Source organism: Anolis carolinensis, chromosome 1, assembly GCF_035594765.1.
Source record: "Anolis carolinensis isolate JA03-04 chromosome 1, rAnoCar3.1.pri, whole genome shotgun sequence".
In the NCBI taxonomy this organism is placed as follows: Eukaryota; Metazoa; Chordata; class Lepidosauria; order Squamata; family Dactyloidae; genus Anolis; species Anolis carolinensis.
The window spans coordinates 115,282,823-115,354,911 of NC_085841.1; the positions used below are offsets into that span (position 1 = coordinate 115,282,823).

At 39.4% G+C, this 72,089-nt stretch overlaps 1 protein-coding gene across 1 annotated transcript; it reads right to left on the reverse strand.

Moving 5' to 3' along the window:
• Positions 1–26,051: 26,051 nt before the first annotated feature.
• spaca1 (sperm acrosome associated 1) lies at positions 26,052–56,454 on the reverse strand. Its single transcript, XM_008119689.3, has 7 exons — positions 56,215–56,454; positions 51,026–51,082; positions 40,188–40,289; positions 39,550–39,656; positions 37,713–37,848; positions 29,987–30,107; positions 26,052–28,362 (listed from the first exon to the last, which is right to left on the reverse strand). The coding sequence occupies exons 1-7, from the start codon at positions 56,420–56,422 to the stop codon at positions 28,113–28,115; spliced, it is 981 nt and encodes a 326-aa protein (XP_008117896.1). The 5' UTR covers positions 56,423–56,454; the 3' UTR covers positions 26,052–28,112.
• Positions 56,455–72,089: the final 15,635 nt, after the last annotated feature.

The window sequence follows — 72,089 nt, forward strand, 5'->3', positions numbered from 1 at the left end:
CTCCATCCCGCTCCATTCAGTTTAATTCAGTGGTTCTCAACCTGTGGGTCCCCAGGTGTTTTGGCCTACAACTCCCAGAAATCCCAGCCAGTTGTTAGGATTTCTGGGAGTTGAAGGCCAAAACATCTGGGGACCCACAGGTTAAGAACCATTGGTTTAATTGATCTTGTGCTTACATATCCTTATAGACAATTTGTCCTGTGTGTGGCTTCATTTTTACCTTAATCCAAGCTTGAGAATAAGAGCTTAAAATAATCAGAGGAGAATTGGTTCAAAAGTACAGCCAGGAGCCATTCAAAATTTTGAAACACAATCCTTAAATTTATGCCCTTCAATTATTTGCCATTGAGTAGATTGGTATTCTGAATTCCCACAGAAACTTGGATGATGAGACCATAATTTAGACTGAAGCATTTCAAAAAGAACTGAATATATGTTTGGCAACTCTGTGATTGCAGTGATAAAACTGCATTAGTAATTAATAATCCCACAGAAATAGAGAGCCATCACCGGCTGCCGTGAGTCTATTACCAAATATATCTAAAATGAAGTAGATCCCCAGCGGGACCTCTTGATGGATACATTTAATAGTAATGGAAGATATATGATAATTGTAAGAGACTGTAAGGGAGGAAAGGATGAAAAACTTTAAAAAGGAGAAATGAGTGACATGCCAAATGATTTGAATGCAGGTAAGTGAAGACTGTGTTGTAGTAGAGCCTGTGAGTAATGTTACACCAGTAGTATGAGTGCCAGAAGGGGAAAAAAGGTTACTCGGGAGCAGGAATCTGATGAAGAGCAGCAGAGAAAGAGAATTTGGGACATACTTACAGCACCTACAGATGAAGAATCGTTTGAGGGATTCTCTGGGGATGATAGGTCAATGAGTGAAGGAGAAGAAGGAGACACCATGGATAGGACTAAGATAAGAGAAGTGCAAGCTATTTGTGAGGCACCAACAACTAGTGATACCTTTTATGGGGTTCTCTGGGAGTGAAGACTGGCAATCAGGGGATCCAACTGATTCTTGGGGAGATCTAAGTCTTGACAGGAGGTGGAGGAATTGGAGGGAGAGTCGAAGGAATGCTGGTGAAGAGCTGGGAACAGCTGTGGGAGATGGTGATGGGGCGGTGGTCAGTTCATCCTCTGATGATGGTTTGTAGATAAAAGTGGGTTCAGGGGTGAGGGGTCTTTGCAGAAGGCAAGGTGTTGATGTGCGTTCGTGTGCTGGGTATTGAGAAAGTTTCTTCTAGTCTTGCTGCTGCCTGTTTCATGTTCGGATTTGCAGTTTGGACCTGAACCGGTTTGGCTGGAGACGCTGCTTCTGCAGACATTAGAGCAACGCTGTTTTGGATTCCTCGTGCTTCGACCTTGGACTTCGGCTGACAATGCTTCTCTTCATCATCTCCCTCTGTTAACCATTTATGTACTGTGCCTTTTGTTTTGCCTTAGAGCACTTTGTTTGACTTGTTGCTTTTTGCATCCAGTTGATCTGGATTATTTTCTGTTTACCCTTTTGAACCAGGTCTGGTTCGGGTTTTTGAGTTTTTGACCAGTGGAACTGCATTTAAGTATCCCTGCATCCTTTTGCTTTTGTTCCAATAAACTCTGTTTTGAAGACATTTTAAGTCTGGCCCTTTAAGGCATCTGTGATTCCAACACTTTGTGTCTTTTGCAGTAAGACATGAAGCTGTATTCACACATTGGCATATATGCAATTGTTGAACATAGCAATCTCCCAAGCCTCTCACTATTTATTTGTTAATGTATATATTTGCTAATCTGTATTCTGTGTGTATTTTGATTTGCCAGTTTTTACCTCTTTGGTGTGGGAGGGGTTATAGACATCTGATTGTACTGAGTATGTTCAAACTCAGGACTCCATTTTGTATTCAGTCTTGCATCAGACCTCAGTGGAGGTGGATGCATGTATGTGTTTGGTCTTCAATGAAAGCAGGTTGCTGTTTGGACTTTAATGAATACAGTATGAATTATGGACTTTAGTGAGTACAACTATATCTTAAAGACTATGGACTATTGATAAAGAATGATACCTTGTGTCAACACAGAGAAGCTACATCCTATCTGTAACTGTACTTTAATAAGAAATATGTCTGTATGTTGAAAGAATACAAGATGTTTGTGAGTAAACAAGATATGTTATTTTTCAAAGAAGACTTAGTTTTTTTTATCTCTGGGTGCATATTTTAAACTAAGAGATTTCAAGGGAGTGTATATCTTTTGGACAATTACAACTGCAAAGAAACAACCATCTTCTGCTAACCAAATATGTTTTTATAGTGGCATGTCTTTATCCTTGGCAGTTTAAAGACATGGTTCTTCAGTTTAACAGCCAAGTTACCTGTGTGCCATTGCACTAATGCTTGTGAATATCACTTGTTCAAAGGATTGGCTTCTAACAAGGTAATGCTTTTCTTGACTAGTGGTTTTCAAAAGGTGGTCCCCACATATTCATGGAGATTCACATTTGCCAAAGGGATATGTGCCCAGAGATTGGGTGCTGTTATTTTCCAATAGGTTATGCAATAGATTATGGAATTTGCAATAGCAATTGCCCCTGTATTGTCTACCCCCATCCTCAGATTACTTTCAATGATTCCCTTCTCTCTTTCTATTACCTTCAGTTACATTTACGTCTTACGGCCACACACTTCCTTTCTCTTACACACAGAACCCTGTTGCCTTAAGAGACTCATGCTACACAACAAAATGTTGATGGTTGTTATGTTTATTTATACCTCACTTTTTCTCTCCATAAGGGGAGATTTAAAATTTTTATATATTGTATTTTACTATGTTATTTAATTATTTTAACTGTTTTATTCTTATTTTATTGTATTATGATGTACTGGTAGTGATCCTACCAGTTGTGTAAGCCGCCCTGAGTCCCCTCGGGGAGAAGGGCGGGGTAGAAATATTGGAAATAAATAAATAAATAAATAAAAATAAGATTCTGCCTATCTATTGTGTAGGTCTGTGTTAGACTTTAAATGGCACTATTTTCCTTTTGTAGCTTTAACATACATTTAGTTTTAAAGCTCACTGCAAGCTCAGAAGTAACTATTACTGCCTTCCTGCCACACCTGATTTTGGCCACGCTTCTTTGGGCAACAGGAAAGATCTCTGCACTCATTTGACCTGTCTAATGCTTGACCTGTCTTACTATAGGATTGGCAGCAATTCTTATTACTGGTGACAAAAGGTGCTCTGCTAGTAGTTGGCACTGCACCTCAGATAAGCCACCGACTAGCAGAAATTCAGGAGTAGACAATATGTGGACCATGGGCCAAATCAAGCCCCAAACAGTGTGTATGTGTGCGCGTGCATGCGCGTGTGAGCGAGCGAGAGGGGGGGGAGAGAGGGAGGGACTTATGTATATGAATGTGTGATATACAGGAAGAACTTGGAAATGTTACTTTTTGCACTACAAGTCCTAGAATCCCCCAACGTGTCATGATAGCTAAAACATTCTGGACATTGTAGCCTGAACAATGTGGTTTTCTAAGCTCTGGTGACATGTAATCTAAGGCAAAGGGTCTAATTCCATCCACTAATCACTGTGGCTCTACTCAGAAAGCAATTTCTGTTAGGCAATGCACCCAGCAGCTCTTTTTAAAATGTTGTCCATCCCTGCAGCATGCCATCTTCCTGAGTCATGGTTTCCGGTATCACCCATAAGCAGGGTCAGAAAATCTCTTAGTACTCGTGGTCTTCCTTACAAAATTACAGTTTTATAGTTGACCATCTGCTAAAGCCTCTTGGAGCACTGAACAGTGGTTTCTGCATAAGGTTGGCCAGCTGTATTCACAGATTCTGCTTCCATAAATCTAATCATCAATGATTTTAATTTTTTTTTCAAAAATCCAAAAGTAGATTGTAATTTTGCCATTTTATATAAGGGGCAGCACATTGTTACATCATTGTATATAATGGAACGGGAGCATTTGTGGATGTCAACAGGGGTCCTGGGACCAAATCTCTAGCAAATACCAAAGGTCTACCATAATATTTTCAAAGGGGTTATAGACCTGGTGGATATGCCTGTACTTGCAGCTGCTTTCTTTCTTTGTCTGATTTAATAACCACTTTAATGATCATTCTTGAACCCTTGGGAGCATGCTTCATTTCTCAGTATTTTTCTTGGCTTCTCTACTGTTTCAGGCAAGATGAAACCCAACCCAGAATGTGTCTTCCAACTATACTGCTGCCTCCTTTCAAAAGGGGGGGGGGCACACTCATACCAAGTCTTCCCTATACACTTGTCAAAATAGTTGAAGTACATATATTTTTTCAATTGTTAAAAAATTGATAACTGCCAGTAGTAAAGCCCTTTGATCCCACCCTTTGACTGCTGCCTGCTAATGTTGACACACAGGACCACCGTCACGTTTAATTGCGATCTACCACTGCAGCCAGCTCAGAATTTGACAGAGCGATGTGTGCTATGGTAGAAATACGAGTAAACAAAAACTGTCTGAATTCATTCATAAATACAAAAAGTTACCAGAGGACTATTTCTAAAATGATGGAGACATGCTTGTCATCAAATGCACATGGGCCATAATGATGAGATGAAAACATTTCTGTGCACTGATCAAAAGATTCAGTCATGTTATCCACTCTCATTTATTAATTTGGTTGTCCTGCGTGCTTTCTTTGCACTTCCCAATCTCATCTAAATAACATTAATTAAAGGTTTTAGTAAATTGCTTGTTTGACTTATAGCCGCTGATTCATATTTTGAAATAAATAGTATGTTGCTTTAATATTGTGGTTATTTACTGAAAATTATCATTTATCCTAATTAAATGATACAGATATTTACTGAAGGTAAAATCAGCTTCAACTTGTAAGCAGTGATTTGAAGATCCTTAAAGTGGTGAGCTCATTTAAAGGCATACAAAATTCTTTTTTCTATGTTTAAATGCCTACTCTGCTAAAATGAATGAGGACATTCACACAGTCACAAGGCTATATATATCCTATGTCTATGTCTATATCTCAGGGCTTGGATAAATTACTGTTTTGGCCTACACCCCAAAAAGCAGTTTATCCAAGCTCTGTATAAACAAAGTTATAATCCGCAGAAATAGTTTTTTTCGATGTACATATCTGATTCAGGAAATGTCTCCATTAGGCTATCTCAAAGTCTTGAGAGGTCCCAGTTCTTTTTGTGTGATTGTATCTGTTATGCAGTCCTCTCTCTTGAAATATTTGTGCTTTCTTTCCTCTTGCCTCCTTCCTTCTTCCACAGTCCATGTGTCATATCCAGCCTTATGCAACTGGATTGATTTTCAGTCATATCCACTGAGTGTATGTGTGTGTGTGTGTATGTACACACACACACACATATTATGCATATATTGTGCATGTTCTATAGTCCAAATACTAATTAAGCATTAGGATCATTTTTTTAGTGCTAATATTCCTCTTTCCCTCATTTGATATCTATTGAACTCCATGTTCACATGGCCTTCTCTACTGGGTTCAAGAAAGAGCAGCAATTGCTAGGGTTTGATAGGCAAACATTTTAACTTAGGATGCTCCCATACACAAGAAAGGGAGGCATAATCACACACACACACACACACATACAAAAACACATTCAATATCTGATGTCTATGAACTATCTAAATGCAAATAACTGGTTATTGTTTTTCTTCCTGGTTAGAAATGTAACATCTTCACTTGGGGCAAATCTACACAGATAAGAAAAAGTGGCCTCACCTTTAATCCAATGCTTACTGTCCCCAAAATATACACCAACTTCCAGTGGGTATTGCAGGCTTTCTTGATTTAAACTGCCTTTGCCCCACTTTAGGAAGAATGTTTGTTGTGAACTCCAGGGTATCTTGGCATATCCTGGGGCTTTCTGCGAGTCTGGAGAATTGGATTGTGTCTGATTCATCCCAGTCTCCTGTCCAGACGGGCTCATGACATTAGCCTAACCAGTGCCAGGAAAGGAGATGGCTCATGCCACCATCACCATCACTCCCCATGAGTCATGGATGGCCAGGAACAACACAGAGGGCAAGGTGATGGTCCAACTCTTTCATTTAATGAAAAAAAATGTTGCAGCAACCAGACATCAGCTTAAAATCTAAAGGAATTATAACTAAAAGAGATGTTAGAGAAGAAATGCGTCCTAAACAAATAACTCCCATTATGTGAAGCAGTACATAAATAAATTAATGTAATCCTATAACAGGGAAAGGAATCAAGCAACTTTCCATATTTTTTAACATTGGTGCTCACCAATGGTTCCACTTCATCCTGGAAAGAAGTGACTAGTGGAATGCCGCAAGGTTTGGCCCTGGGCCCAGAACTGTTCAATATCTTTATTAATGACTTGGATGAAGGTTTAGAGGGCATGCTTATCAAATTTGCAGATGAAACTAAATTAGGAGGGATAGCTAATACTCCAGAGGACAGGATCAGAATTTAAAATGACCTTAACAGATTAGAGAACTGAGAAATACAAAGATACAGAATGGGTGCTGCCTGGCTTGACAACAGTCCATGTGAAAAAGATCCTAGAGTCTTCATTGACAACAAGTTGAGCATGAACCAAAAGTGTGATGCAGCAGCTTAAAAAGCCAATGGGATTTTGGGCTGCATCAAAAGGAGTATTATATCTAGAGATTGAGGGAACTCGTGGTGCCTCTCTATTCTGCCTTGGTTAGACCTCATCTGGAATACTGTGTCCAGTTCTGGGTACCACAATTTAAGAGATATTGACAAGCTCTAATGGCACTCCATGCAGTCATGCCAGCCACATGACTTTGGAGGTGTCTCTGGACAGCACTGGCTCTTCGGCTTGGAAATAGAGATGAGCACCAACCCTCAGAGTCGAACATGACTAGACTTAATGTCAGGGGGAAAACTTTACCTTACCAGCTCGAAGGTGTCCAGAGGAGGGCAACTAAAATGATCAAAGGCCATGCCTTTTGGGAAGAACTCGGTCTGTTTAGCCTGCAGAAAAGAGTGTTGAGAGGAGACATGATAGCCATGTATAAATATGTGAAAGGATCACATAAGGAAATGGGAGCAGGCTTGTTTTTTGCTGCCCTGTAAATTAGGACTTGGAACAATGGGTTCAAATTACAGGAAAGGAGATGCTACCTGAACATTAGAATCATAGAATCATAGAGTTGGAAGAGACCACATGGGCCATCTAGTCCAGGAAAAGCACAAACTATCCCTTACAGATAGCCATCTAGCCTCTGTTTAAAAGTTTCCAAGGAAGGAGTTTCCACTACACTCCAAGGCAGAGAGTTCCACTGCTGAAAAACTCATATAGTCAGAAAGTTCTTTCTAATGTTCAGGTGGAATCTCCTTTCCTGTAATTTGAGTCCATTGCTCTGGATCCTGGTTTTCAGGGTAGCAGAAAACAAAGTTAGGAAGAACTTCCTGACTGTAAGAGCTGTTCAGCAGTGGCCATCTGTCAGGTTGTGCTTTTCCTGCATGGCAGGGGGTTGGACTAGATGGCCCATGTGGTCTCTTCCAACTCTATGATTTTATGATTAACTCCCCACAGCCATAGCCAGCACAGTCAATAATAAGGAATGTTGGGAAATAAAGTCCACCAGCAGCTGGTGAGCAGCACATAGCGTGTCTAAAAAATCCTCAAACTTTACCTTTTAGAATTTTAGAAATGTATAATTCTTCTTTGAATCTTCCATTTTCTTGAAAGCTTCAGACTCTATTTACCAACCTTTCAAAATCACGCCCCCCCCCCCCCCACACACACACACATACATACACACACACGACCTGGGCTTCAGAATTGTGAGACTACACAAATGAAAGAGAACATGGGAAAAGTGATTTGTTGCACTTAGAACATCACAAAAACATCATGAGACCGGAGACCAGATGTCCTGCCCCCCCCCCCCAAAAAAAGGTATAGCATGTGCTTGTATGGCAGCTATAGCCATACCATTTGGTGTCCTTTCTTTGATACATTTGACAATGATCTTTGTTAAATTTAGTTTTATACACTCTTATGCATTAGTCCTATATATCAGGGATGTCCAAAGGCGACAGCCAGTGTCAGCCGGGTGAGGACACATGTACATGCATGCCTATGCAGACAGAAGCACACGTAGCAGCATGGAAGCAGAGGCTTCAGTGGAGGAGGAGTATTTGGTGCTGGCAGCTGGCAGCTGTGTTGTTTTGAAATAAATTCCTTAACATTGTGCGTCTCTGTCTTCTATCTGTTGATTGGTGGGTAATTATGCCTCTCCTCTCAAAAAAATTAATTGGTACAGTTATTCCATGAGTGCGTGGTTTTGAATATACAGAGCAATATACCCAATGAGGTGTATGATATTTGGAAGAGGGTTCCATGCACAAGATGTTGTCCTAATGTGGAATTTGGCAGAGTCACAATTATGGGTGGCAGCTGTTGCTAAGCCCTCAGCAGGAAAATATGTCAGCTTGATGCTCATTTTCATGTGTTTTGCTTAGGGCTGATTCAAAGCATTTCAAATGTAGGCAGGCTAATTTTTAAAGCTATTGATATGGAGTGTAAAGATTTATACTGTAGCTGAGGATGGAGAGTAATTCCCCATGTTACTCTTTTCTGTAGTGTTCACCACTAACCGTTCTCAAAACACTAGCTTGGCAAAAATTAGCTTTTTCAGACTACAATTTTCAGAATGCCCCATCATCAGGAACTCCTGAGAGCTGGTGTTCAAAATGGTAACTTGTCCAAGCTTTCTCCAGGATTGATATGCCAAAGGAGGTCTTGAACCTAGGCTCTTACCACTGACTTCACAAGAAGATTAGCAACCCAACAACAGAAGCTGGCACCATCAATCATCTCATGAGGCTTACAACCTGGTGGGAGATCCACGACCTACTGGAGCTCTTAAAACTGCTCTTGGTCAGTGGTAGTAGTGATTCCTCCACATCCTTGTCATCTCTGCTTCCTCTCCTTTTCTTCTCAGTTCTCTTCTTAGATCTACCTGGCAATATGAAGAAGATAGAGAAGCTGTGCACTGATTTCCTTGGCTCTCAGTGGGATTCAGGTAGCAGCTGAAGTAGTGACTTCCTCTATTTAACTAGCATCCCATTTTATCTGGAGAAAGAAAGAAAGCCAGCCAGTGGTTCTTCTCATTTTGTGGGTCTGTAGAGGACATGAAGGGAGAGGGTGGAAGAGGAAAAAAAGTGCAATGGCCAACAAGAGCAGTTTCCTCTGACAACATAGGGAAAGGGGCATACCCCTGTTGCATAGGTGGGTATGAATGCATAGGAGCTTGGATCCAAGCAGGGGAATGAGAAATAAAAAACCTGGAGTTGGCCCTGATGTTGCTCAAAATCTTGAGAGTGAAGACAGTTGGGATCAAACCCAGCTTGGGAATCTGAAGGACCTATCCCTCCCACAGGTGACCGGCTATTCATGTAGCAGCTGAACACCAACATGGATTTTAGGCCTGTCATTTCTTGATACCCCTTGGCAAAAATTGTGTTATGGCAATACAGGCTCCTAATTTGTTTTTTAATTTCATGCAAGAAGGCATTTGCACCAGTGGGGTTATGCCAGTGCCTGTTTCCTCATTGTTGCTGCTGCCAGGCACCCAGAGTCCACACAGAATTACTTCTGCTTTCTTCTCACTGTATCCTTCAGGCAGGTCAGGCCATATTTGCTCCTCTTTTTAGTTTTGGGAATGTTGATGAAGTAGCTGTGTATCAAGAGAAAGTGGAAGCATGGATAGGAGGAGGAAGAGTGGTTTCATCAGTAGTCCGAATGTATCTCCTCCTATGAGCCAGGAAGAGCCCTAAGGTCATCTGGCGAGGCCCTGCTCTCGGTCCCGCCTGCCTCTCAAGCGCAGCTGGTGGGAATGAGGGACAGGGCCTTCTCGGTCGTGGCTCCTCGGCTGTGGAACACCCTCCCCAGAGATATAAGACAAGCCCCAATCCTTTTGAGTTTTTGAAAAGCCTTAAAAACATGGTTATGTGCCCAGGCTTTCGATGAATAATTGATAAAGACGACCTGGACTGATTTATGGCTAAAGCACGAAGATATTGAATGAATGGATTTTAACTGTATGTTTTTATATTTTATATTGTATTGTATATTTTATATTTTTATATTGTATTAATTGTTTGCAATGGATTTTATTTACTGTTATGTTTATTTATGTGTTGGCATCAAATTGTTGCCAGTTGTGTACACCGCCCTGAATCCCTTCAGGTGAGAAGGGCGGGATATAAATGTTGTAAATAAATAAATAAATAAATAAATAGTTAGCAACCATATAATTGTGAATGAGCAGAAGAAGGAGAGCCATTGCTGCAAATACCTTCACAGTTCTTGTGGCTGCTCACCTTTCAGGATCCAGCATTCACATGGATGGCCATTCAGTCTTGGTTTGGAAACATCCAAAGAAGGAGTCTCCAAGGTAGCATATTCCACTGCCAAACAACTCTTACTGTCAAGAAGGTCTTCCTAAGTGGAATTCTCTTTTCTTGTCATTTGAATCCATAGCTTTGAGTCCTAGTCTCTGGGCAACAGAAAATAAACTGGCTCCATCTTCAATACAACATCTTTTCAAATATTTAAAGAGGTTATCATGGCAGCCTTCTCTTCTACAGGCTAAACCTACCCAGCTTCCTAAGCCACTTCTAACAGGGCTTGCTTCCAGATGTTTGATCATTTTGTTATGTGATTTCAGCTCTGCTAAATTTGCCGGTTCGGGGCCTGGAGTGCAAAGCTACCAAGGGACCAGATAAGACACAGATGGGAATAAATCAGAGGCTTTATTCTCAATGGCCAGAGAGGATATCAGCAGAAACAGCACTCCAAAGAACTGGCATACTGCAATTGTGATCATACATTCTATTTATAGCATTTTAACAGCTATTCAAGACTGCCACACTGACTCCTGATTGGTTCAGAAAGTGTCCCGCTAGGATCCACTCCCTGATTAGTCCAAGGCTTCTTTGGACATCATCGCTGGTTGGTCCCCGTCATAGCAGGAAACTTTAACCAGCTGTCATTGGATTATTTGGAAGATTGTGTCCATTTTATTGATCCACCCATGAAAGGGTGAGATAGGAAAGGAATGTGGTGGGGTAAGCTATAATGGGATGAAATGGGTTTTTGATATCTCAGTTCCGGCTAATACAATGGGTTGTCTATAACAACAAAACTATGCTTAGGAGGTGGTCATTTCAATGAGAGACCCAGGGAAGGGTCTGGTTTGGTGACATGGATGAGGAAGTGTTCCCAAGAATAACCCATATCAAATGAGGACCAGACAGGAAACTCCCAGAGATTCATACACCAACCTGGTGTGTGCCTCCTGAGTCTTCCTGGTGCTTTGTGAGGGAATTATGATAATTATGAGATTGCATATTGAAGTCTGAGGTGCGGCGGAGCAACATTTGAGGAAATTTCATGAAAAGGTTACTACAGGGCAAATGGAAAAGGCAATGCAGACTCATTGTATGTCCCAATGGAGCCACATATCATAATTCATAATTTTGAGGTCTAATTTTCAATAACAATTTTGGTTGCTCTTCTATGGACATATTTCAGCTTGTCATTATCCTTCTTGAACTGTGTTGCCTAGAAATGGACACAATATTCCAGATGAAGTTGAAAGCAATTCTTCTAAATCAAAATGTGTCCTAATAACATAGCTCATTAAAGTTCACAAATGATAGGTTGGTTCACAAATGTATATTATTTATCACATTGCGATGGCTCTGTCAAGAGATGAATTACATGAATGGGAGAAAAACTCCACCATAGATCTTCTGTATTACTTCACAGTACATAAAACCCAAATGGCCTGAATCCTCTTACTATTTCCAGCTAGACTAGACTCATTGCATCAGTGGTATTGACCTATGTGATGACTCACCATTCAGCAGTTGATTTAACAGGTCTACTCTCTAGTAAACAATAGGATTCAAACCAATTTTATTCCAATAGAAGCAGTTCACACTTTTAAGGTGGAGGACAATAAGAAAGAATTGCCTGAACATACATATGCCTTCATACATATCACCCATCAGCCATATTATTTTGATGAAACAGCCAGAGAAATTTTGGAGCACTTGGAAAGAAGTCCACGTCTATATTAGGAAAGTATGTCATGCTAAAAAGCCAATAAGCTGATAAAAAGTGGGGGCCTGGGGTCAAGGTTAAAAACAAAGAGCAGGAATGAAAAACTGCTTCTGCAATAATGTAGATTTAAGTGACAAATGTCTCTGAAGCCTGGGGAAGATACTATCAACTCAGCACTTCTGGAAGTCACTGAGCTCATTTAGGTGTGTGTAACTCAGCATTTAGGATCCTAATTTTAGGTATCTGACTCCTGCAATCTAGGCCTGTTGTGTCAGTGACTTATCGCAAGGGAATTCTGCTCTGTCCAATTTTAAACCTGTTTTGTAACAGTCCTGCAGATGCTGCATTCATACAGAAGTCAGGAACTGTGTGACATTGCTGTCTCCTTATTAAAGCATGGGGTCCTACATAATATTGCTAGAGCAAAGGGCTTATTTACAGTTTTACCAAGATACAACATATTGCGGGTTTCCATAAAAATCTTCAATAGAAACTGAAACATCTATTCTATGGGGATTATATTTGTTTGACATGAACTGGGGATATTTTTTCTGGTGTTTCCTTCCTCGCCATAAATATGGGAGGAGTATAACTCAGGGAAATACAGAACTGAAGTATTCCATTTGGGACTATAATATACTAAGGGCCCTTCAACACAGCCATATAATCCAGAATATCAAGGTAGATAATCCACAATATTTGCTTTGAAATGGGTTATCTGAGTCCACACTGACAGATTATCTGGGATAAACAAACAAAAAAAAACCTGGGATTAGATCCTGGGATATAGGGCCTGGCTGGAAGGGCCCTAAGTCATTCCAGTGGTCTGTACCCCACAACTGCTCAGATTTGACCAGGACAGTCCTGATCAATCTTCTGTCATTCCACATTTTCCAGCTGCTTTCAAAATGTCCCATTTTGTCTCTATCTCCCACTTTTGCCCTTTGTCCTCAGCTCACTAAAGTTATTGCAAACTGTAATAATCACACAGTCCTAATCGCCTGGGAAGTGTTCGACTTGTGATTTTGTGATACAAAATCCAACATATATATCTCGTTTGCTGTGTCATACTAAGTCTTTGTGTCAATAATAATAATAATAATAATAATAATAATAATAATAATAATAATAATAATAATAATAATAGTGTTACCATCTTGACCACACTTTGAAGTTGCTTGGACACAGGTTTCCCAGTTTTCCTCTGTGAAACGCAGATTATTTTAATGGTGTGAAGAGTAGCTAGCTATATTCTGACAGAACTAAAGGGGTTCCCATTGTGCCACTCTTCTTGCTGACTAGCAGTTCCTCCTGGCAGTGCAGATTGGGAGAATGTTTAGCTTGTGTGCCTAATCCTTCTAACAGAAAGGTTGGGATTTGTAATTTGGTGAGGCACTAGCACTCTTTATCAGAGAAGGTTAAAAAACTTGTACAGATACAACTCTCATAATTCCATTTAGTCATAGCAGCTAAAGTGGTGTCAAACTGGATTCATTCTGCAGACATTAGGAGTACAAGTATCCATACACTTCTCTGTTGTAGTTCAGGGAAATGCACAAGAGCTTTGAGGCAATGAATTCTAAATACCTCACCAAACTACAAGTCTCAGGATGCAGCCATGACAATTAAAACCATGCTATAAGTGTGCAGTAAAAATACACTCCAATTTTATAGGCCATTCCATGGGGGAAAGGACACTTTATGGAGATAGCGACAACAAAAAATTTACAGGTCAGCCATCACCAGATTATTAACCTCATTTCTTTCTGAATGTCCAGATGGTATATGTTGATATTATCTGTTGTCTTTTAAAAAATATGTCTGCTGTCTTTTTAAACAAAAATCTTTGGAAACAAAAACTGATTCTTTTTTGTTTGCTAAAAGTAACCAATCTTGCATTCAACTCCATTTTCAAAGGAGCATTTTTATTCCACAGGAAGAATTCATTAGAATTTTAATTGCCCTCTTGAATTACATGCACAGAAATAATAAAAGGAATAAACTGCTTCATTGTTAAAAAGTCATTTTTATTCTGTCCCTGCCTTCTTCTTCGTTCAGGTTCATGTAACAAGTGTGATTTCCTATATTTAGGAATCACTCAATTTCCCAGTAGCCAAAGTCAATATAAAATTCAATTTATTGTAAGAAACTCTTCAAATAATTTGAGAATTACTACTATGGCTACTGCTACTGCTCAGTGTTTATTTAGCACTAACTATATACGTCAAATTGTACAGGGCATTGAATTAACCCATGGCTCATCCAGTCACTGCATAGAAGGATGGCGGATTTAGTGTTTGCATGGAAATGGAGGTTCAGGAACATAAAATGATGTTTCTTAAGTCCTTTTTATAATATATATTCTGTAGCGAGAAATATAGATGTTAAAGCCATTCGGTGGAAACATAGTAGGACCAACCCTGCCATTATGTAGTGTGAGGCAGCTGCTTCATTAGTGAATGGAATAATAGCGAGATATTGGAAGACCAAGTGAATTGCATTGCTATGGCTGATCTGATAAAGAGCAGCTTCAGTCATCATGGACATGGCCAAGCTTGTTTAGCATAATAAAGACAAGTGTGATTATTTTAGCCATCGATCATAATGTTTATCACACGAGGCACAAAAATCACAATTACAGCAGGACAACAGGGTCTTTCTCTTGGGCTTTCACATTATGCCCTTCCTTTCCCTCATTTTCCAAAAGGGAAACCATTGGAAGACATTTCTTTTAATAATGCATTAATGAGCTTCTTTTGTTTAAAAAATGCCTTTAAATGGCTTCCCACCCAGACAGCAATGGCAAAAGAGCAACATCATGTGATAAATCCATGCCTGCCTTGTGTAATAAACCTCATAGAGAACAATTTCATCTCAGATAATAGGCACACAATTTAAATCGGTTAGGAATGGTTTCTGTCTCATTTGTTTTAAAAACAAGACATAAGTGCAATCTAATAAGATAAGCAGTTCAATGATGAAAGGAAAGGTCCAAGAGGATGTGGAGAAGGGATAGGTTTGGACCCAGATTGTGAAACTCTATTGTTTGCACAAGAAGTTTGATTTCACCCAGTCTTAGCTTCCAGTGAGCAGCTAAAACAGTGCTATTTCTCATTGCATTTAACAGAATCATAGAGTTGGAAGAGTCCTCACGGGCCATCCAATCTAACCTCCTGTCAAAAAGCAGGAAAATCACATTTAAAGCATTCTCAACAGATGGCCATTTAATATCTGTAGCAACTCTGTTTTAATTGTTTCAATTGTATTTTTGAAATATAACTATTTGGCCTTTTAAAAGAAGTCTTTAAAAACTTTTTAATTTACCTTACTTTGACTTTTTAAAATCTAGGTATTGTTTCAATAGCTTTAATTTGTTCATCATGTCAGTAGCTCTTGTGGGTTGGGAGGTGATAGGGAAACCTATCATGGGATTTCTTAGCATGATTTCCTCCAAAGACGTTGTGTTCCTCTGAGGCTCAGATAGTGTGACTTAACATCACACTCAACTCCTTTTTTTGATGTTTTTTATTTTCAATATTATTGTGTATAATGTTACACAGAATTATAAAAGCATTCAAAACATTTTCCATTGGTAACACATGTTTACATCATTTCCCCTCTTTCTCCCTCCCTCCCCTCTCTGGGAAGAGTTTACTAATTCAGCTGGTACTTATTACGATTGTTCGATCATGAGGATAATCTTGTTTAACTCCTTATATTTATCTTTCCCTTTTATTCTATAAATTAAACCTTTCTATTTTGTCTCCCATGACCTTTCGTATAGTAACGCTTCCTTTTGCTAATATAGTCTTGGAGGAGGTATTCCACTAAATATTTATACCATGTTTTTGTGTCCCATTTCTTTTGGTCCTTCCAGCCTAAGGTGACTGAAATTTTAATTGCATCTGACATGTAATTTATTATTCCCTCCCATTCTTTAGATCCCCCTTCACCCTCAATTTTCTGGAGGAAAAAATGTGTCTTGTTCCAATCTATTTTTATCCCTAATAGTTCCTCCATTTCCTTCTTAATTATTTTATGGAACTTTTGTATTTTTTCACAATCCCACCACATGTGGGTGTATGTTCCGGTTTTCACTCAACTCCATAGGTTCGAAGAGGAAATACTGGTCTCTGGAGTCATAGTGCAATGTGAGATCTGAATTTGGAAATGTTACCTTTTGGATTACAAATCTCCAAACTCCCTAGAGCAGGGGTGTCAAACACATTTTCATGTAGGGTCAACCTTCATATCAACCTTATGGTTGCCCCCAAAGGGTTGTTGATTCCATGGATGGAGAATCTGTGAAGACAGAGGGCGAACTATAATGTTTTTTACATAGTGGCCAGTGCTCTTTTGATTTTATCTAGTTTGGGTCCCCAGATGTTATGGCTAACAATTTCCATCACTTTTGATTATCTGCCATGTGGACTGGGGATAATGGGAATTGCAACCCTGTAGCACTTGTGATTCTGAGGTTGGGGAAAGGTTAAATGACATTTTAATGTCAAATATCCTCATCACAAGCCTTGCATTTAAATTCAAATGCCATTGTTATGACTAAACAGAACAAACTGCAGTCTTCCAGATGTTACTGTATCACAACTCCTGTACGTTCTAATCATGATGTCTAATGATGAGGAATACAGTAGTTATAGTCCAGCATCTGGAGGGTCACATAAAATGACATGAGGGGCTGGATTTGGCCCGTGGGTCTTGCGTTTGACATGTACCCTGAAGGATTCTCGGGATTCTAGGAGCTATATTCAAAAAAGTAACATTTCCCAGCTCTCCTCTGAAAAGTAGAATGCTATTGGCAGATACAGCTATACGTTTAGACATGCCAATGGTTCATTGACACAAAACAGTCCTTTGTCATCTGTGACAGTTTTCCAAGCATTGTAATTTCTTGTTCAGTTTACTTCAATATAATAATTCTAAAAGGCTAAAACTAGCCTTTTAGTATATGCATCATGGAGCTTTTACTGCTGCTTTCATTCATGTGCTACTTTCAATATAAATGCACCACAAGAATACACCATTAAAACCGACATGCTAGTGCCACTCAATTTCCAAATAATGTAATCAGCTAAACAATTTATTTCAGTGATGCCAGCATAATAACATTTGGAATTCATTACAAGGTAGCCATTTATCAGCATGGAACACCACACAATAGCAGAAATCCTGTTGGGGCAGTACGCGAATGCAAAAACATTTGTGCAAGCAGTTGTGTTTTCTCAGAAGTTGTGTCAATGTAGTCTCTACTGCAGAAAATCATTCCATAAAAACACATAGTTCTTTCTCTCACTTTTGGCTTTCTGAGTGCATGCCTCCAACTTTTTGCAGGGGAAAACTAGGACCTATATGCCCCAGTAACCTCAGAGTGTGGCCAAGGGGACAAAAGTTATTAATGGGGAAGAAAATACAAGACTGAAGAGGCTTCAGCTAATTGTGTCTCCCCCCCCCCCCCAAATCTATTGGGAAAGGCAAGATTCTACTTCAGCGTTTCTCAACCTGGGGGTCGGGACCCCTGGGGGGGGTCACGAGGGAAGTATCAGAGGGATCGCTGAAGAACATCAGAAAACACATGATGGTCTTAGGGACCTCTTTGGCAGAGAAGGCTGAAGATCTCTCTGCCTGTCCTTCTCTTCCTTTTTGGAAACAGACAACAAATCCTCTGAGGTCAGTCTCCTCAAAACCCCACCAGTATTCAAAATTTGGCATGTTGGGTTTGTGTGGCAAGTTTACTAGTTCCATCACCAGTTTGGTACAGAGTGTTTTCTGAGTGTTGGTGAACTACAATTCCCAGAATTCAAAAACAGCCCCTCCAACCCCACGAATATTCAATGTTGGCCATGTAGTTAGTATGCCAAGTTTGGTGCAGATCCATTGTGGGATGGATTCAGAGTGCTCTTTTATTGTAGATGAACTATAAATCGCCGTAACTACAACTCCTAAATGACAAAATCGATCCCCTCCCAACCCCACCAATTTTCGAATGTGGGCATATCGGGTATGTGTGCCAAATTTGGTCCAGTGACTGAAAATACATCCTGCATATCAGATATTTATATTATGATTCATAACAATAGTCAAACTACGTTTATGAAGTAGGAACAAAAATAATTTTATGGTTGGGGGTCACCACAACATGAGGAATTGTATTAAGGGGTCGCGGCATTCGAAAGGATGAGAACTACTATTCTATTCCCTTTTCTCCTTTTCTCCCTCCTGAGTTAAATGAGTGCAAAATACGTTTGCATTTTTGTTTAGTTTGCAGGAATTGATGTAAGCTGGGGACAAAGAAAGAAAATGGGAGGATAGAGAAACTGGGTCATTTTGAAATCAGCTGAAAACAGTGGGATGGCAAAGGATCAGTTGTGACTCTCCCTGCTAAATTGGAAAAATCAGTTTTTCTTCATTAAAAACTTTACCATCTTGGCCACTTTCTGATGTTCCTTTGCCATGTGTCCTGATTTTCTACTATGAAACATTGGAAAGCAATGCCTGCCTATTCTGCTCTGGCTGCCATTCCCTTCTCGCCAGGATGGAGTCACCAGCCCATACTGGGATGGACAAAGTGGGCAATGGGACTTTCCCAGTTGCTGAACTTCAGGAATTCTTTCCTCATGGAGGTTCACCAAGTATCATCTTTGCTCTCAGTTTGGTGCTGAGTAAAAAAAGATCTGCTCTCTTTATCTACAGGTCTTGAAGAGGAAGAAGAATGAGGATGTTTTTAAATGTTGAGGTTGTCTACAGTGTTTTTCTAACTCCTTTGTTCCTTCTGTTCTTCTTGTTGAAAGACTGCAGATGGTCTTATGATACTTGAGGTGTTTGTGGCAGAAATAACATTTGAACTGAATCTTTCCTAGCACACTTCTTTCAGTCCTTCAGCACTACTAGCTCTCAAAAGAAGAGCAGCAACTTCAAGGCAAGACATCAAATGCTACAAAGGAGAAAACACCGATGGGATGATTTGAGGGGCAAGAGACATCAAGATTAGAACAGGATATAGGAAGAGAGTGAAAATCTTTTGAACTCTTTCTGCTATAGCTTTCCAAGGTCTCGTAAAAACAACAGCAAATTGATAGCATCAGTGGGAATTGAGGGTTCTCAAAGTGAGGGAAAATTGGTTTCTGAAAAGAATACATTCAAAGAGAGGCAGACGCTGAGATTTCTACATGGGTATCTGAAAGCAGGAAACAATGAAAACCTGGAAATAAGAAAAAGGAAATGAAAATGTGGAAGTATTAAACAATGCTTTTGTGGCACAAAGGAGAGGGAAGAGATTGTCAAAATGAGCATTCTTCTCATTTCCTGTTTGAAGATTGATGGCAGGAAAGGCTTGAAAAATGAAAACTGGCTATTTCATGCTTTCTGATATATCACTATGGCATTGGCCATTCCTACACCTGTCTTTGTGGATTGAGATTAAAATATCTGTTTCTTTACTCAAGGTTTTAGAGGTGAAAATCTTTTGATTTACATCACATTGTGTAGTCACCTGAATCTAGAGGTTCAGAATTTCACTTGATGTGGTTCTTATCCTATCTGATACAATTTTGTGTTGATACAGTAGATGACCACTCCCCATGCCAGAAACAAAATACATGTCAAAATACTTACTTTTCTTCCAAGATATTAATTTTCTGCAAATTGCATAAAGTTGCTCTCTTGATAACCTTATAAAGTGGTCAATACTTACTCTAAATAAAAAGGGGGGTTTTTGCCACATACATGCAGCTTTGCACGTACACTGAAAATACTAGAAGTGGCCACATGTCCTGAACACGTCCAGATTCCACCTGAATATTAAGAAGAGTTTCCTAACTGTTCAGCAGTGGGACTTGTTGGACGAGAGGGCTTACAAACAAAAGACCTGTCCCATAAAGAAATTGTAATACAGCTTAACAGCAGCAATGTAACTCAGCAGCGGATAGCAAATGACCAAAAGAACAAAAACACACAGACCAGGTTAATTTGTCTTTCACTTCCTCTGGAGGCTTTTCTTGTTACAAAAATAACATTCTTGAAGTACAGTAGAGTCTCACTTATCCAAGCTAAACGGGCCGGCAGAATGTTGGATAAGCGAATATCTTGGATAATAAGGAGGGGTTAAGGAAAAGCCTATTAAACATCAAATTAGGTTATGATTTTACAAATTAAGCACCAAAACATCATGTTATACAACAAATTTGACAGAAAAAGTAGTTCAATACGCAGTAATGCTATGTAGTAATTACTGTATTTACGAATTTAGCACCAAAATATCACGATATATTGAAAACATTGACTACAAAAATGGCTTGGATAATCCAGAACCTTGGATAAGCGAGCCTTGGATAAGTGAGACTCTACTGTATTTACAAAATATGGTTTCTTCTAACATAAATAAAGTTTATTACATAGGCATAAATCCAATGCCTTATCTTCTCTTACACAATCCAAGGCTTTATCTTCTTTCTTCTACCTTCTTTCTTCTTATTGTGGACAACTCAAACTCTAAACACAGCAACTCACTCGTTCATTCTTTCTCCGTTTCCACCAGCTCCTCCTCAGCTCCTCTACTCCTCCACGCAACTTTACAGGCACACCTGCTTATAACCACCTGCTGGTATAGCTGAGTCACTGCACTGTTTTAACCCTTGCAGTGCCTTATCCAACTTTTGTAATCAAAAATACATTGTTAACTTTCAATATTTCTGACAGGACTCTCTGCCTTGGAGTGTGGTGGAGGCTCTTTCTTTGGAGGCTTTTAAACAGAGGGTGGATGGCCATCTGTCGGGGTGATTTGAATGTGATTTTCCTGCTTTTTGGAAGGGGGTTGGACTGGATGGCCCATGAAGTCTCTTCCAACAACTCTATGATCCTGTGATTATATGATCCTGCTTTAAGGTAGACATCTTTCTGTTTGAAGGACAGACAAGGAGGATGAGGAGGAGAAGAGCAAGGCAGACATGGGTAAACTTTGGCCCTCCAGGAGTTTTGGATTTCCACAATTCCTAACAGCCGGTAAGATGGCTGGGATTTCTGGGAGTTGAAGTCCGAAACACCTGGAGGGTTAAAGTTTGCCCTTGCCTGGAAAGGCTCGGGGAAGGGGCCTGCACTGGAAATAGAAGGAAAAAATTAGAAGAGACCCTCTGATGGCATCCAATCCAATCCCCTTCATCCAAGCAGGAAGACACAGTCAGAACCCTCCCAACAAACAGCCATCTAGTCTGAGTTCAAAAACCTCCCAAGAAAGAGACTCTACTGAAATATGCCCAAAAGGGCATCTAGCCCAACCCCCTTCAGCCAGGCAGGAAGACACAATCAAAGCACCTCCGGATGGCTATCCAGCCTCCATTTTGAAACCTCCAGAGAGGTTTAATCACTACAGAAATGAAATGCTGGTACTGTTCAAGTGTAGGTACTGCTATATTTTTTATAATTTGCACAATTTATTCATTGGGTTGCAATAATTACCACTAGAATGGATAAGTTTCTAAGCAAGGAAAGAAAACCTGTTGACACTTGACAATGATGTTTCTGATGAACCACACTGAATGGCTATAGAGGAAAGTACACAGTAATCCATTGTAGGACATAAGAAGCGTAAAGGGAAAAATCCAAACCTCATTTGCACACACACACACACACACACACATATATATTTGTGTGTATATGTGTGTGTAGGCAGTCCCTGAGTTACAAACATCTGATTCATAGTTTTATTTATTTCGTGTCAAAAGCATTGCATAATAAATAAGTTTAAAAGTGATAAAATAAAGGAATCACAAAGAGCTAAATAGTTTTGGACCAAAAGCGGGCAACAGCAATCGCATATTTAAGAAAGGAGTTGAGACAACAAGGAGAGAAATCTGCCACTCGGAAAGGAAATTCCCCTCTTGGAAAAGTTATCTGGTCATACTTTAAAAATGTCCATTCCTACTTACAAATTCAACTTAAGAACAAACCTACAGAACTTATCTTGTTAGTAACTTGGGGACTGCATGTAGTATAATATAATATAATATAATATAATATAATATAATATAATATAATATAATATAATATGCAACTCTTATAAAGGGTTGTTAACCTCTGATTTGCTAGTAAAATTGATTTACTGTGTTGTGAAAGGATGCAAAAAGCACATTAAAAAAAAAGCACATGAAAAGTTTGGAAACCTCTGCTCTAGCCCCTCAGCAATTATTCCATGGTCAACTTCTGTGGGAATAAAATTGAGCACGGTGCTGGGGGTGTTGTGGGTTGAATGGTGAGCTAGATGTTTAGTTTATAATACAATTTTATTGTATTTTAACTATATTTTAATTTTGTAGTCATGACACACATATTTATGTTTCATTTTAATAATAATAATAATAATAATAATAATAATAATAATAATAATAATAACAACAACAACAACAACAAAAATAATAATCCAGCATATCTATCTTGTTTGCTGTGTCATACAATGTTGTTGTGTCAATAATAATTATAATTATAATTTATTTATTTGTTAGCCCACCCTATCTCCCTGAGGAGACTCAGGGTGGTGGTTACCATCGAAAGTGGCAAACTTTCAATGCTATAATAAAACAGACAAACAACAAATTTAAATCGCCACAATAAATAAAACATCATCAATATATAACTAACCATAATAACCAAAATGTAAGAACTAAAATAAGCATAAGATATCACATTATACTTTGACTTGTTTTAAAATTTTAATGGTTTGTGTCATGTACTGCTAGTTGCCTTGAATCCCTTTTTTTTTTTTTGGGGGGGGGGGGAGGCGGGATAGAAATTATGATGGTGATGATGATATCCAAAAAGTGGAGAACTGACTGTACATTGATTTATGCCAAATCTTTATCTATAGTAAAGGTGGAAAGAAAATATGTTTTTCTTTGTTTCCTAGAAGAGTAATAGGTTTTCCAACATTCAGGTAATCCCTTTGAAAAAAAATATGGAGAAGGACAGTTGACTTTATTTGCACTGTAAAAAGTCTTCCGGGGCAATTAGATTATTTAGGAACACATGGGTTTTGCCTTAACCCCTTTGTAGGCAGGAAAGCGTGTTTTGGGGGGGGGGGGGTGGACATCATTTTCTGTACATGTTTTCAGTCCCAAATACTCTGAATACATTTTATCACAAAATAACGTCCAGAAAGGCTTTGCAAAATGCAAATAGCTCTCAAGACCTGTGCAGAAATTTCTGTTTTCTTCAGATGAAGGAAGAAAAGAATGGAAAGTATTCATCACTGCTTGAATTGTAAACAAAGTGAAGAAACTATTTCTACTGATTATAACAAAACTAATTGTGTTTTCAGTGATCATTTTTATTCATTTTAATAAGCACATCATTTTTAAAATGGCACTTTTTTACAATTGTAAGAAATCAATGACACAATCCACCACAGGGCAGTGTGGTGTGTGGAAAGGAATTCCTACTTACTCCTTGATATTTTGTTAGATGTGGATGACTAAATGAAGTAATAAAATATAATGAAAATCTTTAGGATTCATCATGAAGTTTTCAATTTGAGCTACAAAATGCATAAAACTGTCAAAGGAAAAAATATTTCTATCACTTACATAGTCAGATCACACATTAAGCGAAACTGGGTCATATATTATGATCTTTAATGTATTTTAATATGCCCTCAGTTTTCTGAGAAAGAAAGCAGATTATATACACATGAGTTATGAATTGCGGAAAGATAATCCGAAACAGAGAAAGAGAGATTATCCACTCTAAATTGCAGAAACCCTGTTTAGGGCCTCAGCCCATGATTAGAATAATGATGACACTAGAATCTCATAATAGTGGCCCATAGTCTTATGAGACATAACTGGAGTTAGCTAAGGAGTGGTTCAGTGCAGGTTTGAGAGTGGAAACAATGAACCTTAAAGTTAGAAGAGACCCTAAGGACCATCCAGTCCAACTCCATTCTGTCATGCAGGAACATATAATCAAAGCACTCCTGACAGATCACCATCCATCCCAGTGGTTCTCAACCTGGGGCCCCCAGATGTTTTTGGTCTTCAAGAAATCCTAACAGCTGGTAAGCTGGCTGGGATTTCTAGCAGTTGTAGGCCAAAAACATCTGAAGACCCCAGGCTGAGAACCGCTGAGTCAGCCTCTATTTGGAAACTTCTGAAGATGAAGACCCCACCATACTTGCTTGCATGCCATTAGGGAATTCTTACTAATATTCAAGTGGAATCTCTTTTCTGCTGTTTAAATCCATTGCTCCATAACTTTGTCTCTAGAGCAGGAGAAAACCCTGCTTCATCTTCAATATGTCTTTTTTAAAAAATAAAATTTTATTGAAAACTTTTTGTTTTCTTGGTTCGTTGTTGTTGTTGCTGCAGGTGTAGATTTCAGGGCCCTTCCTATTGTTACCGGTTTTTTGGTTTTTTTTTTTTTTGTTTTAAGTTTGATGTACGCTTCCCCCTCTCCTATATTTAATGTTTGTGCCTGGGTCAATGGTCACCTTTACCTTACCCTTCTTTTTCTCCTCACTATGAGTAAATGTTGTGTTTCACATTCTGTGATAAAAGTTTTCATTAAAAATATGACGCCTTTTAAAATATTTAAACATGGCTATCATGTCTCCTCTTAGCTTTCTCTTCTCCAAACTATAATAATTTTTTTATTTGATCAGTCATATGACCATTTCAAAATACAACACAAATAAACACGAGGCAAAAAGGAGGAGAGGGCAGCAGCTGACCTTCTGTTTACAGCCAGAGTCCTATTTTCCTGATTCTTCTTTCAGGAAATGTGCTCTTTTCTTGATAGCTTTCAGAACAAAGAGGCTTACCCTGATTATGGTGGATCTTTCTTGTCCTTGCAAGAGGAATTCTCCAAACTAAACATACCCAGCTCCCTAAGATGATTTTCATAGTTTGGCTTCCAGATGTTTGGTCATCTTAGTCACTCTCCTCTGGAATGTAGTAGTCCCTCTCCAAGTGAAACACATAGCCATGCACAATGGCACTGCATGTGGAATGGCACTACTGCAACCTCCAATGCAGCTTTCCACATCACATAATATGTCCAACTGCTTCCATAATTGAACTACAGAAGATATCAACAGAATTACAGCCTATCTAACAGCACTCCATGCAGTCATGGAGGTGTCTAGGGACAACATCGGCTCTTCAGCTTAGAATTGGAGATGAACACCAACCCCCAGAGTTGGACACGACTAGACTTAAAGTCAGGGGGAAACTTTTACCTAAACCTTGCTTATCTTTTTTGCCTTACCTAAACATCCATCAGTTTTTGGTAGTGGTTTTCTCCCGTTGAGGTGGTGAGACTAAAAAAATAATCTCATATGTGAACATGTTCCTTTCCATTCTTGGAGAAGTGTGAAATATGAGAATCACTCAGACAGAAGTAGCACATGGGGTTTTGCATCCATGAGTAGAATCCTCACTCCAAGAATGGATTGTTGCCCAGAATAGATCCAAGCTTATTTGTACATTTCAAAACGTAACATTGTGTAAAAAGAGAGAATTCATAGACTGATGAATAAAACAGTAAAAATATTTGAAAAATAGGAACTATCAGCTAGGTGATGCTGTAACTAAATTTGGTTCTATTCATTTGAGCATGAATACAGACAACAGTTTCTTCAACAACTAGTTTCCCCCAGGTGTAGTTGGATTTCAGGACAGCATATTACAAGTCTCTTGCTCAAAGCCCAAACCAAGATGGTGGCACATTTACTTATGTGTGATAACAATTATTGTGATTTTGAAGAATCCCCATTGAGTCAAAGGAATCATTAGCCAGACAAAGCTGGACAAGTAAGGCAAATTAAGTCTGGAGTGCTGCTTTCTTAAATGTGAACAAGTCATCACTGATCAGGCTCACTCTTCTAAAAACACAAAAAACCAAGATGTTTTCCCATTCCAAAACCAAACACACTTAAAGGTGCCATGTAACAAATTTAATTTAAAAGCTTCATTAAAAAATAATAGGTAAGCAATGAACTCTCTAGCTATAACTTTAATGCTAGAAGCATGTTTTGAATGGAATTATGAGAATAAAGTGCAAAAAAGAGGCCCTGAACTTTATTATAATTCATATCACACTCTGTTTCCTCCAGCAAGAGAGGTCATTCTTTTATTGTGAAATATATATATTTCACAATAAAATATTGATAAAAGAATGATCTACATACACAAGCAAATAGACAGTATATGCATCTTCTATGTGTTTTTTTTTAATCAGGTAGTTTATAATTTGCCAGGAAGAACCTGAAGGGTATCACATGCTTCTGAACCGCTTGCAGTTCTTTAACATGACCCCAAAAACAGTTACGTTCTTCCAATGCTATTTTTTTGAGAGAGAGATTAACATACATAGTATTAGTTACTAGAAATATCAGCATCTGGTTTTCAATTTTTAAAATGTGTTATTGTAGCTTGTTGGGGCTTTGGCAGTCTTTGTAAATATAAAGGAAGCAGTCCAGTTAATATCTGGAAAACAGTACAAAATGGACTCACAATCTGTATATTTGTCACTTTAATTTTAAAGGAACATACTGTCCTTCAGCCTTACTTTGTTCAAATAATAACTGGCATTTAATAAATATCAAGTGAAATAGGAGTCATTGGCCTGGATTAGGGCAAAATGTTTGTAACCCAATTTAACAGATGGGCAGATAAGGTAGTTCCATACCATAATTTTCTCTGTTCTTCTCCTACCCATATTTCCCAGTTTACCAGCTGTTAGGATTTCTGGGAATTGAAGACCAAAACATCTGGGGACTCACAGGTTGAGGACCACTGATCTAAAACAAATTTGTATAAGCTTGGGTCGATGGGGTTTAATGAGTCAAAGCATAATCTCATGCACATCTGCATCTAAGTACAATCATCCCTCCACATTAAGGGCAGAGGAACCCTGTAAAAGTGAATAGCTGGAAATAAAGAAATTGCTAATTTGTAACTCCAAAAGGCACCTCTCCAGGAATTTCTAGGCCTTTCAGAATGACTCTATGGCCAGTTTCTACTGGAAGCTGGCTATAGAATTTGCATTGGAGGACCTAGGGATTCCTGGAGAGCTGTTCTCTCTAGAAATCTCTGGGTTTTCCAGCATGTCAGGAGGTTGTTGATCATTAAAAAATCACACTACAGGGCCTAAAAATAGAGAGAACATTTAAAATCAAATCCTTGAATACTCAAATCTACAAAAGTCAAAACCTCAAATGCAGAGGTACAATTGTAAATCTTTCTGAACTCATTGGGATTTGCTTCCAAGTAAGTGAGAACAGGACTGTGGTTTTCAACAGGCGAAGACCTGTTCTGGCTTGTGGATTGTTTAACACACTAGCATGCCTATGGTTATAGAATATCATGTCTAAGTGTCTCTACAATCAAAACTCACACAAGGGAAATACATCACCATTGTAAATGTTTATAATGTGCCAATACATTTCTTGTATGCGTCTGGCAATACTTTATTTGAACATCTTACTTCTGGTTTTGAGAAACACCAAGAGGCAGAAACTCCTGGCAAATCACATTCATCTTCATAGGAGGTATCAGTCTTGAAAATCTGGCTGATGCCATTTCGGCTCACGGTTTCACCGTTTGCAAAAGAAAACCGTGTTTCAAACCGTGTTTTTTCAAGTAGTCAGCAACGGGGTTTCGCTTCAAATTTTCTGCTATTGTGGGCCCGGGCTGTGGCACAGGCGGGAGAGCAAGCCAGCTGCAATTAACTGCAATGAATCACTCTGACCAGGAGGTCATGAGTTTGAGGCCGCTCGGAGCCTATGTTTGTTTGTCTTTGTTCTATGTTAAAAGGCATTGAATGTTTGCCTATATGTGTAATGTGATCCGCCCTGAGTCCCCTTTCGGGGTGAGAAGGGCGGAATATAAATGCTGTAAATAAATAAATAAATAAAAGCAAAAATCACTTTTTAGCACTAGTACTTAATAGTATGATCATACTTTAATATATGCAATCTCCCTCCTTCTCTCTAAAAATAGCCTCTCTTCCCCTAATAAATCCCCTTATCTCCTTCTCCTCCCCCTCCCCCTCCGCCCCCTCCCATTCCTCCTTCTCCTTCTCCTCCTGGTGGTACATTCCACTCCGGGTAAGAGGCCAGTTCTTGTGGTTGGTTTTCTGCTTGTGACATCTGAGATGGCTGTGCGGTAGGAAGCTGCACTGAGGAGGTAATCATTGAACCTGAGCTTGGCTCATCGCTGCCTTTCCTTATTTTTGTTTTCCAAAATTGTTTGATAGCATGTCTGTAAAAAAACATGAAAATGAATCATGAAGCAAATTTAATCAGATTTAGGACATACAGGGCTAACAACAGAAAACACTTTTTAAAAAATCAGACACAAAATTTCATTAAACTCCCACACACATTTTACGTCTGTTCCACTGTTGTTTCTTGTGAGTGTTTAGAAAAGTTACTTCTTGAATATGTTTCTGCTCAAAACAAATTTGGACAAACCCAATGGCTAGTTCCCATTAGTGTATTCCCATCAAATCACTGGGATTTACATAAGGGTAGACTTGCCATTCATCAAATGATTTAAAGAGTCTGATCTAGTTGGAATGGCCATTGGATTTATTTTGGTTTATCTTCAAAGCCGAAGTCAAATTTGGGACAATGTTTGGCAGGAATCCCAAACTCAAGCAATGTTTATGCAATATGAAGGAACATTTTAATGTATCAGATCATGTTTGAAGCAGACAGTGGCTCCACTGCTCTAGGCCACTTAGTGCAATGTTGGGGTCCTGAAAAATTAGGCAGCACTAAAAGTTTTCTGAATGTTGAAAGACGATGGCTGTTTTAAATATTTAAATGAATCTGGTGTACTATGCAGAAGATGTACTTCATAAAAAGGCATCACAAATGCTGGTTCATTTATCAGTAAATGTTTGATTCTTATTCCTATTTTATATAAGTATACACACAGGGTCACAAACATTTATTAGGCCAAAAGGAGTCCTGAGTGGGAAAGTTCAAAAAGCTCCACTCTAAGCACTGGTTTTACAGGACCAAGCCATGGTGTTTAATCTAGAGGGTTCAGTACCATGGATAGCTCCCAGAAAATTCAGTGTGAATTCACCATCTCAGAGTCATCACTTGTGTCTGCTAGTATCTAGCTCAGCATGGTCCATATTGACTACCAGCATTGGATGTGTAGGGGTGCAAGAGAAATGTCTGTCTAGAACTAGATGAAGATGTCGGGCATTTGGATCAGGAGTTTATGGAGGCAGAGCAAGTGAGATATGCATTTGCTCCATTTAGTCTCTATTTCTCTCTAGTCAGCAGCCCAAGAATAGTAAACCCCTTTCAACATGAAGTTATTGAGGGTGGCATTCAGATAGTGGATAGGAATCAAAGAAAAAAGGGTGGACCCAAAAATATCAGTAAATTCACCTCTTGCTGCTGGTAACTAAGTTGTAGGGGAGGCTTCAATTATTTTAAATGGGAGAAAGGCCATACAAAAACTGGGAAATTCTCAAGCATCAGAGGGTAAGAAGAATGATCTTCTGAAGAACATAAGTTGGGATCTCAGTGGGCTGGATTCAGTTTTCCCACTGTCGCATAGATTATTCTGCTTCTACCATCTAATGAAAACACACCTATATAACTATAAAAATAACTAAGTGTAAGTCACACTGGAAAAGAGGTGAAGCTATTTCTCTGTATTACCATAGAAATGTGTTGTGGTTATACCTTAGTAAATGCCAAAAAGAACTAATTTCAAGCAACAAGTTATTGCAACTGGTCACTTCAACGCTCTGGTGTACCTAAGCATTTATGATCACTTTTGTACCTGAACATGTGAACATGTGATCTCTGTTCTGTTCAGCAACTGCAAAACCTAATAACCTTTTGGTACTGCAACATACCTGTTAACAAATAAGAGGACTGCTGTTAAGATTACCCCAACACAAATAAAAAGGCCACTGATGAGGAAAAATGCTGTTACTGTATCTGCGCCCCCATTTTTGGATCGTCTTGTCTCCAGTTCTACAGAGAAGAAAAACTGCTGTTATTTTTTGTTATAAATTTTTTTAATTAAACATTTATCTATCAGGAAGGCTGAGAAAGTTGACACTTTTCTTTTTCCATTGCCTTTAGGAGACAGATACAGGTTTTCTTACCTGTGAAAAACACAAAAATCATTGCATGTGCTGCATATTTTCTGACTAAAGGTTTGAAATGTCACAAGAGAAGGCAATTTGTTAAAGTTGTTTATGTTTCTATACAACTTAACAAAGCTATTCTGAGCTCTATAAAGGGAGTGTCTAGGCAGAGCAGCTACAGGACCAGTTAGTCACGGTAACCTTAAGTAAAACTGTTCTGAGGACACAATGTACAGTTCTGTATGTACAATTGAAAAAAGACTGCAATACACCAGGAAGGATTAAGGGTACGCAGCAGAAAAACCTGACATATGGAGAAGCTAAACAAGTAAACAGTCACAATCACTTACAGCAGTACTTCTGTCAAAAATTGACTTAGTAAACTGCAATAACCCTTTAAAATGTTATATAAAATCATTTTAATGAGTGTAAGGTTAAGGGAGGTTATGTAAACACAATGTTGAACATCATGAGGATTGTTTGGAATACTACACAGAGCTTGAATAGGAGTAGTATTCAAAAGTATTTTAGATAAGCCAAGGAAGTATTGTGGTAAGAGTGAAAATGAAGAAAAATGATCCCTGGAAAGTGCTGTGTCCACATGTCAATGACATGGTACACAAAGTACATAAATCAATGAAGGAAGCATTCAGACTTCACACCTACCCATGATTAGGCACCTTTTGTGATAATGGGTATCTCTCATTTATTTAAGGCAGTGTTAAAGATGTTATTTTAGGCTGATGATACTATAACATGATGGCAGGTTATCAACTAAATTACTAGATGGCTTCCCAAAATACTTTGAGGGTGACCTCACGCCAAAACATGTTTCACAAATTACAATGGTTCTTTTCTAACAATTTAATCATAACTAATGATGCTGGAAATATTGAAAAAGAGTTTTAAAAAATAACACCATTGGGTAGACATAAATGTTGCTGTTAAAATTCTCAGTATCGAAAGAAGCATTAAAGTTATATGTGGCCAGAAAGGTCATGTGGTATAGTCTTCCTGGGACTTCACCACTTCAGGTTGCAGGTGTAGAATTGCAAGGTTAATGCAATTCTCGTGCAAGGTTTCTCGTGCAACAATGCTTGGATACATGGAAAGATAGCATGTCAGACAGGAAGCTTTTCTGCTCCCTCCCCTTTTCTTGTATAACTCACCTGCTAATAACTGGGTAACAAAATTCTCGTGTTACCACAGGTTGGTAAAAAAGAAAGACAAAAGCTAGTAATTTGTATGGATTAATTTACAGGCTATTGTAATTTTTTAAAGAATAAAATTTGGATATTGTATGTTTCGATGTGCCTCCATGTACAAAAACATACAAAACAAAGTAACTCATATATGGAAAACTAATGTCAGAAGAAGGCGGGGACACAATTCTTCTTTCCTTCTACCACATACTTTGTATATGTGTGCGTACTTACAAGCTGTTGTCAACTTATGGTGATGCTATTAATTTCATAGCATTTTCATGGACAGAGGTGGTTTTGCCAATTATTTTCTCAGAGATCTAGCCTACAGTACCTGGTATTTGCTAGGGCTCTCTCATCCAAGTACTAGCCAAGGTGACCCTGCTTATCTCCTAAGATTTGCTTGTATCTGGGGCCTTTAGAGTATATAGGCCTTTCTACCACATGGTTTGGTGGATCTGGTACAGTTTCACAATGGCATCCATATGAAGAGACATCACATCTATCATAGCCAGCACAGACACCAAGCTGATACAACAGAGTCAAAAGGGATCACTGCTCACTGCCACAGCCAGCATGGAAGTAAAATAAACCAAGTAGGGAAGAGCAGAGTGACCCATCCCAAAGGCTCTTTCTGTGCTCATTATAAAGGGAGAATTCTTTTTTGTGGCCACCATGTCAATACTATCAGGATTTGGAAATTACCTGAAATTTTCTAAGTGATAGCAGAGTTAATACCTTTGGCCTAACCACCTGTAAAAGAGTTAAGCCACTGTAATTAGGGTGTAGTGGTTAATGCAATGAGAGTAGTATATAGGCTGTAGTTATACTGAGTTAGTTCAAGAAGGATGGATGGTGGTTATTGGAGGGAGAGTGAACTGTAATGTTTACATATCTTGTATATATTGCTGCAACTAAAGAAGGAAAATACTTCCTTCTTATTTGGGAAATTAATAGCATTGCCATAAGTTTATGCTTATTTTGGAAAGAACAAAAGTTTCTGTGTGTTTTGTTGTCTGAGCAGAAAACCACTACAATTGTGTTTTTGGACACCTGGTTCCTTAACTGGAACTAATGGAGTCACTTACACTAAAACAGGAGTTTGATGACTGCACAGAACCCCTGACAAATACAACAGGTTGTCAAGGAAAGGTACACACATCTCTTTCATCCCATAAGGTTCTGAGCATGACAAAAATGTGAGTAGGAAAGAGGTGGAATTTTTACATTGCTTCTTAGCAACATTCTCAAAATGATTTACAATTTAAACTTTCTTAAAAACAAAGTGAATATACAAATAACATTTATTTAGAAGAAAACTGTACTTAGATCTGATAAGAGGTTGGCTAGCATCCTGTTAGTGATATATATGTGTGTAAACACAGAAGTCCCATTGTGGATGGGGCACAGAAGTCTATTCATGTGTCCTTATAGTCCACCCAAAACCTTCCCAGTGCCTGACAGCTGTCAAGCAACAAGAAGGGCCCCTGCTGCTGTTGTATATGATTGAGGAGGGGGTGGGAAGGCAATTCAGACCCTAAATACCCAGCTGCTCTGAGCTCTCAGGGGAAGGAAAAGGCATCTCCCCCCTCCTCCCCAACTGAGCTACGACCAGCTGCTTCGCTAGAATTACCTCACTCTCTCCTTTTCTCATAGCTGAGGAACAGAAGTAGGGACCCTTTCTGGTGCTTAGCAGCTTCTAGGTACTTGGAAGACATAGAACAATATGCACAGAATTACATGCCTATGCAAGATCTTGGACATTTCCTGCAAGCACAATATGCAATCATATGTGTGACTTCAAGTTCCCTGTCAACTTACAGAAATCCCATACACTCCATAGAGTTTTCTGAGACAAGGAATATTCACAGCTGCTTTTACAAAATCCTTGCTCTGAAATACAGCTTACAATACTTGGTATTAACTGCCTGTCTCTAATCCAGGCACTAACCAAGGCTCATCCTGCTTGGCTTGCAAAATCAGACAGGAGCTGGTGATTTTAGGGTATTCATGTAGTAGTAGTAGTAGTAGTAGTAGTAGTAGTAGTAGTAGCAGCAGCAGCAGCAGCAGCAGCAGCAGCAGCAGCAGCAGTATCAGTAGTTGTAGAACACAATTTTCCACAGTACAATGGGTTCTTGGTGGGCTGGAGTTTGGTTCCAACTCCCCCCCCCCCAAGATATCAAAATCCATAGATGCCTAAGTGCTGTTATATACAATGGCTTAGTAAAGTGTGGTCCTTTATATAAAATGACCAAATTAAAATTTGCTTTTTGGATTTAAGCAAAATATTTTCAAGCTGTGTATGCAGAATCCATGGATGTAGGTGGCCAATTGTATTCCTTTCTTCCATTCTCTAAATAGCTGAGTTGGGTCAATGACTAGCTTTTGCAAAGAAGGTCTAGAACCAGCTGGGTTCCCTATTTTTCTCTCTGGAAGAGCATTTCTTCTTGTAGGAAAAATCCATTTTTGCACAGCAAAGATTTCTCTGTTCAAGCACGAGGACAAAGCAGGGGAATTGAACACCCTCTGCTCACCCTCTGCAGAAAAGAAGATCTTTAGATATCTGTTCAGGACTACTTTAATTTTCCAGAAAGTCTCTTTTTCCTGCAGTAGGTGGGCATACAGTCCTGCAGCCTGATGAACAAGCTCTATGCCTTGTTTTGGTTCGGGGAAAATGTCCTGAAACTGTTGCCCACCAGGACAAGGATTTAATTCCATGGCAAACGCAGGGGCAGCAGCACTGCTGAATATTCTGTATTCTGCAAGACCATTGGCTCTCTGTTTACTGTTTTCAGGCAATGACAAATGTGGCTGACGTGTCACACACAGTTTGCCGGGCAGTGTGTTGCAATGCAACAGCCTCTGCCTGCATAGGAAATGAGCTGAATTAATGAAAACTACGCACCAAAATTGCCTCCGCACAGCCAACTGTATCATGTTCATGTGGGTGCTGCTACCATTTTTGAAAATTGGCCAAGTGCTGCCTCCACCTCCTCTTCCCTGTGGTTGCCAACACACTTGCTCACACGGGAGACAGAACAAGGAGCACGCTCTCGATCTTGTCTGGCTCTCTCAGCACACGGCAAGAGAAGAAGCCTCCCCTTCACTTACGACACTACCCTCCCATGCAGAGGTATCAGAAAACATGAATAAACTGCCTTATGCCACTTGCTTTATCAGAAGTCAGGTCAGAACTAAAACAGGCTGAAGTCTGAAGTAGTCTAATAGTGTGGAAGAAAAAACATGTTGAATTTAGTTATTAAGAAAAACCTCATTCTCTAAGTTATTCTTTACAGGGACTATAATACATTGAAAAGATCTAAAGAGAGAAGGCTTGATTTATATCAAGTAGAAGGAATTACTAATTAGAAAAACATCAAGCAGCAGGTAGTTTGATATCTATTTGTGGATCACCGCCTGATTTCCAGCCAATCAGCAAGGATTTTTGACTTCTAACCAATAGCAATAGCAACAACAAAATGACTTTCCCCTCCCCTAGATTACAGAGAAATGAAAAGAACGAGGATGGCATGTGTAATCAGAAAAGGGGAGGGTTACTCTGTTGTTGTTGTTTTGGGGTGTGGGGGAGTGTATGTGGAAAGATTTTGTTATCTGTATGATTCCAGGACTCAAAACAGATTCTTCACTCAGAGTGCTTTAATTCAAATTATTATCATTTGCACAAGGCTTCAGTTTTTGGCTCTTCAGGATTCAAATAAGAAGCAAATTTGGTCCCAGAAGCCTCAAATCAGCTTGCCTCCAACACACCCTCTAGTCTAGAATTGCAATGAAAATCAAAAAGGAAAACAACACTAGTGATTAAATATAAGAGTTCAAAAAAGATACATTAGTGAGAAAATTTCAGCAAAACAAACAAAGAGCTTTGTGTCACCTTTTTTTTTTTTTTTTTTTGCTGCCACAGAATAACATGGTTTATCCCTTTGGAAAATAGGCAATATGTTCCATACTGTTAACTTTCGGTAGATACCAGTTTCATTCACCGGGGAAATGCGGGAAATTGCTTGTGCAAATTGTTCCCTGCCTTTGATATTGTGACTACTCATCCCACCGTTGCCTCAAATTGATAACAAAAATAGCTATGCTGCCATTTCAAAGAAAAAACTGTTATATATTATTTATATAGGGAAGGTCCCAAGTCTTATCAAAATCACTACCTGAGAATGGAGTGAGTCCATTCCTCTTACAATTCATTTTTTAAAACTGTATAGTTTTAAAATGTATAGTTTTAACTGTACTGCAGGCTGATCATCTCTTGAATGATTGCTGCTTTCATTCTATCAAGAGGAGAATCTACTTACAGACTACATGAGTAAACTAATGGTAAATAAATGTTTAATGGCAAAATAGATCCTAAGGAATAGGCCACTTTGACCATTAAGCCACCACTGAGAAAAGGCATATCAGCTAAAAATAGACCACAGCTACCAGTTTTTAACTACCTAGCCTTAATGCTTGCTGCTTTGGCAGGTAACCAAGTTTGTAGGAGGAAAGTATGCCAACTGAAATACTACTGCAGTGCCATAAAAAGGTCACACAATGGTTGCAATGATGCAGCTTCCCCAGGAGATACATTAGCAGAAATGCAGAGAGTTTGGAAGTGCAAGGAAAAGTGTGCAAAGGAGCCAGTTGACACTTCCTATGGACTGGTGATTGATTTTTGATCCATAAAGAGATAACAAAGAAATTAAATGCACTTTGAAGCTCTTTCCTGTGATTCATGATTCACTCAGAAAAAAGGACATAAGCATACTCAGACTCCTAGTACAAGGCCCATGAAATCCATTGCTTCTCACCCCTAATTTCCATCAACACGAACCTGGCAACTTATTCAGTGAACAACTACTGATCTTCCATGCCTAATGCTTTCTCAGCAGGGCACAAGTGAACCTTGTATTTGTGTCCAGTACTTAGAAAACAAGAGTCACATCAATCTTCATTTAAATTAATTGGCATTGTAGAAAATATCTATTAATATCTGCTGGCTCAGGAAGGAAAAATATATGTAAGAAGAAATATTTACCAATCGCCTCCAATTCTGGTAATTTTCCAACTGTGTCTACTCATTCAGTAGTTGTTACTGTGACATAGAGGAAACATTACAGGAAAAAATATCCTGCAAATTGTTTTCCTCCTTTCGAAACCAGGGACAGGGTGTTCAGAGTCATCACTATCAGCCAGTCATGCTGTGCAAAGACTTTGAACCTGCAGTAAAACCTTTCTAAATATGAATGAAGCAGCATATTTACAAAACCCTGATGGAGGCATCCACAGACAGCAGTCTTGTTCACTTCTCTTAAGGTTGTTTTACAGTTTATACATTTCAGATTCGGGCTAGGTGACCAGAAATAAAATAAGTTGTGCTCCGTAAATGTTTTGTAGTTTCATGGCAAATGGATTAAAAGAAGGAAAATGCAAAAATGTCCTCTTCTAGATATTTATTCAAAGTGATAGATACCATGCCTTCTTTCCTATCCTGCTTATGAATAAGTTCTCAAGCATTACTCTAGTCTGCATATTCAGGTCTTTCCTGTAGTCAGACATACACCCCATGCTAGACCAATTTAAATTCCAAGAGAAGTCTTCCACAGCTGCCAATACATAACTCAAAACTTGGCTAAGTTTTAACTGCAATAAAATAGGGAAGGGCATTGTCACAAGAGAAAAGATGTTTTCTCTTCATGTTGATTTCAGGCTTCCTTTGAAGCCCTACAATTGATATTGGCTTTGAGTGGCAAAACTCAAGATGACAGCTGCAAGTAGTACATCAGCAAAATTCTTCATCTGAAGCACTGCAAGATCATTACAAAGAGCCTGGGGAGAATTGAACAAGGTGTCACCAGCTGCTTCTGTTAAACTGCCTGATCTTCCTATCTTCTGAAATTAGTAAGGAGAGAAATATAGTAAAAAAAAAAAAAAAAAAGGAAGGAAGGAAGGGGGCGCAGATTAAATGCAGTGCAACAATAAATTAATTGATACAGATTACATTTTGTAACTAAGTATATATATTTCAGTTACAGGTTGCATGCTACTGCTATAAAAGTGTCATTATTTTTCAAGACTGTTTTCCCCTATGGCATGACCTGTCAAGTGACAGTACTGATGACTTCCCATTTATTTTAATGTGGTTTGCACAGAAGTCCATGTTTTTCTCATCCATTGCTCCATCTGTAGTTCACAATTTATAGAGACCCTAGATTTGTTTTTATAATTGTAGGTTTTACAAACAAAATATCTTTAAAAATATTTATGAACTCCTACAAACTTACCAGCTGTTGTATATATTGTGTATTTTACAGATGCAATCAATTCCCCTTCTTCGGTGGTATCACACTCTAGTGCAACTGGGTGAGTGTCCCTGTGCACCTCCAGAATAGCAGAATCATTAGGAAGAATGAGTGATTGCTATCAATTTAAAGGTGACAAAAAACAAAAACACAGTTGAATTATTTCATAATGAAAAAAGCACTATGCTAAAAACTTTGATGGCTTTAGTAAATACACTTTCCCTGACATACCCCTTTTGGTCAGGAGCTCCTTACAATATTTTAAATCATGTATCTTCTCAGGTCACCAGCTGTCTAGTTTGTTTTTCACATCCAGGCCTTTAGTAAAGATATGATCAACTGCAAATGGATCGGGGGGGCAATTTTCACTATTGTGCCTCCCAGCGGAAGGCAGTAGAATCACATTCCGGTACACCATAACATTTCCTCAATTTCAGGCTAAAACTCAGGGGTTTAGAGCATTAGCATCTAGCAAGAGGGTCTGCAAAACTCGGACTCCAATGTGCATAGAGTAGAGTCTTCTCATTCTGCATTCCTGTATTAGTGAACAGGAATTCACCAAAGAAAGCCTCTGACAATTGTTCATGATTCCAATGCTCACAATGTTTGTTTTTTTTGTGAAAAAAATGTTCAAGATACAGCGAACTTACATAATTATTATTTGTAAGCAAATAAGCAAGAGTGAAAATGGGGTAACAAGTAAGTTGATGAACAAGTTCATGGGAAAGCAGTCACTATTTTATAGTCTACAAAGCCTGTAAATAATGGGGAACATTTGATGGTCAAGAAGGAAACCACTCCACCCCAACACACACACAAAGAGTTCTTAGAAATACCCAAGCACCTAAGCTATTTTTTATACCGATCATGTTTTGGAATATAAAATTTCTCCTTCAGGGGATTCTCTTCCCACAAAACCAAAGCAATAATCTCTCATGAGCTTTTCTATGCTGAAACTCAGTCAGAATAATGTTTTAATTCCAAACAATATTGGGCATAGTGAATAAAAGAAGCACTCTAAGAGAAGCATGTTTCCTTCAAGGTATGGCCCACACTTACTTTACAGTCTGTCATTCCTTCTCTCATCTTCAACAATGTGCTGAGAGTAGCCAAACAGAGGACCCACCTACCCTGCTATATAATGCAAGGTAGGAAATGCATTAGCTTGGAGCATCCAAAGAACATGCCAGGTTAATGCATTTTAACCCAGAGTAAACCTGTTAATTTAGGTTTATTACAGGTTTTTAAAAAATCTGCAAAGGTCCAGATCTTCCAGGAAGGTCCCTAAGACTGAAGGTGCGTCTAGGTTGTAGAAGTGATGCCATTTGACACCAATTTGATTGATATAACTCAATTCTATGGAATCCTCTTAGTTGTCGTTTGGTAAGGCACTAGCGCTCTGTGGCAGAGAAGGCTAAAGACCTTGTAAAACTACAGCTCTATGGATTCTAAAGGATTGAGCCATGGCAATTAAGTGGTGTCAAACTGCATTAATTCTACAGTGTAGATGTTCCATGTTTGTTTAAGGCATGGGAGAAAGAAGATTGGTAAAGAATAGAGCTGGATGTAGAAATATAGAAGATGGCTGAAAGTGAATGTGTGCGCGCGTGTGTGTTGTGTAAATAAGAACTATGAAGAAAGAATGACTTATTTGATTCTCACACATTTTTATTTTATTTCTATACCCACTATTTTTGTCCTTTAGGCTACTGCTTCTTTAATTTAGACCATAAACTCTTTGGGGAGATGAATAAATTCTAGGAATTAGTGGTGTCACTTTCAAAAAAATGAGCTGCACAGATGGAATGAAATTACTCACCTGCTCTGGAATCAGCATTTTCCAAGTATACTGAAATCGGTTTTCTGGAGGTACAAAGATACAAGGTATCTTCACACTAGTAAGACTTTCAGAAATTGGTTTTCCCCCTGCAGAAGAAAGGTTTAACAATCATTTTGTGTCTGTCCCAAAAAAGCAACAACTACTATTGAATTGTTATCTATAATAACAGGAAGTACAGTATTCTGGTAATGAGGGCCAATGTGGTGTAGAGGTGTGAACACTACACTACTATTCTGGATTCAGGGTTCAATCCCCTATTTGGCCACGGAAACCCATAGAGTGACCTTGAGCACGTCACACACAATCAGTCCTAGAAGACCCTAGGATAGGTGCACCGCACCTTACAGCCACCATAAGTCTGAAAACACATACACAGGAACTACAACAAATATTGGTAACAGTCGAAGACTGTAGAAACTGTATTAAACCGGAACAATTCTAAATTGCAATCTGCTGGATTAATATTTAAAACGGCTTGGAAATATTTACAAGAGCATGCCATTTTTAGCTCATCCGAGCATCAGTACATGCCATTCTGGGAAAAGACATCAATTGTTAGCAGCTTACCCATTGAATCTAATTATGAAGCACTCTGTTATTCTCAGATCCTTACTTACATCCACAATCTGCTGGTCCTCTACACTCTTCCATTCGGACAATGCACTTTGTTTCACCTCCAGGGCATCCATTTATTAATAAAACTTCTCGGATGCCAATCCCTTTGACCAAAATGGAAAAAGGAAAATTATTTATCTGCATATAGTCTGTGTCCAGCCACTTCTGAACATCCTTTCTCTTTATGAATGAAGCTTCTTTAGTTCACAGTTTCTTAAACTTTTCTAGTCAGGACCCCTTTTCAACAATTTCTATGCGAACCCAGGTATTTATTTGTTTGTTTGTTTGTTTGTTTGTTTGTTTAATTATATACCGCTCTTCTCCCCCAGGGGGACCAGTATATAAAACTGGTATAGAAATCAAACATTTACTGATAATGAATCAGTATTTGCAAGGCTTGCTAATCAGGCTGATTTTCCTTTTTATGAAGTATCTTCATGCAGAGTCCACTGTAAACACTGCACAACATATTTGTGTAAATGTCCAAAACAAGCAGTAGGTGATGGTCAGAAAACTTTTCAGGACCCAACATTGACTTAAGGTGACCCTATTTCGGGTTGAGATCCACAGTTTAATAAGCACTGCTTTAGTTCACCTTTTCACCTTTTCAACAAAGCAATTTCCTTCTTACATCTAAAATTTGTAGCTGTTACCCGTTTTGCCTGTGACTACTACCTAAGTGATGGTGTTCCCAAAGTGTAAAAAATGATTAAAAAGCACTGTGTTTTTAGTATGAGGCACTCTTCCTCTAGTAGTATGCAATATGCACTTTCATTTTATGCACTGCTAAAAACAAACAAGTTAATTAAAATTTAAATATCAACGCTAGCTTGCAGCCTTCGTGAACCTGGCCTTTCAAAGCCTCCACCATCTGGTGCCTGGAGCATTTTTTGCTCTGATGAGCTCATGCCGAACAGGTGCTGAGCATCCTTAACTCTTATTCATATCAATGGAATAAATGCAGTGCTATTGAACACCTAACCGCTCTGGAGAGTTTCGGGATGGGAGCATCTACTTATGGCAGAATATGTTGTTGAAGACTTTCATGGCCAAAATCACTGGGTTGCTGTGAGTTTTCAGATATGTAAACCTCACTTGACTAGTTTCCAACAGACCTCACAACCTCTGAGGATGCCTGCCACAATGTGGGCGAAACGTCAGGAGAGAATGCTTCTGGAACATAGCCATACAGCCCGAAAAATTCACAGCAACCCTATGGTAGCATGGCTTATGAAAACTTTCACATGTCACATTAGTCTCATCTTGTAAGCAACCTTCATGAGAGAAGCAGAACTCTATACATAAACCTATCACTATGACATACAGCCTGAAAATGACTTACCATGCTTATCCTCAATTTTGTGCCAATTACTCGTAGCACACACATATACATCTGCACATATATTTAATTCAATGAGATTTATTTACACAATAATAGTCCCACTGAACTAGAGAGAGATGGCATGCTTTGACTCATGATGATTCTCCGTTAGGAGTACCTGATCTAAAATATTTCTTCCACTGTGAATTTTATGTGTTTCTGTCTGCTGTGCTTTTTTTAAAAAAACAAAACCTAAAAGCAGAGGTTGAGCAAGTTGCTTTTTAATTTACAATGTTTTGAATCTCCTAATCAGTTAGTGACCATGCTAGTTAGAGGATTTGGGGAGCTGTAGCCCCAACAGCTAACTTCCCAAATTTCTGGTTAGAAGGAACACTAACAAGTTCTTATATGAATTGTATCCACTGCCATTAACAGTGGATACAATTAATCATTATTGTCTGACCTTGGGCACATCTACACTGACCAATACATCCAGGGTGAAACTGGCATAGAAGGAGGTGGCTTCACTCTACAGATGATTACACGGGGAAGCCCTGGAATCAATTCAGGGGCCAGATGGCACCGGAAAGGCTGTTCCTGGATCTGCAGCATCTGCAATTTGACAGTCATAGAGGATGCACCTTTTTTCAAGCCCCCCCCCCCCCCACACACACACACACTGCTGAATTTGCATGTGCAGGTTGGTGGAGCCTCGTGGGTGTTGGTACAGTGATTCGAATTCTGCAGACTTGCTTTTGCCAGAACACTGAGACGCATTAAGGATTCTATTTTGAAGTATTTCCTGACTTTGCTTATGTCGGTTCAAAGGGCTTAAGGCGCACTGCAGTACACATTCATGGTGTGCATAATATAACATCCAAGCTGCCTTCAAACTGTTTTAAATGGTCAGTGTAGATGTGCCCCATGTATGAACACTGGTTCTTAGGACACCTGCATCACTCATAACATTTGAGAAAAATCACAAAAAGAAACTCTCACCACCAGTTATTCACTTATTCACTAAATGTTAGCTTTAGCATTTTAAGACCATTTTTTTATTCTGGTGTATTACTATTGTAGTCATATACCCTATTTCCCCCAAAATAAGACAGTGTCTTATATTAATTTTGCTCCAAAAGATGTTTTAGAACTTGTATTCAGGGTCAGTCTTATTTTTCCAAACTGACTTTTAAAATGAGCAAATTTATATCTAGGACCTATTTTTGAAATAGGGTTTATATTTCGAGCATCCTCAGAAATGCTGACAAATCATGATAGGTCTTATTTTGGGGCTAAGTCTTATTTTTGGGGAAATGGGGTATTACCCTAGGCGCTCAATCATTCTTTGAAAAAGAATAAAAGATACTGCTCTATGTAACTCTGGTTTGCCAGTTCAAAAAGCATCCCAAGCCTAAGATCCTAGTGCCCAAATGGGAAAGCTTGGGACACCCCCAGATAGCAAGCTCTGCTGATGTAATTGGGTATGGTAACTTAAGCACTGGCCATAGTTGCTCAGAGTATATCATTCAAATAAGGATCAAGAAGCCTTAACATTAATAAGAAAATATTTCCCAGATTAGGAATTCAGTTTTTCATATTCTGGTTTGAACAGAAAAAAATCTCAACCATTTCCTAGCTATTTTGTTTACACATTCTCAACATGCTACCAATATTCACCAAATACTTTGAGGGGGGATGGATAATGATTCCCACCATCATCACAATAAATCAACATGCTGATAGATAGAATACCAACTATACACGTATTTTCAGAAGCAATGCTTATTGACCTGAATGAGACTTTATAACTAAAATACTGTTTAAGAGTCTGCCATGTCATAGTCATGATTTCATGGGTGAGTGGTGAAATAAAAAGAGAAAGAAAACTGTAGAAACAGATGAGGGAAAAGGAGTGATTAAATCGGGATAATAATTAATAATAAAGCTTTATTTATACCCCACCACCATCTCCCAATAGGGACTCGGGGCGGCTTACAAAATAGCACACGATGGTGCCAGACAACACATAAAATACAGTACATCAACATCAATAACAGAGCAATTTACATAAAACCACAACATACAGAAATTAACAAAAACACAACTCAAATTAAATAAAATGACCAATTAGAATGTCAACATTAAAGTGCCAAAGTAACGAGCAATCAGTTTGCTAATGCCTTAAACATTATCAAAGGCCTGCTTGAAAAGCCACATTTTAACACTTTCCGAAAGTGTTGCAATGTGGGGGCTTGCCTATGTTCCCTGGGGAGGGCGTTCCAAAGCCGGGGGGCTACCACCGAAAAGGCCCTCTCCCTCATCCTACCAACCGCATTTCAGACGGGTTTTAGAAATGGGTTTCAGAAATGAATCTACATATTGACTTATGATGTCATCTTCTTGTCAGTTATTCATTCTGCACTTCACATTTTTTGCTTTCTGCATAGCCTTCAGCACTTCTACTGTGTCCAGTTCTTTTTTGGTAGTTATAGTATTATCCAAACAGACTTCTGATGCTCTGTCACCAAACTGAGCTAGCACTTTTGTCACCCTAGCACAATGTTGTCATTGTTGTTGCTATTGTTATTTCTATTCCATCTTTTCCCTAGTTTGTGGCTTACAATAATTTTTTAAAATGGTTTAAAAATATACATAATGCCAAAATTAAAAAGAGATTATGCTACAAAAAATTGAAACTACTCAAACAGCACAAGAATGAGCAAGATTCAGCTCACTGTTTAGGTGACTTGGGCCTTAAACAACCAATCATCAAATGCCTATCAAAATAAAGAAGTATTTATGTGTCCACAAAAAGGAAGAATGAAGATGTCAGTATTTTCTCTGGGAAGGAAATTTCAGAGCCTAGGGGAAGCCTCTGAGCCTCTCGTGTTCCCATCAGATAAGTGGTTCTCAACCTGTGGGTCCCCAGGTGTTTTGGCCTTCAATCTCTGAAATCCTGTAAACAGTCTGGGAACCACTGCACCAGATGGACCTGTGGGGGAATCAAGAGAAGGACCTCCCCAGCAGATCTCAGAGCATCCACAGGTTTGTAAGGAAGAATGTGTGTGAATGCCTTCAAGTCAACCTGTTGACTAATGGTGACCACACAGATTTCATAGAGTTTTCTTAGCCAAGGCATACTCAGAGACGGTTTTGCCAGAGAGAAGGCTGGGGGAGGAAGAGTGGAAAGAAGAAAACAAATACAGCACCATCTACACTGTCATTATAATGCAGATTGAACTGGATTATATGGCAGTGTATATTCATATAATCCAGTTCAATCTGCATTATAGGAGTCTACACTGACCAAACCACATTACATGGCAGTGTAGAGGGGGCCTAAGAGGGTAAGAGAGAGAACATGAGGTCAGAGAAAGCATAGAAAGAACACTGCAGAAAATGGAGGGGAGAAAGAGAGAAGGGAAGAAGAGGATAGGAAAGTTATTGAGACAAGAGAGAAGCCAGAAAAAGAGAGGAAAAATGTGTTTTAGCCAAGAGTTACAGGATTAAGGCATGAAAAGGAGAAAGAGAAACAGTACAGAATAAGAAGAGTAGATGAGTATAAGCAGGAGTTACAAGGGGAAAGAAAGCAAAAGAAAGGAAGATGTTTAGCCAGGAGTTCAGGGTAAGGGAGAAGGAGAAATAGCGTGAGAATACGAAAGAAAAAAGAGAATTAGAAGAAAAAGAAATTAATTGCCTAAGCAGAACTGAGGGAAAAAGCCATTAATTTCATGCTGGTTTTTTTTTGTCAACACGGTATAATCACATGTGCCTCAGACCAAGAAATTAAATTATACTGTGTCTTCAACCATTCAGGGAAGGTTGGGGCAAGTCAGAACAGAACAGGGAAAGTTAATAGTAAGACTAAAAAGCTGCAAAGCAACAGACTTTTATAATCACATTAATGAGCTCCGGAGGTGCTGATTTCAGAGATTTACTTCTGATGGCTACACTTCATTCTGTCATTGACAGATAATGAGAAATTTGGGGGAGGGCAGTGCCAGGCAAATGTACTGAACAGAGAGCAGAAGCTGTTCTGAATATGTCTTTGTTAGTGAGGACCAACAACATATAGCAGTGTGTGTGTGTGTGTGTGTGTGTGTATGTGTGTGTGTGTGTGTGTGTGTGTGTGTGTGTGTGTATGTATGTATGTGTATATATATATATATATATATATATATATATATATATATATATATATATATATAGTCTCTTTCCAGGACTGTGCTCTTGCTTTGGGACTTCAAAGGCCCCACCTGAGGTCCGGAGAAGAGTGGCCGGGTCCCAAGACTGAGGAGTAGGCCCTGAGATCTAGGAGCTCATCCTTACATATCATATTTACTATACAAGTCCCACTGAGATCAAAGATACTTCCCTCTTGCTAAGTGTGAAGAGGATTATACTCAAAGAAAACAGAGATTTCTATGTGCAATTCAAATTAGGTATAGAATTTCAAGTCTCAGACATCAACATTTCACTTAAGAACTTCATGTTATTGTAACACACACATTCAACACATGGGCTGTGTTTCTTTGCTTTTCTCTTTTTCTTCTGCCAAACACTTTGTGTTCAGCTCACTCAAATGGCATAGGATGCGAGGGAGGAAAGAAGAGTGTGCTTAGTCCCAGTAAATACTGAATAGATTGCCATCTATTATACAAATATTTTGTTTACTGAATAATACAGGAATGGGGAGTTTAAAATACCCTTCTGCGACTCAGAGATAAACAAGAACAAAGTCTATTTGAATATTGAATTAATCCTTGTGCATATGACAAAAATACCTTGAGGCGAGTATTTTGCATCTCTCAATGCTTAGAATATATCCTGGTGGATTTTGTAATATTTCTTAGGTGACATTTAAAACTCATGGAACATTACCTCAAGTGTCAGGGGGAAGCAGAAACATACACTAGAACTGTCACAAAACAAGGATCTTGCTACACAGCTATGAATGCCTCATTTCAATGATGCAAAAACCTGAGATGAATGTGACAATGAACTGACACCTTGGTCAAAGAAATTTCTCTTTGTTTTGGAGGTTTGGGGGACTGAAACACACACACACACAAGCACCCAATGCAGGGACACTATGGTTAAAAACAAGGAGGAGAAAACAGATTTGAGAGTAACAAGGATATGACAAAACACTCTTCTAGTCCCGGAGGGGTGAGTGGGTGGGTGGTGACAGCATCTTTCTAATTGGGCCACCATTGCAAATGACTTTTACCCCAACTGCTATCTCTGGCTTGCACTCAAATCTGGTCACCAAGTGCTACTTGTGACTTCTGCCCTTGGGATTCTTCCACCTACACAGAAAGATCAACTACCAGTCAGTCCTAAATCAAAAAGACATGGAAAACTTTTGGTATTTAATTGGAAGAGAGAGACTTGGAAAAAAAAGGCTCTGGATGAGTTGTGTCTGCCAAAATCTGCCTCGTGGAGAGGCATCCCTGTAGAAAGAAGGGTTTGTCACAGCTGAAGAAATGCAGTGGGGTTATTTTTTTACATCATTTGCCATATGAAAAAATAGTGGTAAAAAAACTTGCATGATGTGTTTTGGGCATTACAGAGACAGACAGATATTATAGATCTGAAGATACTGGATTTAGTCACAACAGGAAAATCCTAAACAAAAGGGAAGGACTGGGATTAGCTCTTTGCAGTTTCTGCCTCCAGCCATGACAAAGAGTTTTTGGGATTATAATTGGTTGAGATTTACCTATGTTATTAGTGTGTGTTTCTACACACAACAAAAAGATAGACAACCTTTAGTCCAACATAATTTACATTACTGATGCTAATGGCATTTAATTTTTGCTGTCCCTTTCCTCAATCCTCACATTCTCAGATAAAGGGCAGTGGCCTCTGCCTGCACTGAGATCCCTGCAGATCAACTGAACTATGGCAGAGACAACATCTGATATAATTTTCTTTCTCGTGTATGATTTTCCCCCACATCTTTTGTCTGAAAAAGAAGCAAATTGAGCTTTGAAAGCTTGCATTGTGTGTTTTGTTGCAATGTAGGTGGCCAATAAAATTATCATTCTTTTGTGGCTTGTAGATTTTGCTCTATTTCACCAGTTAGTTACCTTATAGCTGGACCATCCACCCTTTTACTTTGAATTATAAAATGACACCACAATGGGAAAGAAACAGCCTGATTTGTAAAAGCCTGGATGCTAAATGTGAGAACATGGTGTCAAATTCAAAGACCTGCATAAACTGTCTTCAAATATAACCATGTCTACGATGTACCTTATTTAAAATGAAAAAAAAATACTGGTATACAATGCCTGACCCTCCTTTGACTTTTCCCCCCATTTTTTGTTGTGTTACACTTGGGATTGAAATGGATTTCGCTGACATTGTTGGCACTTCATATAACCAAGATAGCTAAACCTGTGAAGGAACAAAGTATTTTTATTGTGGCACAGTCAAAACAGAAACACTTGCACTTATTGATTGCATAAGTATTCATACTGTGATACATTCAAGTAAGCCTGGTTGCAAACCAAATAATATAGTGGAGTCCACCTGTGGGCAATTCCCTTGACACATCATCTCAAATTGAAGCCCTCTCTTTCTCAAATACCTCAGCTTATTGTTGAGCATATCTAAACATTATCTTGAATGTATCAAAACAAGTCGGGGATAATGCTGTGCAAAAGCACCAGTCAGGAATGAGTTATAAAACATCCGCAAACCAAGAACTTCTCCCGAAGCACCATATAACCATTAGAAAACAGAAACTGTATAACTCAGCCCGAGCTTGAGAAGGTTCTCCACCAAAACTCAGTGATCAGATGAGAAGAGTCCTGGTCAAAGGAGCAGCCAAGAGGCCAATGGCAACACTGAAAGAGCTTCAGAGCTCCACAGTGAGATGAGAGGAACTGTCTATGGGGAAATTATCACCCAAATGTCCTACAATGCTGGGCTATATGGAAAAGTGAAGAAACCAAAGCCACTGTTGAAAAATAGACCATATCAAAGCCCATTTGGAGTATGGGAAAAGGCACATAGGGGAGACAGCAAACATGCAAGAAAGGGTTCTCTGGTCTGGTAGACCCAAAAATGAACTTGTAGGTCTTGCTAAAAAGTAAAATGTGTGGCACAAAACCAAGAAAGTTCATTATCCTGAGAATATAATTCCCACAGTCAAGTACAGTAATAGCATTATATTATTATGGGGATGCTTTTCCTTGGTATGGATTTGGAAACCACTCAGAACTGAGAGCAAAATAAACAAAACAGTGGCATCGCTAGGTCTGGTGTCACCAAGTGTGGTAACTCATGGGGCCATCCCCATGGACCTTCTCCCATACCAGATCATACTGCAATATTGTAATTAAAATACCAGAGCCGGTCCACTCCCTCTGTGGCAAAAGGGCACCCAGCCTTCCACTTGCAACAGGCTTCTCTATGGAAAGTCCTTGTAGCATAGCCTTGGTGACCTCTAGCAAGACTTTGGCAAGAAAGCTGGGAATGAACAACCGATTAATCCCACTTCTTCTATCATTCAAGCACAACAATAAGTACCAGTAACCCTCCCAGCTGCTACCATGTCTCTCCTTCAAGCACTGAAAGGTTTTCACAAAGGATGTCAACGGGCACAGGAAACAGAGTAGCAACCCCTCATGAAGAAATTTCCATACTGCACACATTCAGCTCGCTTTGTACGGAGGCACCTTTTCACTTTTGCCTCAATAGATGGAAAAACGCTTTGCGCACATTTCACACAAAACTCTTATAGACACTCATTTTAGGGTCATCCCCTCTGATGGCATCACTGCTTAGTGATGCCACTTCTGCTTCTAAGCTTTTTGAATAAGGAGAGCTCAACCTGTATACTGTAAATGAAGGATTTTTTTCTGGGTAGTTTCTGCTGTTAGTGAGAAGATAGAGGGGGAAAAGAGGATGGGGGAGTGGGGTGGCAAGGCTTCCCCCCACATACATTGAAAGGTCATCCTAAGGAATGGGGTGCATTCTCCTTTCTCTCTCCCCAACTTTTCTTCTTTGTCATTGGAGATAGAAATGGCATCTGCAAATCCAGGGTGGACAACTCTGATCCACTGAGTGTGCCAGAGCTGAGAGATGCTCAGTGAACTCTCCCAGTTGGAGAGGGAAGGGCTAGGAGGCACATCAGACAGGCAATTCTAAAATGCAACAGAAGGGATGGAAACTGAAAGGGGTGATGTGGGGAGTAGATCCCACCAATTCTGTGCTCACTGCTTTCCTGCTGGAGGCAACAGTAAAAAAGTGGCCACACTTGCAAAATAGCCTTGCTGAGGATATGGCACTGATGGAAGAGGGATGTAGGTTTGTCAGTGGAGTAATGAGGCTGCCCAGCTTCTGGCCTATCAAAAAGGCAAAGGTGTATTTGGCACAGGGTGACAAATCCACCAAGTCATCACAATAGGACTGAAGTGTACTGTGGAGCAAGAAAGCAGTCTTGATTGGGGCAACAGAAGGGGTCAGTGCTTCTTTTAGGTTATCCAGGGAAAGACTAAGGCATGAGCTTAGTCAGTCAGTGAGTCGGTACCCTTCATTTGGGTCAATAGACCTTTGGCTGAGGTCAAGTTAGCCTATGCCAGGAAAAAATCCTCTGCTCTCCCTGAAGCTACAAGGAAGTACCAAAGAGTCACCCCCACTGCCATTTCCCTTCCCAGATTACACTGACCCATGCATAAGTCAACCCGGGTTTTGGTAATTTTTGTACATGAAACATTTCTCAATTTATACACGAAGAATATATGGTATATATTAAGTTTCAACAATGTAAAATAAATCAATTTGAATTTCAGTTTGTAACACAACAAAATAAGGAAAAGTGAAAGGAGATGAACAATGCTGCAAGAATAAAAACAAATCAATATAACTCCCAGAAGATTTGGGGGGGGGGGGGCTCATTGTTTGTATGAACTATCTGATAAATGCACCTACTGTCAGAAATACAAATGTGCTCTTCTATTTGCTATGCATTAATATCAGCACCTGCTATGAGGCAATGGTCAGTCTGTTGTTGTACACTCTGTCTTGCTACTAACTTCTGAGACCTCAACTATCCTTAGCACAGCTAATAAATTGTGTGTAGCACTGAATACAGAGCAGGCTACTGCAAAGAAGCAATTTGTTTTAATAGAACTGACAATATTGTATGTGGGAAGACATCTGTGAGATGCATCAGAAGGTTTTTCAGCTTCTGAACGTCTCACAGATGTTCACAAATAGGGAAAATTGTTTCTTTGGTTGAAGGCAGCTCATGAGCCAATAAATGAAAGGAACCAGCTTTTAAAAAGGAGCTTGTAGGCTGTGAAATTAAAAACAGGTCTGACCTAAATTTATAATGACAATCAACAGAATTGTTTTTGTAATTACAGTTATCAAGAACTGAAATCAATGAAAGGTGAATAAAAACATGCAAATTAAAATGACTAAACAAAGAATGTTAGCATATTGTTTCCTTTAAAAATCTTTTAAGAAACCAACTTATATTTATTTTTCTAATTTCCTACTTACCACATGTAACCGTGCATTCTCCGAATTCTACTTCTTTGGGTTTCGTCAAGTTATCACCTAAAGAAGATTCAGGGATATGAAAGGCTGGTTACAAAGCTTTTTCTCATAATTAAGTTACCTAAACTCATTTTAAGAATACCTTCAGCTGAGACATCAGCTGGTTTCACTCAATGGGATAAACTGAAAAAAAATGGATTTTACTAGGATAATCTATTTACTAAACCAAAATTAATATTTAATTATTCCAATATTAAAATTATTTTGAGAAAACGGATAGACTTTACTACCCAATGTTTATTGTTTTAGTATAGTCCACCAGGTAATTATAAACTTTTAAATTTGATATATGTTTTCTAATGCAAACATCCCCATTCTCTTTAACACACTTCAATGTCAGTAACATAAGAGTTCAATAAAATAGAAATTGTCTTTACTGATGCTTCAGTTTAAGTGACTGGAAGACTACATGATCATTTCTATAGTATGCAATTTTTCCAAATGCAACTGTGTTATTATTTTGTATCTTTGTTTTCTATTATAAAGATAGTATCACAAAAAAGGAAGTTATTACACAAGATGCTATCTCCAATTATATGCCAAAGTAAGATGCACAAAAATTTTCCATCACCATTTTATCTGCATATATAAAGTTCCCATTCCCCCCAAATCTTTCTTTTTTTCTCAACTCTAATAATTACTTTCCTACTTCAGCAATTGTACTCAATTTGAGTTTATCTATTTAATTTTTTTTAATGATAAGACAGTAGAAATGACTTTTGTTATGTATTGCTTTCAGTATGTACAAGAGATCCCTTTGTATGTATATGAAAATGTTTGAGATGTTTTACATTCAAAGAATTTCAATACGATGTCTTCAAATCATTGCTGTTTCAGATCCCCTTTCAGAACAATGCTTTTAGCAATCATAGCAGCCTTTAAATTATTTCTTGCCAGGTTTTAAACATCTTGCTGGATGGAATAGAAAAGTGGTTGCTAACAAGATTAGCAAACCTGGCACATTCAGAAAGACCTCTTTCTTGAAAGGAAGCCCCCCCCCCTTTCTGCTCCTGATCGGGAGTACAGTCTCACGCATTTTAGCTCAGAAGGGACTCCCACTGAACTCAAGTGGGCTTTACTTCTAGATAACGACATGTAAGATTGCAGACTAAGTGATGTTCCTTCAGAGCGAGCAGGACTCTGAAGCACTGCAGAGGAATTACAGTGTTGTTTTCCAAGCTGCGGCCTTTTGAGACACTGGATAATATAAGCATCATTTGTTGGGTGCCCTTGAACTGAACAATACAATTAGAGAGATTATACGTATCCATGGCGGGATTGAGGTTTTGCTTCAAATTAGCAATACTGCGCAATAAAGAAAATAAATTGTTATTTATTTATACTTTAGCTAATGGTAACAAGCAGAAAGATATTTGCATAGATAAGGGTAGTGCGGCTCATCTGCTGAGATTCACACAGACGTTGTCTTGAAAAAACTATTTGACTGATCTGGCTAACATGGTGAATCATGATCACGGCATTGTTTTAACATGAATTAGCAAGCTTATGATATGGTAGCAAAATTGTCTGGGTGGCATGGATACCAGTGGGAAGGAATAGCTAAGTAGGGAGGGCGCACGCTCTCAAGACTCCGCCCCACAAGCATCCTGACTTTTAATGGTGTATCTAGTAAAAAGACTAAGATACAAGTTACAGAAGAGCCAATGTGATGCAGGAGACAAGGTGCCAGATTAAGGCTGGTAACTATGGGTCCAAACAAATCCACAGCCAGGCATCGATCTCACTTGGACCCATCACTACCTCTCAGCCTCATTTTGCTTATTGAAATGTTGGGAGGATACGAATTGGGGGAGGGGGGGTATTTATTTAAATTTATTTAAACATATCTGTCCTGACCTTTATTATGAGATCTTAGGATGGCACAGAATATATTTAAAACATGTCATGTTTAAAATGGAAATCACTGACACAAGATGAAACCATAACCAACAAAACAATAGTTAAAGCAACCTTTAAAACCACAGCAAATTTAAACCATGGGCGTGTACACTCTGAAGTGTTCATGCCCATGTTTTGGCTTGCTGATGGAAAGAAACCAATGCTCACACAAGCCAGAACACTGAGGAGGGTTCATTGCACAAGGTTTGCTGTCTTGAGCTGCTTGAAGGAACGACATGACATACAATCGTCCCTCCATTTTCATGGGTTTCACACTCTTTTTTTTACTTGCAATATTATGCTGCCACTGCCTCCTAAAGTTGGGGCGGCAGCCCCGTCCTTAGGAGGAGAGCCGGGGAGCTATTTGGGGGATGGGTTTCTGTTTTGCCCATTACTTCCTTCCCTAGGATAACTATACAACAAATTCTGCAAGTCCAAGCAGATAACAGTAGACAAAATGCCATGCAAAACAACAGTAGGGAGGGGACTCCCTGATAGAAGAGGGTCCCTCACAAAGTGCAAGTTGTCTGGAATTCCAAAACCTAAAACACTCAAAAATCTGGAATTGTCTATATGTGTGGCTGAAATACTGACTTCTCTTTCTAATGGTTCAGTGCTCACCAACTTTGTTTCATGCACAAAATTATTGCAAATATTCTGTATGAAATTATCTTCAAGCTATGTGTATGAAGTGTATATGAAACATAAATGGATTTCATATTTAGACTTGGGTCTTATGCAAATGCAAATAAAGGTATTCAAAAATCTGAAACCCCAAACACTTATGGTCCAAAGCATTTTGGATAAGGATTATTGTGAAGAGAAAACCACATATTATACCCCGAGTTCTTTGGAGGACGTGTGGGTGGGATATATAGGCAATGATATACATGGTGGCCTCCTCCAAGAATAAGCAATATCCATCTTTTGCACAGTTAATCCAAAAGAGATGAATTGTGCCCATATCTTTTTAAAATCTGGAGGTGGGGATAGCATCTATGAGAAAATTAAAATTCTGTTGCAGTAATGTTTTTGCTCTTGGAAGTCTCTCAAATGTATCATTGCCAGCAGTCAAAGCCAACTTAATGTCAAACAACCATATTTGTTCAGTGTGGCTCAAGGCATAAAGATGGGGTAACCCTTCTCAGAAATGCTAGAGACCAGAAGTATATAGAATATTTGTATACGAACTGCAATATATCTTGGAAATGGGACTTATATCTAAATACAAAATCCATTGATGTTTCACGAAGTTTTATACACAATATATTTAAACAATTTTGTAAATAAAATAAAAAATGTGTATCCATTGGACCATCCGAAAGCAAAAGTGACACTTTCTCAGCTATACGTGTGGACAATTTTGAATTGTGGAGAATTCCAGACTTCTGAATAAGAGACAATCTACCTATATTTGAAATGTGTCTTCCAAAGATGTATTTCAAATACAGGTGGAGCATTCCTTCAAATTAATATCCAGGTGGCATTTGCTTCGCTTTCATAGGATTTGTCCTCCCTACCAGTGGGATGTAGTTGTTTAATGGTTAGATTAACACTCTGGAGACTGGGTGTGGATCCTCCCTCCACCATGGAAACCACTGAGTGGCCCTGGGCAAATCACATTCCCTCAAAGGCAGATTCTTTGATGAAATCTTGGCAAGAAACCCTGGTGAAAGCATCATTTTGGTGTCACCATAAGCCAGAAATGACTTGAAGGCACACAACAAAATGTTCGCTGCTCACGAGTCTTCAAATTATTCTGCCTGGCTTCAAAAGGGACCCTTTTTTGGCTTGGTAGCAAGTCGTTGTTCCAACGTGTCCCCTTCTTCTTCCCACTGCCTGCCTGTCAAATGTAGGGCGGGTGGGAGCATCAAGAGACAAGTGACATCCTGAGGAAGGATGATTAAGTGTTGCTCAAGCAATCACGACGCTGGGATCTGCCTTGTAAATATCTGGTCTGACACATGAAGATGCATCTCCTTGGCGCCTGAGGATTGCAAGGGACCTTGAGCCAAACAGCCCGTGGTGCCTCAAGAAAGCTTCTTGTCAGAGAAAATGGGGGTGGGGGGTGGTGGTGGGACATCTACACAGTACAATTCGTGCAGTTTGACTCCACTTTTACTGTTTTGGTTCAATACTACTGAATCCTGGGAATTGGGAGTTTTACAAGGTCTTTAACTTTCTCTGCCAAAGAGTGTGGGTGCTGTGTGGGTTTATATATCTGTGGGAGGTTCAGGGTTGAAGAACTTGTCCATTGGAGGCAGGTGTGAATTTTGAAATAAATCACCTTGATTAGCACTGAAAAGCCTTGCAGCTTCAAAGCCTGGCTGATTCCTGTCTGGGGGAATACATTTTGGGGGGTGTTAGCTGGCCCTGATTGTTTCCTGTCTGGAATTCACCTGTTTTTGAGTGTTGTTCTTTATTTACTGTCCTGATTTTAGAGCTTTTAGAGTTCTGGCAGCCAGATTTTGTACATTGTCATGGTTTCCTCCTATCTGTTGAAATTGTCCACATGCTTGTGGATTTCAATGGCTTCTCTGTGTAGTCTGGCATAGTGGTTGTTAGAAAATGAACAAAAGTCTGCTACCAATATCAGGACAGGAAACAAAGAGCAACACTCTGAAAACAGCAGAATTCCAGACAGGAAACAATCATGGCTAGCTAACACCTCCTAACAAAGGATTCCCCCAGGCAGGAATCAGACAGGTCTTGAAGCTGCAAGGCTTTTCAATGTTAATCATGATGATTAATTGCAACATTCACACCTGCCTTCAACAGGCAAGAGTTCTTTCTCCCACCCTGGACCGTCCAGATACATAAACTTGCCTAGTTTCCACAGACCTCACAGCCTCGGAGGACGCCTGCCATAGATGTGGGCGAAACTTCTGGAGAAAATGCTTCTGGAACATGGCCATACAGCCCGGAAAACGCACAGCAACCCAGTAATTCCAGCCATGAAAGCCTTCGACAACACAGTCTTCCAAGTGTTGGGGCTCCAACTCCCAAAAGTTCCAGGCACTTTGGCCAATTTTTAAAGAGTTCTGGGAGATGAAGTCTAACACGTCTGGAGAACAGACAGTTTGGGGGTGTTTGGGGTACATCTTTAGCACACACAACACACAAAAGAAGTTGCAACGTTGCAGTCCTCTTGCAAAACGAAAAGCCCGTCCCTCCAGCTTTCGGCGTCCGCTTAGAGAAAGCTTGAAGGCAGCGGGCCGGGCAAGGCGGCTCACCGGAGGATTCGATCATTTCTACGATGGGCTCGGTCAAGTCTTCCTCGTCCACATCTGGGGGCTCCTCGAAGGCAAAGGTGTCGTTCATGTCGTGCTCTGGAAGCTGCTCAGCCGCCAAGAGGCGCACCAGGAAAAGCAGAAGCAGCAGCAGGAGAGCCATCGGCCGCGGCGCCCGCCAGCCCACGCCTCCGGCCCCGAGCCGCCCCATCGCGCCCCTGCCTGCCTCTTCGAGCCCGGCCTGCGGGCGGCGCCTTTCCCCCAGCGCCAGGCGGCGACGCGCAGGGCAACCATTCTGACGTCACAAGGGGAGCCCGCTCTGGGTTCCCAAGCCCACGGGGAGGCGCCGCTGCAGGACGCAGTGCCAGGGCTCAAGGCTGGGGAGACACAGGAGTTGTAGTTCCGCCAGGTCCTTCCGCCCTCACCCTCACCCAAGATCCCATTTGTATTGAGCCATAGCCCTTACAGGAAGGGCCCTTCCGCACAGCCATATCACCCTGGATTGAATATCCCACCATAAAATCCCATCATATCTGCTTTGAACTGGGTGATCTGAATGCATACTGCCATATATCCCAGTTCAAAGCAGATAATGTGGGATTTCATTCAATTGTGTGGAAAGGGCCCAAGACCCAACTGCATTTAATTATACAATACTCTTCCTGAAATGCTGGAAACACTCCAGACCCCAAGTGTTTTGGATTTCACATTTTGGAATGCACTATTGTAACACGGTTTTAATTCCCCTGTCATAAATGTCATTTTCTAATTGGTTCTATGATTTTAAAAAAACTTTGCTTTTATAATAATACAGTAGAGTCTCACTTATCCAACATTTTGGATTATCCAACGCATTTTTGTAGTCAATGTTTTCAATACTTCATGATATTTTGGTGCTAAATTCATAAACACAGTAATTACTGCATAGTATTACTGCATATTGAACTACTTTTTCTGTCAAATTTGTTGTATAACATGATGTTTTGATGCTTAATTTGTAAAATCATAACCTAATTTGATGTTTAATAGGCATTTCCTTAATCCCTCCTTATTATCCAACATATTCGCTTATCCAACATTTTGCCGGCCCGTTTATGTTGGATAAGTGAGACTCTACTGTAATTGTAATAATAATAATAATAATAATAGTAATAATAATAGCAAGTCCTAGACACTTGGGAAGTGTCCGACATGTGATCCAGTACAAAAGCCAGCAGAGTGATCTTGTTTGCTATGTACTAATCTTGTTGTGGTGAGCCCCCAGTGGCGCAGCATGTTAAAGCGCTGAGCTGCTGAACTTGCAGACCAAAAGGTTGCAGGTTTGAATCTGGGGAGCGGAGTGAGCACCTGCTGTTAGCCCCAGCTTCTGCCAACCTAGCAGTTCAAAAACATGCAAATGTGAGTAGATCAATAGGTACCACTTCGGCGGGAAGGTAACGGCAGACTTTGGAGGTGTCTACGGACAACACTGGCTCTTCGGCTTAGAAATGGAGATTAGCACCAACCCCCAGAGTCATACACAACCAGACATTAAGTCAGGGGGAAACCTTTACCTAATCTTGTTTTGTATCAAATAATAATAATAATACATTTTATTTGTATCCCGCCCTATCTCCCCGTGGGAACTCAGGGAGTTTCCAACAAAACAGGCAAACATTGAATGTCTATAAAACAAAAACCCAAGAGAAAAATTAAACATAAAACAACACTAAACATTATACAACAAATTAAAATATGTCATTTACATCCAATAAAAACAGTTAAAAAGTCAGCCTAAGCAGAGTGTCATTTTGTGAGACATACTGCACTACATTCTGTTATAGTTTTTCAATGAATATCTCCAAGGATCTCAACCAATGACTATCTCATAGGGTGTTAACCATGGTATGTACTACACAATTAAACAGGAAATAACATTTTCAAATGAGGAACAGAAAATTTTTCACATTTTGTTACATAGTGATGTTTTTCTATACATGAGACAACTTGGGGATGGTACCCAAGTCTATACATGAAAATCATATGTGCTTTCGGGTGCATCTGCACTGTAGAATTAATGGAGTTTAACATCACTTGAACTGCCAGGGCTCATTACTATGGACTGATGGGAGCTGTCATTTTACAAGGCCTTTAGCCTTCTTTGCCAAAGAGTGCTGGTGCCTCAGCAAACTCCAGCTCGCATGGTGACATCATAATGAGTCCTGGCAGTTAAAGTGTCAAGTTGCATTGATTCTACAGTGTACATCAATGGTTCTCGACCTGAGGGTCCCCAGATGCTTTGGTCTTCAACTCCCAGAAATCCTAACAGCTGGTAAACTGGCTGAGATTTCTGGGAGTTGTAGGCCAAAACACCTGGGGGGACACAGGTTGAGAACCACTGATGTAGATGCACCCTTAGAGAATTTGAGCATTGGACTCATCTCTGGAGATGGGGGTTCGACTCTCTGCTCAAGCATGGAAACCCATTGGGTGACCTTGAGAGAGTCACACAATCTGAGACCCAGAAAATCCCATCATGCAGCCACACAACAGCAACACCATGTACAGATTGAACATACCTTATCCAAAATACCCCAAAATTGTCCAAGTTAAATAATTTTGCACATTAAATAAAGTTTTGTGTATATCAAACCATCAGGAAACAAAAGTGTCACTATGTCAGGTATTAGTATCCCAGCTGCCCATATGAACAATTGAGATTTTTGAAACATTATGGATTCCTAGATAAGGGGTAATCAACCAGGGTTCTCTGAAACCTCAGGGTTGCTCAAGAGGCATGACACAAACAAATAAACATCATTTGAGCTGTGGTAATACTAATCTTTATGTAGGGGTTCTGTGAGACCAAAAATTATTTCAAGTAAAAAGCTTTATAAAGGCTGATTTAAAACTGTTGTTGTGTGTTTTCTGGGCTTTATGGCCATGTTCCAGAAGTATTCTCTCCTGACATTTCACTCACATCTATGGCAGGCATCCTCAGAGGTGGTGAGGTATGGCACCTCAGGGACCTCTGGGGATGCCTGCCATAGATGTGGGTGAAACATCAGGAGAGAATACTTCTGGAACATGGCCATACAGCCTGGAAAACATACAACAACCAAATGTTGCAATGTTTTGGTGCTAAATTTGTAAATACAGTAATTACTACATAACATTACTGTGTACTGAACTGCCTTTTCTGTCAATTTCTTGTAAAACATGATGTTTTGGTGCTTAATTTGTAAAATCATAATGTAATTTTATGTTTAATAGGCTTTTTTCTTAATCCCTCCTTATTATCCAAGATTTTCGCTTATTCAAGGTTCTGCCGGCCCGTTTATCTTGGATAAGTGAGACTCTACTGTATTCAAAAATATCACTAAATTAGTATGTATTGACCTCAGTCAATCTGAAAAATGCTGCAAGATGTCTTTGTATATTGACGGATGTTTTAGTGTTTGCTTGTTTTTCAAAGTGCTCCCGAATGTCTTGAGCTTTTTCTTCCCTCCCTGGCTGTTTTCACACTGCTGATTGGAAAACCCCTTTGCTTCTAAAATGCCCCTAAATGAGCCCCATCATTTTAAGGAAGCTTTTGTCACCACTCATAATAATGCACTTTGGGTCCAGGATTGTCTGTAGCACAGAGCTGTTGCCAGATGTATCCACAATGTCTCAAAAGGCCTAATTCCAGCACTTTTAAGCCAAATCAGCTCGTTCAGTGTTTCCTGTGCCCCGGATTCTCGCTGGAGCAAAACAAAGCAAGTGCTATAAATTATAATGCCTTAAATTCTAACAAAGTACAAGATTTTGAGGGTTGGCAATTATGGAGGTGTGTGCCTCTATAAATATTTCCTTCTTTACGGTGCCATAAACCCATTGGTTTGGCTGAAACAGATCAATACCGTTAGTAGGTTTGCTCCCCAAGGAATATTTAGAATCAGTACACATTTAGAGCCTGTGCCCAGCAGACAAAAGAGCAAATGTATGCATACCAATAAATATGTATTTATTTAAAGTAGCAAACACTTTGCATACAACTAATATTAAATTAATATCATATTTTATATAAATATAATTAATTCTTAATTGAACACATACATGTTTGATGGCCCTTCCAATGCTGTGCCTGCTAACACTTCATGCACGAAAATGGAGACATGTGGCCAAGACAGGATACATTATTAATGAGGAAAGTTTAATCCATTGCTTGAGCTTGGCACAATGGGTTAAACCTTTGTGCCGGCAGGACTGCTGACCGAAAGGTCAGCAATTTGAATCTGGGGAGTGAGGTGAGCTCCCGTCTGCCAGCTCCAGCTTCCCATGTGGGGACATGAAAGAAGCCTCTCACAGGATAGTAAAATATCCAGGTGTCCCCTAGGCAATATCTTTGTAGACAGCCAATTTTCTCACATCGGAAGCCACTTGCAGTTTCTCAAGTCACTCCTGTGACAAAAAAAAAAAACCCTGGGAAGAGCACGATTTTGCTGCCTTCTCTCCACAAACCCCTGCTCAGTTAACTGAAGCCCCTTCTACACTGCCATATAAAATCCAGATTATCTACTTTGAACTGGATTATATGGCAATGTAGATTCATATAATCCAGTTCAAAGCTGATAGTGGATTATCAATTTTGATAATCTGAATTATATGGCAGTGTAGAAGGGGCATAAGTGTACTTTGATTTTCAGCAGTTTGAAGTGAAGCAAAGACAATAAATTTTTGGATGAATGGATGTATGCATTTTATATGTTTTAAGTTTTGTATATTGTTTAATGTGTTTTAATGCCTAATGTAAATTGTTTTAACTGCCTTATGTTTTATTGGATTGTATTGTTGTTTTATTGGCATTGAATTTTTGCCAGATTTGTAAGCCGCCTTGAGTCCCTTCAGGTGAGAAAGGTGGGATAGAAATGACGTAAATAAATAAATAAGGGAAAGTGGGAGAAGAAACTGTGACCCCATCTACACTGCCATAAAACATCCAGATTATCTGCATTGAACTTGATTATATGACAGTGTAGACTCAAATAATCCAGTTCAAAGCAGATAATATGGATTACCTGCTTTGATAATCTGGTTTATACAGCAATGTAGAGCCTGTCTGTGTTATATTCAAAGCAGCTGAAGATATGGGATGACAGAGGATTAATCAGAATTATCATAGAATAATAAAGTTGGAAGAGACCTCATGGGCCATCCAGTCCAACCCCCTGCCAAGAAGCAGGAAAATCGCATTCAAAGCAACCCCGACAGATGGCCATCCAGCCTCTGCTTAAAAGCCTCCAAAGAAGGAGCCTCCACCACAGTCCGGGGAAGAGAGTTCCACTGCTGAACAACTCTCACAGTTGTTCTTCCTCATTAGTTCTTCCTAATGTTCAGGTGGAATCTCCTTTCCTGTAGTTTAAAGCCATTGTTCTGAGTCCTAGTCTCCAGGGCAGCAGAAAACAAGCTTGCTCCCTCCTCCTTATGACTTCCCCTCAGATATTTATACATGGCTATCATATCTCCGCTCAGCCTTCTCTTCTGCAGGCTAAACATGCCTAGTTCTTTAAGTCGCTCCTCATAGGGCTTGTTCTCCAGACCCTTGATCATTTTAGTCACCTTCCTCTGGACACTTTCCAGCTTGTCAACATCTCCCTTCAACTGTGGTGCCCGGAATTGGACACAGTATTCCAGGTGTGGCCTGACCAAGGCAGAATAGAGGGGGAGCATGACTTCCCTGGATATAGACACTATACCTCTATAGATGCAGGCCAAAATCCTGTTGGCCTTTTTAGCTGCCACATCACATTGAAGGCTCATGTTGAACTTGTTGTCCACGAGGACACCAAGATCTTGCCAGAAATTAAGGGTATGAAATGTTTGGGTTTACAACTTCCTTTGATCCTTTTAGCCCAACATGGCTAAAAGGATGAGATGGTCCAAAATATATGAGAAGGCTAATACTCCCTTGCTTGTTTTATTCACTTTACAGTTTGCAGATTTCAGTTCACTGCTAAATGTGTCTTTCGCAGAAGTAAGTTCCATTGAGTTCACAGAAATTATTCCCAAATTCATACGTTAGTACGCGTCTTTATTACTGGCTGTGGTCCCTTGGCTTCCATATTTTCCACACCCTAAATCTGTCATCAGTAAGTGAGTTAAACTGTCCATTCATGATCTTTATGAAGCTTTACATTGTTACCCATCATGGCTGATATATTGTAAGAACTCATTCATGGGTCTCGGGTCACTTTGTTTTTAGAGTAATTTTCCCCTGACTTGTACAAGCCCTTCTCCACCTGACTCATGAATCACAACAAAGTGGTCTTCAAAAACAGATAGCAACATTGGCATGGCACGCATAACTTGCAGTTCAGTGATCCTGTTAACATGCTTGCATATACATAATATAAAATGTGTCATTCTAGAATTTGAATGAATATGGCCAGGGCTGGGGTGCGGAACTGAACTCAAAATAACAACGTGCCCTCCACATCAAAGTGTTGCTGCATGTAGATTTCCTTGGGGAAGGAAGAAATCAATGCACAATTGCCACTACTGATTCAAATTGCTTAAGATGAAACTTACTTATGCAATCCCTCGTTGTCCGAGTATGATGGCCTTCTAAGTGTAGTGTCTTGGCGATGGATACATAGGTGATTATGGAGCCCTATTCTTGATACATGGAGCCCTATTCTTGATGGATACATGGAGCCCTATTCTTGACCCGCATGTTCTTTCACAGTGAGGACATCGGTTTCCAGGTGGAAGGTGGTCCTGGTCAGGGTTGGCTTGGCGCACCTTCCTCTTGACACATTTCTTCCTTTCGCCCTCCATTTGTGCCTCTTCAAATTCCACAGCACTGCTGGTCACAGCTGACCTCCAGCTAGAGTGCTCATGGACCAGGGCTTCCCAGTTCTCGGTGTCTATGGCATGGTTTTTAAGGTTAGCTTTATTATACTCCCAACTCAAAAACAGAAAATTGAATGTTGGTGGACAGGAAAAGAGATTAAGATGAAACATTGTGTATAATTAAATAAATTGAATAAACTGACAGATATCACTTATTTTCAGAGAATATAATTTAGGATGAAATTAGGAACCCAATCCATCAATTGAGTAGTGCATGTTGTGTTTAATATGTACTGTCCCTATCCTATCTCCTTCCTTTTTCAATTTAATTTAGCTGCCACTGTTTTTAATGTGGATTCTCTTTACGGACGAGAAATAATCCTCAACCATCAAAAATCTGTTATGCCTTTCAGGAGCTGTGACTCTGGGATAGTTAAATGTCAACCAATAGAAAACTTATATGAATATAAAAGCTGGATAGAGACTAAACAACTCTTTCCAGTGGAGACTGGAAACATCACAGACCTCTACAGAAGGCAAAGCTAATTTCTTTAACTTAATTTCCTGCCAGTAATTTTTCCCACGCAAAAGCAAGCAAAAGTCCCTGTCTCACTGTCATAAACAAACACCTCTGAAAACAACACGTTTTGTTCTGTAGGAAATGAAGACAAGAAAGACTATAGTATGTTTAAAACCACTTGAGCGTGTTTAAGTATGATAGGCCCTCCGTATCCACCATTCACAGCTTGATTTTTTTTAAAAAAACCACCTGATTTTGCCATCTATATACAGGCAGTCCCCGAGTTACAAACATCTGACTTACAAATGATTCATAAGAACGGGGGTAAGACAACAGAAAGTGAGAGAAATCTACTCCCAAGAAGGGAAAATCACTCCTGGAAGATGTGTTGTTGAAGGCCTTTGTGGCCAGAATCACTGGGTTACTGTGAGTTTTCTGGGTTCTATGAACATGTTCTAGAAGTATTCTCTCCTGACATTTTGCCCACATCTATGGCAGGCGTCCTCAGAGGTTGTGAGGTTTGTTGGGAACTAGGCAAGTGGGGTTTATATATCTGTGGACGGTCCAGGTTGGGAGAAAGAACTCTTGTCTGTTTGAGGCAAGTGTGAATATTGCAATTGGCCACCTTGATTAGCATTTAATGGCCTTGCAGATTCAAAGCCTAGCTGCGTCCTGCCTGAGGGAATCCTTTGTTGGGAGGCGTTAGCTGGCCCTGATTGTTTCATGTCTTGAATTCCCTAGTGTTGTTCTTTATTTACTGTCCTGATTTTAGAGTTTTCTTTATACTAGTAGACAGATTTTGTTCATTTCCATTGTTTCCTCCTTTCTGTTGAAACTGTCCACATGCTTGTGGATTTCAATGGCTTCTCTGTGTAGTCTGACATGGTGGTTGTGAGAGTGGTCCAGCATTTCTGTGTTCTCAGACAATATGCTGTGTCCAGGTTAGTTCATCAGGTGCTCTGCTATGGCTGACTTCTCTGCTTGAGTTAGTCTGCAGTGCCTTTCATGTTCCTTGATTCATGTTTTGGGCAATGCTGCATTTGGTGGTCCTTATGTAGACTTGTCCATAGCTGAATGGTATATAGTAGATTCCTGCAGAAGTGAAGAGATCCCTCTTGTCCTTTGCTGAACGTAGCATTTGTTGGATTTTCTTAGTGGGTCTGTAGATAGTTTGTAGGTTGCGTTTCTTCATTAGCTTCCCTATGCATCAGTTGTTCCCTTGATGTATGGTAAGAACACTTTTCCTCTGGGTGGATCTTTGTCTTTACTCTCATGACTCCTGGAAGAGTTGTCATGCAGAAAATAGCATCTCCAATGACACTTTATCATCAATCCTTATGTCCACAATAAGCCAAATTTTTCAAAGTGGAATTATCACAGGGACAGAAAGTGAGGTGAAATCTCCTCAACAGGGACATAGACAGCAAAAAAAAAAAAACCCACTTCCCTATGCTATCCAAAGCTAAAAAAATATACATTTTTGACTGGAGTTACACTTTAAAAATATCCCTGTTCTGAAAAATTCAATTTAAGAAAAAACCTATAGAACCTATCTTGTTCATAACTTGGGGACTGGCTGTACATAGAAAAATCAAAGTATATATATTGCTTTATTTGTACCACAAAGGCTCCTACGTGACTTGATGAATCTGGACCAAATTTGACACACATACCTTTCATAAGCCCTCCCACTGCTGCCAGGGCATTTACATTGAGCCATTATGAGGTAGGCCTTCTCAGAGCTGGAGAAGGGAGAATGCAGGCAGACAGCTGTCCTTCCAACAACAGGGCAGTGCAAGTTGGTATATATATGCTCGTTTTATGTAATTGACACCATTTCACTATAGCATTGTATATAATGGGACTTACGCCTTTTGTTATTCACAAGGTAAAGGTCTTGGAATCAAGCCCCAGCACATACCAAAGACCCACTGTATCAAGACAGAGACTTTTAAGAATATCTTAACTGGAAAACTAGAGGCTTTAGCAAGGAAAATACTGCTAAAGGGTTTTCAGATAATTAGCCTATTGTGATATGAGATTTTGTAGGGTAATGCATAGGAGAGTAGTGGTTGTGAATTTTGTGGTATGAACTGAAGCCACCTCATTTATATCTCAAAATGGATTCAAACTTGCTTGCCTAGGTAACAGTCTATTCATTATCCTCGGCTTTCTTCGAATCCCTAATACACTAAAGGGATAATGCTGCAAGTCTATCTTAAATTGGAATGGGCAGAAGGTAAATTGGGATTTCTTGCTAGATTTCTGGGTGATTTGCAGCAGATCACTGCCTGGCTCCCAGTTGTTTAAGAATAGCAACAACTAATTGTATTTCTCCTAAACTGCATGTGATAAATTATATGTCTGCATCTCTAATCTTATAAGATAGGCCTGGATGCAAACACTCATTGTCTGTATTCCTGAAGAAGATAGACAGTTATAAATAATGGTTCTCTGCCAACATTCAGACTGAGCAAAAAAATCACTTCAGTTCCAGTTTCCAAGGGCGCACCTACACTAGAGAATTAATACAGATTGACACCACTTTAACTGCTGTGATTCAATGCTATGGAGTCCTGCATTTTGTAGTTTTACAAGGTCTTTATCCTTCTCTGACAATAAATGTTGGTGCTTCATCAAATTACAGCCCCCTGGATACCATAGCACTGAGCCATGGCAGATAAAGTGGTATCAAACTACATTCATTCCACAGCATAGATGCATCCCACAACAGTAAAGAGCCTAGCACTGTTCAGAAATAATAAACTGTATTTTAAAATAACATGAAATATTAACTAAAACCCCATTATCAAGAATTAAAAAAATTCACAACTGGGTTTTAAAAAACCACCCAAGTGGTTTTTAGGCGAGGATTGTATTTATGCTTGACTCTTTGCCAGCCAGTTTGGCACATAGGAAATTCCTTTCATAGACAAAAGTATTCATTCTGAAGGCTGGGAAGTTGCCAGAGATAGACATGTATACTGATGGAATGGCAGCCTGCCAAGACCTGATTATGTGTCCTCCAAACAAATGAAGAAGTCCTGCAGTGAAGGTCTGGCTCATGTGGGGGATGAAAGGTCATCTTAGGGTACATCTACACTGTAGAATTAATGTTGTTTGATACCACTTTAACTGGCATGGCTCAATGCTATGGAATCATGGAAGCTGATTTTTTTTTTAACAAGGTCGTTAGTCTCCTCAGAGCCCTTCCACCCAGGCATGTAGCCGGGGGGGGGGGGGGGGGGGGGAGGGGGGCCTTGAGGGCTTCAGTCCCCTCCCCCCGAAATTCTCAGGGTGGTCCGCAAGAAGACCTTACATTTATTATTTAAACTGTTATGTTTATTCATATCATGATCTGATCACCATGCTCACTATATCCCATATGCATGGGGGTATTGGGATAACAATACAAAAGGTTTGCTAGTGTAGACCCTCTCCCGCTCAGACTCAGCCCCCCCCCCCCCGAACCAAAATCCCAGCCCCTCCTGAAACAAAATCCTGGCTACGGGACTGCTTCCACACAGCCATATAACCTAGAATATCAAGGCAGAAAATCCCACAATATCTGCTTTGAACTGGAATATCAGAGTCCACACTGCTATTTAACTCAATTTAACACCATTTCAACTGCCATGACTTAATATCATGGAGTTGCAGTTTAAAAGGCCTTTAGCCTTCCCTGCCAAAGAGAGCTGCTGATACTTTACCAAACTATATATCCCAGGATTCCATAGCATAGAGCCATGGCAGTTAAAGTGATGTCAAACTGCACAAATTCTACAGGACAGATCCACCCCAGGGCTGGACTTAAAAGTGATTTCAACAAGGGACTTTATAGAGCTCTAGTTTTGCAATGGCAAACCTCTCTTTAGCAGATCATGCCAAGAAAACCCCATGATAAATTTGCCTAAGGGTCACTGAAGATTGGAAACTCTCCGACTGCCTCATTCCCTGATCACAGCAAACTGAATTCTCAGTTTCTTTTCAGTGCCCGTAACTTTATTGGAATATCCCTGGTTTCTGCAATAAGCTTTCTGTCATTTGAAAGCTTACAACAAGCACACAACAACAACGTATGTATTTCCTAGGCCCCAGAATCATGCAGTGCTTTCATTTCCTTTTGTCCCCATCAGGTAAGCAGAAAAGGAAATAGCAGTAATTACCATCTATAAAGAGTAACAAAGGAAGAAATCTGTCAGTGGTTTGTTATATTTTGCTTAAACCTGCTCACATATGGGAAGAAAGGTGTTTCCTAAATGTAAAAACTGTCATCAGGATGTATCAAGGTCATAAACTAAATACCAGAATGTTTGATGCTGCCTTTGCTGAAAATTTCAAGTCATATCTGATTTTGGCCTTCCTATCTTACCAAATAATGTGTATATTGTCGCTCACGTGTTATGGATAGCCATACTTCATTTTAAAATAGAATGCTTATATATTAATTTATTTTGAAAAACTGTATTTCTTACCATTCCTAAGAAGAGCTAAGTTTTTTTCTGTTAGTAAACATGATATGGTAACAGCTTTAAAATGTTGCTTAAGACCGAGGAATAAATGATGAGCAGCAAAAACCAGTAAGTACATATAAGAAATATATCAATGTCAGTGACCATTCTGTTCAATTTTCCATATGACATTCTGGATACTACAAATTTAACTTATCCTCTATGATATACAAGTGTTGTTATAAAGTTTGCATTGCCTGAGAAAAGAAGTTCAGAGATACATAGCAGATGAAGTAAACTGGTAGAAGTTCAAATGTTGTGTCTGAGAAACAGAAGATTTCAAAGAGCAGATTGGCAATGCTCTTTGACATTCCACAATTGAAATGACAGAGTGACAGCAATAAAATATACACAATTTACAAACAGACTCACTATCTTTCTGTTGCAGAAGAAACTATGCCCAAAACCTTTTAACTGTATCTTTGGGAAAATGTGCTAAAACTACTGTGGGGAAGATCATTCAACCTCCAGCACACCAGTTGCCCACATCACTTCTGAATCACTGGCCATGTCCAACTTGTGATCATGAGATGGGACAGTTTTATACAGATCCCAGGGCAGATTGGGAGTGTAATCTCTGACTTACTTTGAATGTGCTTTTCCTGCATGGCAAGGGGTTAGACCAGGGGTCCTCAAACTTTTAAAGCAGAGGGCCGGTCCACAATCCTTCAGACTGTGGAGGGGCCAAATTATCATTTGGAAAAAAAACCCGAACAAATTCCTATGCACACTGCACATGTCTTATTTGTAGTGCAAAACAACAACAATGAAAGAACAATAAAATATTTAAAAATGAAAACAACTGTAAACAGCATAAACTTATCAGGATTTCAATGGGAAGTGTGGGCCTGCTTCTGGCCAATGAGATAGTAAAGTGAATTAGGATTGTTGTTGTGTGCCTTCAAGTCATTTCAGACTTTGGGCGAGCCTAAGTCTAAAATTATATATTTATTCATTTACTACATTTATTTATTACATTTATATCCCGCCCTTCTCACCCTGAAGGGGACTCAGAGCATGTACATACAATATATATTATTAGCATAGCACAATATTAGCATTATATATTACTATATTGAACTATACCACTATACTGTAATATTATATGTAATATATAACATATAATTAATATTATTATATGGTATTATTATCATCAATATTATATGTATATACAATATATTATATTATTAAAATGATATAAAATATATTATAAAACTGAGGGCGGGGGCCAGGTAAATGACCTTGGAGGGCCGCATCCGGCCCCCGGGCCTTAGTTTGGGGACCCCTGGGTTGGACTATATGGTCTATCGTAGTCTCTTTCAACTCTATGATCCTACAGGTATTGTTTTGAATGTCTGTCTGGCACATGTTATGCCTTATAGCAGGGTTGCTTAACCAGGGTTCCATGAGAAGTTGTAATTTAAAAAATTTAAAGCTCTAAACAGTTCGGGCCCACTCTATTTGCAGAACCGCATCTCCATATACAAACTGGTCCGAGCTTTGCGATCCATGGAGGAGGCCCTGCTCTCGGTCCCACTCACGTCTCAAGCACGGCTGGTGGGAATGAGAGACGGGGCCTTCTCCATGATCAGGCCCCCTCTGGGACTCCCTTCCAAAAGAACTAAAAGCTGCTACCTCTCTCTTCATCTTCAAAAAATAGCTAAAAACCCATCTATGCACTCTGGCGTATGGAGAGGGGGAGGACTAACATGCATGACTTACACTTTTGCCTAGATCTGTTAAATCTTGTCTACAGACTGGAACTGATTTCAGCCTGTTGGTTGCTACATATCACGTCATCCTTTTATAAGGTTTTAGCTATTGTTCTTAGATGTTTTTATCTAGTATTAAATTTATATTAAGTGTTATACTTGTATGGGTCATTTAAGTTTTCATTGTTGATTATTTTGTCTGTTATTAAGTTTAAGTTAGGTTGTCAGAGACTGGATTTCAGTTTGCATTTTCCCATACAGCTTCAGGTCATCCATGTACATCAGATGCGAAATTTTTTGAGATTTCTTAGTTGTTTGATAGCCGAGATTTGTTTTTTGTAAGATTGTTGACAGAGGGATCATGGCAATAATGAAAAGCAGAGAGGGCAATGAATCTCCCTGGAAAATTCCTCTTCTGATGTTGACAAGTCCATAGCTTTCATTTCCAACAAACAGTTCAGTTTTCCAGTGCTCCATCATGTTTTCAATAAAGATGCCAACGTTTTTACTGATCCCGATGGCGTCCAGGCACTTGATGATCCAGCTGTGCGGGAGTGAGTCAAAGGCCTTTTTGTAGTCAATCCACGTCATGTGAAGATTAGCTTTTCGGCTTTTACAGTTCTCCAGAATCATTTTGTCAATCAATAACTGGTCTTTTGTGCCCCTGCTTTTCCGATTATTATTATTATTATTATTATTATTATTATTATTATTATTATTATTATTAAAAATAAACTTTTCTGAGCTGTAAATGCAATACTTTTTATGCAACTATTCCCTAAAACCTGAAAATTACTCCAAGGATTCCTAAAGGTTGAGAAAGACTGCCTTGTAGCTCTATACAATATAGCCCTTTCTTTCTTTTAATATTTGGATCTCTAAGTATACACTTGCCATGTATAGGCAGTCCCCAAGTTACTAACAAATTAGGTTTTGTAGGTTTATTCTTAAGTTGAATTTGTATGTAAGTCAGAACAAGCACATTTTAAAGTGTAACTCTAGCCAAATATATATATATATATTTTAAAGCTTTAGATAGCATTGAGAAGGGTTAACCTTCCCTGTATTATTCGTTTTGCTATCTATGCCCCTGTTCAGGAGATTTCATCTCACCTTCTGTCCCTGTAATGATTGGATTTTGAAAACAAGGATTGGTGATAATGCTTCAGTGGAGACCCTTTTCCCCATGACAACCCTTTCAGGTGTGAAATTTTGCTTCCTAGGGGTAGACTTCTCTCACTACTTGTTATCTCAGCCCCATTCTTAACTATGAGTCGTTCGTAAGTCTTAGGGCACGGTGCTAAAGTTAAGGCATCAAAATATACATGAATAAAAGAGAATTCTAAACTCAATGTCTCCTGAGGAGATAAGTTCACTTGGGGTTTGGATGAGGCAACACAGCCTTAAAAAGAGTTGGATTCCTTTATATCTTACCAAGGAACTTATCACATTGAGGGATTCACCATGTATTGTGGCTAATCCAGCAGTGCTTGGCGGGGGCATGGGGAACCCTTCGCTCCACACCATGCATTGCCTGACTTATCACTGGCCCCATCCCACAGGGGGAAGTGTCTGCTGCTCAACTTCCCCCCATTGTAGCAAAGGCAACACAGGAAGCCTCTCGTGTTGAAGTCACCTCGGCATACACTACTTCCTCTCCCCTTTCACCATGGAGCTCAGCCAGAAGCAGATGTGTGTAGTGTAATGAGCTCCATGGTTAAAGGGGCAAGGAAGCGGCATACGATGGCCAAATTAACCCATATAATATGGTTGCAAGCCAAATTGGCTGTGTTTTTGTGAAATGATAAAAACAATCAACATTTAAGGATTCTCGGAACTCTTCAAACATCTGTTCCAAGCCTACACATCTAATAAATAATAGGCTTTGCACTGTGTAATTATTAATTCAGTGAGGGGAGAGAGAAAAACCAAGGTGAGCTTTAAAAATTGATTTAAGGTCTCCATGTCCACGAGAGTTTGAGTTTTTAATTGAATTTTTAGTTTTTGAGCAAATCAGCTTGATTGTTTAAATAATAAAAGCTTCCCAAAATTAATTATATCTGAGAATACCTATTTAGATGTATCAAGTCATCTCTTAGTACTCACTGCCCTTAACATTTGATGCAATTGTTGCCATGCTATTTTATATAAAATTAAATGACCAGAGCAAATTATAATTATAATAAGCTACTTTTGCACTGGTTATCTCCACTGACTTTAATTTATTTCCTTTTTGTATAACTCTAATGTTAGAAACAGAAAGGGAAGTAATTAATCCCAGGCACAGGAGGAGGAAGCTGTCATGTTCAACTAGCATTTTTC

Bases quoted from the DNA above. Each gene is read 5' to 3' on its own strand.
- spaca1 (XM_008119689.3), bottom strand. From the start codon at position 56,422: ATGGGGCGGCTCGGGGCCGGAGGCGTGGGCTGGCGGGCGCCGCGGCCG. The intron at 40,290-51,025 runs GTAAGTAGGAAA...TTTTGGTCAAAG, and splicing joins AGAATGCACGGTTACATGTG to GGATTGGCATCCGAGAAGTT. The intron at 30,108-37,712 runs GTAAGTTTGTAG...TCTTCTCTGTAG, and splicing joins CACAATATATACAACAGCTG to AACTGGAGACAAGACGATCC.